This window comes from Sinohyriopsis cumingii, chromosome 1 (assembly GCF_028554795.1).
Source record: "Sinohyriopsis cumingii isolate HCF-2022 chromosome 1, ASM2855479v2, whole genome shotgun sequence".
Taxonomy (NCBI): Eukaryota; Metazoa; Mollusca; class Bivalvia; order Unionida; family Unionidae; genus Sinohyriopsis; species Sinohyriopsis cumingii.
In genome coordinates this window covers 143,687,939-143,748,886 of record NC_142961.1, presented here as the reverse complement: position 1 = coordinate 143,748,886, position 60,948 = coordinate 143,687,939, and the positions used below count along the sequence as shown (strand labels likewise).

The 60,948-nt window shown below is 36.0% G+C and overlaps 2 protein-coding genes across 3 annotated transcripts; one reads left to right on the top strand and one right to left on the bottom strand.

Moving 5' to 3' along the window:
* Positions 1–3,242: 3,242 nt before the first annotated feature.
* On the bottom strand, positions 3,243–32,160 carry LOC149808065 (UDP-glucose 4-epimerase-like). 2 transcript variants are annotated; one of them, XM_089973231.1, is made up of 10 exons: positions 32,076–32,160; positions 27,690–27,824; positions 24,933–25,030; positions 23,855–23,968; positions 22,680–22,856; positions 21,236–21,416; positions 19,488–19,573; positions 12,076–12,153; positions 11,041–11,155; positions 3,243–8,282 (listed from the first exon to the last, which is right to left on the bottom strand). In XM_089973231.1, exons 2-10 carry the CDS (start codon positions 27,808–27,810, stop codon positions 8,233–8,235), a joined length of 1,020 nt encoding a protein of 339 aa, XP_089829357.1. In that variant the 5' UTR covers positions 27,811–27,824; positions 32,076–32,160; the 3' UTR covers positions 3,243–8,232. The 2 variants fall into 2 exon arrangements, with proteins under 2 accessions (XP_089829357.1, XP_089829366.1); XM_089973240.1 differs by having other exon boundaries at positions 32,073–32,159.
* A 182-nt stretch (positions 32,161–32,342) lies between these two features.
* On the top strand, positions 32,343–56,401 carry LOC149808064 (replication termination factor 2-like). Its single transcript, XM_089973222.1, has 8 exons — positions 32,343–32,514; positions 41,161–41,255; positions 41,824–41,914; positions 43,069–43,205; positions 44,010–44,088; positions 45,244–45,357; positions 46,128–46,173; positions 54,993–56,401. The coding sequence occupies exons 1-8, from the start codon at positions 32,446–32,448 to the stop codon at positions 55,274–55,276; spliced, it is 915 nt and encodes a 304-aa protein (XP_089829348.1). The 5' UTR covers positions 32,343–32,445; the 3' UTR covers positions 55,277–56,401.
* Positions 56,402–60,948: the final 4,547 nt, after the last annotated feature.

Sequence of the window (60,948 nt, the reverse complement as noted above, 5' to 3'; positions counted from 1 at the left end):
TGGTAGTACTCAAGAATTATGATTAAGGTAGTACTCCTTAAGTATTATGATTAAGGTAGTACTCAAGCATTATTATTAAGGTAGTTCTCCTTAAGTATTATGATTAAGGTAGTTCTCCTTAAGTATTATCATTAAGATAGTTCTCCTTATGTATTATCATTAAGGTAGTTCTCCTTAAGTATTATCATTAAGGTAGTTCTCCTTATGTATTATCATTAAGGTATTTCTCCTTACGTATTATCATTAAGGTAGTTCTCCTTATGTATTATCATTAAGGTAGTTCTCCTTATGTATTATCAATAAGGTAGTTCTCCTTAAGCATTATCATTGAGGTAGTTCTTCTTATGTATTATCATTAAGGTAGTTCTCCTTATGTATTATCATTAAGGTAGTTCTCCTTAAGCATTATCATTAAGGTAGTTCTTCTTAAGTATTATGATTAAGGTAGTTCTCCTTATGTATTATCATTAAGGTAGTTCTCAAGTATTATGACTAAGTACGTATTATTGAAGAAACATATTTTACTAGAAAAAAAATAATTTTTATGCCTGAATCACTTTTTGTATTTTAGAGATTAATTCAGAATGCCCATGATATTGGCACCCTACTTTAAACAACCCTAGATCTGAGAGACACCAGTACGAGGCCATGTTCTGTTGACCCTTTAAATTTACCAATCAAATTAGAGCTTTCACATTTATAAAGTGAAGAATGCCATTCAGAACATAACATTTCTCATTACAACTTGTCCCAGCTTTAAATGCAATGCTTATCTGATTGATCACTACAAAATAAAGACAAAAAGTACCAAAGGTCAACAAACTTGATCCTTCATCGGTGCCTATCAGATCTACTTAATGAATCCAGACACCAAATATTGTTTTACTCTCTATAATCTGGGTACAAATTACAATAGTCAATTTTCTTGATTATAATGCCTAGAAAATGTATTTATTGTCAGAATTGTGTAATTTTGCAGTAAGTAAAATGTTGTTGGAAGTGGTCCAGGCAGGTAAACTAGGTTGCATCTTGTCCTTGCTTACCAATAAAGAAAACTTGCATGAACTCCTGCAGTCACACCAAAGACTTATAAAAATGGTACTAACAGCTGCCTTGTTGGGCACTTAGCATTAAGGGGTTAGTGTTAGGACTGGTTGGCCTGGTATCAGGATAATGTGACCAGGTGGGACATCATGCTACATGTCTGTAGCATGATGCCCCAGCCCTAAACATCACTCTAAACTGCCACATTGCAGATGTAGTGATATGACTGAAAAACTGTTAACGCTACGTTAAAAATCCAAATCACACACACACACACACACACACAACTTGCACAATATTGTTTCAGTGTTCTTTTACAAATAAAGAAATATGGTTGCATTTATGTTATGTTTGTTTTATAGTTATGAGAATCTGTTCATTATGTTCGCGTACTGATGTTGGTGACATGTCTTTTGTGAAATTTGTTTATGAATGTAACCCCATTCTAATACTGATATTTTGTATAGTGTAAAGACTGCCTTTGATAACAGAATGTCCCACCAAAATATTATACATCTATTCATATCTTATATTTGAAATTGACATTAATCCACATTTTTTCCCTTGAAAAATACTTGCAGCAATCTCAACAATAAACACAAAATGTAGTGATCATAATACTAAATATGTACTGTAGCCAAATCAATGAGACTGATTTAAAAATTAAATCACAGAATACATTATTTTTACTATTATTACAGGTATGAAAACAAAATAAGGTTATTGAAGGGAAATATGCCACTGAATGAAACTGAGACTTCATAACTTGTGGAACTCCAGTCAAAATACATCTCCAAGAGTAACTTAGTCTAACCAATGTAGATCACTGACCTATTTTCAAGCTTGAATGACTTGTATTTTTAAAGGGTCGTTATACAACACATTTCATATATAGTGTTAAATTTTCTCCCCTACATTGAAATTTAAAAAAAAAGCTAGTGAAGGTATTTATGATTTGTAACATAAAAAGCTTGGTAAAAAAAGTGCAACTATTAATAACCTCCATCACACAATCTCTCTCTCTCTCTCTATATATATATATATTATATATATCCTGTTCCAAAGTACAGTAAGTACCTACTACCTACCTAACCTCCTTTATGGAGTTTGAAGTTCTTGGGTACATATGAGATTAAAAACTGGCATGATCACTGGTCATTGTGAATTTATTTTTGTATCAATTTTCATTTTTACCATGCATCATGTTTCTGCAAGTTCTACCTAAAATGATCTGTATTCATTAGTTTCATTCGTGGATAATTGAACAATCAGGTGTGAAGCTTCACCTGTCAATCCATGTTTCACACAATCTAACCATCCAAGTAAATCATGATTAAGATCAAAGGCAGTTCAACTAGCCAATCAAATCATAATAAGTAATCTTCTCAAGGGAGCTACAACTAGCCAATCAAAGTCATAAGAAGCAATCTTCTCAAAGGCAGCTACAACTAGCCAATGAAATCATAATAAGAAGCAATCTTCTCAAAGCCAGATACAACTAGCCAATCAAAATCATAATAAGAAGCAATCTTCTCAAAGGCAGCTACAACTAGCCAATCAAATCATAATAAGAAGCAATCTTCTCAAAGGCAGCTACAACTAGCCAATCAAATCATAATAAGAAGCAATCTTCTCAAAGGCAGCTACAACTAGCCAATCAAATCATAATAAGAAACAATCTCAAAGGCAGCTACAACTAGCCAATCAAAATCATAAAAAGAAGCAACTTGCTCAATGGCAGCTGTAACCAACCAAGCAGATCCTTATAAGGAGTAGCGTGTAAATTCCTCAATAGCAGATACAACCAGCCATGCAAAACATGATAAAGAACATCTTCTTTATTATCAGTCATGTTTAGATTCAGCCTAGGTAAAATCTACCTTTGAAATGCATTCTTGGCATAGATTTACCATATTGATATGTTACTATGTTAAATCTACCTTTGAAATTCTTTCTTGGCATAGATTTACCATACTGATATGTTACTTTGTAAAATTTATTTTTGAAATGCAGCCTTGGCATAGATGTACAATACTGATATGTTATAGACTAAAATTTCTTTTATCCTGTCACCATTTTGCAATATGTATATACATGTACTTATATGACCATTATAATAAATGAATTGTAATGCAAGTTCACTATCGAACTACAAATCTGGTATACTCAGGTCTTGCTATTATAAAAAAAGGCTGTCATAAATTCCTGTAAGCACCTTTATTCAAATATGTATCACTAAAAATGTACACATCATCCACGTATACAGATGACCCAAGATGAGGCCCAAGAAGACCCGATAGCACTCACCTGACGTGATAATAGCTTACCCTCTAAAACTCACCAAAAACCCATTAATAAATAAACCTAACAAGCCAGATCTAATTGTAGATCATCTCATTAACATCTACATATATCACTTATAAATGATTTAAACAAAAAAAATCCCGAAACTATAAGCTTGTATACTAAATATGTTCAAAATCCTACAGAAATGCTATCTCAACAAATATGATGCATGTCAATTTAAAAATGTGTAAATGTTACTTATAATCCATCGGAGAAGTAAGTTGATACAAGCCTATTTACCAAGACTGGTTAAAAGATGTTCAAAATAAACCCTCTGGAGACATAACAACCTCGGCCATCAAGCACCAGATTAAAAGTTGCATAGATGTTGCTCATAATTTAATTCATCCAAAATCTTGATGATATAAACTTGTCTACTAAGTCTGATCAAAATCTATTCCGGAAGTGGTAACAAACTTGATTGATCGGATGTTGATCAACCAGTTAATATGGGAACTTGTGCAAGATCCATACATGTGACCACACAAACAGGTCAGGATAGATCAGGAAATTTCCAAAATTTGGCAAGATCCATACACGTGACCAAACAAACAGGTCAGGACATATCAGGAAATTTCCAAAATTTGGCAAGAGTTCTCGCTTCAAAAGTGAAAGAATTTACTGACCTGTTTTTATCATGCAAACAGAAAAAAATGACAACTATTGAACAAATTTATATTTTTTAAACATTAAAATATGCACATCTCATTACATCCATCTTTTCAATTGCTTGTTGCCTTTCATGCTGTCAGTACATGCACCACAAGCATTCTTAGCATTGTTGGTCACTGAATTGATTATATTTGTGACAGTCATCATAAATGTTGTTCTTAACACTTAGGAAATGATATAGTATTACTTGATCCAGTGTTCCTTTGGAGTAGGACTGAATTTTCCTCAGAATGTAATATGTCCTTTCAGTGTCATAGTGTGGCAATGTTACTACAACTCTACTGAGTCCACCAAAAAGTTTAATTCTTTCCTGCCTGTGGGTAGACTGGTGTTGCTGACTGCCTGCCAGAATTTTTCATGATTGGTGTTATCTGTGTCGAATCTGTTTTTTAAAAAAAGCTTAAAACTGAACATCTCAAGTCCAATGGACCCAATGAATTAATCCATGTAATGTTAATTGTCTTTAATCCTTTCCAAATTACTACTGATCGTGCATAGTATAATCCAATGATTAATTTTATGTGTTTGTTGAATTAGCATTTTAAGTGTCATGCTGAAAAGTAAACCAACTGCCAGTCACATGATCAGTCTTTATCTGAAATGTGCTACACTGAAAGAGCAAAGTGTAAAATAAAGGAAAAAACTATGTTCTGGAATTTTTTAAATAATAACTTTGAGTAGGTGGGAGATCATATATGCATGAAGATCTTGAATATATAAGCTTGTATGCCAAGTTTGATCCAAAATATGTACATATTAAACAGCATCTTGTGAAGTAACAGGCTTGGACAATCTGATGCCACACATCCTGCAAATTTGTGAAGATTCCACTTGGGATTATAATCATCTAAGACCTTGATAAAATCTGTTAAGAAATATAACCTCTGGACCATTTACAAACTCAAAATAATCTGATGCAAGATCACCTCATTAATAAGCACAGATGTAACTCAAACTGAACTTATTCAAAATCAGAATGATTAACGATATAAGCTACATCCCAAGCCTGATCAAAATCTGTTTCAGGAATACAGACCCTAGTAACATGCAACTGCTGAGAAACAGATGATGCAGGGCCATACCATAAGCTCCTACAGCCTTTGGACACATAAAATAAAATTAACAAATCACATAAAAACAAAGCGTGACATTCATTTTAACACAAACACAGGAAGCATTTAAGTTTAAAGTTTTTTTTTATCCAGCACATTATTTCCTTGCTTTGGTTTGAAAAATCTGTTAAATAAAATAAACAAAATAATTCATGCCTTGTGTTCCTATGTAAAAGTAATTAAAACCAAATACAGCATACATATCAAATTGTGTCTATACAAATATATAAATACACAATCTCTGGATTTCTTTATATGGCTATACCAATCAATCCTATGAGTTAATCCACCGGTTGATAGCATTGAACAAGTTGGTAAAAAAACTTTTTTTTCCCAGCAAATATGTATAGAGATTGTGAAAAAGAGAAAAATGAAAAAAATTGATCAAAGATATGAATCATCTGCCAACAAACAATACAAATATTAGTTTAAAAAATAATTATGTTAATAAATGTACACACACTTAGAAAATCTTAAACTTGACACAAAAAACCACCTTTAACATTTCTTAATTTGCAATTCTTATTTCTTTCTTTTCGTTGCTTATTTACAGTAGAAAAGGATTTCCTTCAAATCCCCCATTACATTCAATACTGTGTACATACCATGTACATGGACCCTGAACTGCAGTGTGTATGTTATTTGTTCTATTGACTACCCTAAGCAAACTGCACAGATCCAGAGCTGATGGCACATTAGGTGACAGAAGATCTGGGTTTACAAAGTTTGCAGTTGGATACAACTTGTACGTGAGTGCCCCAAATTGTACATCCTTAGAGTTTTGTTTTTAGTATAAAAGTCAAGAGTTTAGAATATCTATGCAGGAAGTTTTTATGACTTGATTAGAACTTTAAAAAATGTCTTGAATATAAGCAGGTTTTATGATGTACATAAATAAATGTACATGTCGATGGGAAAGTGGCTTTTAAATTCCTGAATTGTAGTTTAACAGAAAATACTAAAACAAGTGGTGTCACTAACTAGAACTTCACTGATAATTATGTAAAACTAGTGGGATTTGAAAACAATTTTACTGGAATAAATTGCAATTACTGCTATGTCAGAGCACATATGAAAAAGTCAGTTTTAAACCTGGTATTTGAACACACTATTAAAAAGTTAAATGGGCAGAAAGCAAATTTTGTATAGTCTTTTTCCATAAGGAATTATAATACACATGCAATAAAGTTAAATGGGGATATAAGTCTTCAAAATATAAAATACCAACACAGGTAAAATAGTGCTAAAAGCTCTAACCATGAAAAACAAGCAGAAATATCTACTAGCAAATTAGTTAAATATGCAAATATTTAAAAAAAAATCTCCTGAAGGTCTTCTTTTTTTATATGAGCTACCAGTGCACACACAGAAGTGATGGCAAGGTGTTTACATTGCAAGAAATAATCTATTTTTTACGGGTTTGAGGAGTGTTCATACTTGACCCATTTCATGACAATAGAAACCACCCTCAATAGTGACATTATCTAAACTGTATATGGTTGTTGACTGGTCAAGAAGCTTTATGAAACTGTATATCAAAAGAATAATGAAATGGGTCAAGGTGAAACAAATTAACCTTACACCCCTATAAATAATATTAGGCTTAACTGATGCTCAGCCATCACAATGAGTGCATATTGCAAAATGTAACAGACTGCAATTACTGTATTATATATAATATAAAATTAAAAGCACCCAAAATCATATACACATTATTTACCTCAGTATTTCTACAAATTAAATGAGGCTCTACTTGTTTATACATGCATTAATGTCTTCGTGACATAAAAGTTTTAACTGTTCCAGTTTTATACAAGAACATATTTTTCAAGATCTCAGTGTTCTGCTATTGTAGGGAGACATTGATAATGTATTAATTTTGACAATTGTGATTTCCTTTATTTTCATGGATACCAATTTTGATGAAATATATTTTTGTCTGTATATAAAATCATGGACGTGGGATAATACAGGATCTATGTTCAATGGGGTCATTAAACTGTGGTCTGTAGCAACAACAAAATCCACAAAAACTGGTACCCCATTAGATTACCTCATTCACCTTATTTCAAAGATTAAACTGTTGAAGTTGATATCTGCAACAATGTACACTTTTACCATGTTAAAACATGAAGTTTATGCCATAAATGGACCCACCTTTATAACATGACAAAAAAATCTTTCACATGATTTTTACATGATATCACAGACTTGACATTTCTTAAAAACATTTTGATATCAAATCAATGTAATATGTCAGGATGTCACACAAATTGATAGCATAACATTTAAAATTTAAACAAAATTACAAATCATTGTTATAATTTTTTCTCTGAATTATTGGACAAAAAAAATCAATGAAATGAATGTTTTAATCATGTTATAGACAGAAGCTTAACTCCAACTCATTGCATATGAATGGTATACACCATACTGGTGACTCTCTAGACTTTATTTGGCATGGCTCATAAAATATATAACCTAGTCTCACTTTATAAATCTTACAGGAAGACAGCAGTAATATCTGATCTCATTTTCACTAAACATCTCATATTTTCCTCCTCAAACTGAGATTTACTACAATTATTATTCCATGATTAATAATGACTGGTTTGATTTAGTGGCATTTAACGCCATTATACAGCACATGATAGTCTATATATGGTGGCCAGTATTCTGTTGCAGGAAGAACCACGGTAAGAATCAACAGCTCATGGGAGGCTACTGGCAAGCTGTCACACATACCCACAATGATCAAGTCGAAACTTGAATTCATGCTGGCAGAGGTGATGCAGCTGATTGATCTGTAAAAGCAAGTGCCTTAGGCCACTCAGCTACCCAGGACCCCAAATATTAATGAATTCAGAATAATCAGAAAAGGTAAAAATGAGTACAATGGTATCACATAGATTTCTGCTGGGTGTCTAATTAAAGAAATTATAAACAATATGTTTCTTCCTATGTGCCTCGTGATGTACAATGGGAATGGTAATGTTTTATTGAGACACATTTTCTGAGATCACAACCTATTATTGTTCTCCCTAGATGAAAGCTGACATTATAAATAACCATTTGGGTTCATGGACTGCCATCTCCACAGGTCCTCACCTTCAAAAGAAAATAAAACAAGCACAGATCATTATGAATTAAACTTCTTAAAAGTCCAATTTTTACAATATATAGAAGACAGTAAATGTAACTGCTTTTCTTCATATCTTTATTATTTGACTTATACTGATTAAACAGATACCAAAAATGTATTTCAGGTTCATTCATTTGTACATATATAGTAATCATTGTGATGATAAGTGTTGGGAGACATCTTAAAATATTTGAGTATCCCATAATCACAAATTTGTAACCTCAATGAAGGAAAAGGATGTTGTTAAGAATATGAACTACAGTGATCCCCCTCTTATAAGATCACCCCTATTGCAGCAGGGAAATGGTCTTATAATGAGGGTGGCCTTTCTAGAGGGGGATCACAAATGCGAATAGTAAATACATATGAAGAAAGTCACAACTACATTTCATTCTAAAACTTTAAATATTATCATTTAAAAATCACAAGAATGTTGTGAAATCAATGTGAAACAAACTGTTTCATCATTTTCAAAATAATGTTATGAACAAACATCAATATAGTTTTGCAACTGTCTTGATAATAACGTCACATCATCTGTCACAGTAGACACTTCAATACAATAGAGATTTTCCTAAGAATTCTTAGGCTTGAAAAATGTATCCAGCATCCATTTGTCCCATGCTTTCCACAGCTTTTCTTTTGTCTTTTTTAAGAATGTCTTGTGTTTTTGTAATTATGTCCAAAAGTTCAACAATGTTTGCTGTGAGGCCATAATCCATCAATTCTGAGGAATGTAATCATGCAGTCTGCATTGTAATGCACTATTGGCTGGGTTTTCATCATCACATGTTGCATCACTCTCACTGTCACTTTCCTTAGCCTGGCATGTTTCACTGGAATTTCTAGCACATTAATGACTCCCAGTCGTCACTAACTGTGTTCTCTGTAGCTAATGCATCATCATACTGAACATAATCCTTAAGGGTTGTTCCACGTGGCAGAAAGGGAGGTTAGTCCTCTCCTTCCCAGTTTTCCTTTCCTGCCTCTGGTACACCCGATACCTTTTGGAAAAACCCACATTTCTGAAAGCACTTTTGAATTGGCTTGGCTGTCAGGACATCCCATGCTGATGTCAGCCATTGGATTGCATCCAGCAGAGTCACCTTTTGTGCTATCTCTGGTGCAACTGTTATATTATCCACCAGGAACAAAACATATCTCAGCAGCTTTTTCCTGTAGTTCAATTTGACCGTCTGGATTATCCATGCATCCAGGAGCTGAAGTTTTAAAGTTGCATTTGGAGGAAAGTATAAAAACCTTGACATTTGACAAATCCAGTTTTGGGAATGCAACACAGTTATCAAGGAAAAGCAGGATCTTCCTGTTCTGTACTTTCATCTGCTGATTAAGTTTTTTGATCTAGGACTCAAATGTCTGTCCTGTCATCCATGCTTTTCTGTTTGCCTCATATGTAACTCTCATATGTGTTCAGCCATATCCCTTAAAGCACATTGAATTTTGCAATGTTCCAATCACAAGTGGTTTCAGTTTCTCACCAGCATAACTGACGCAGAGCAAAACTGTAAATCTCTCGTTTGCTTTTTCCCACCTTTACATGAGTCCCCTCTTTATACCAGCGACTTTGTTGGTTATGTTCTAAAAAACAAACCAGTCTCATCACAATTAATAAAATCCTTGCTGTCATATCCCTTGAATATCAGTCTTTTGCTCCAATTTTTGACAACTTCATTATTAACATCAGCTGATTCTCCACTATGGACAGAACACTTAATATTGTGTTGGACTTGAAATCTGTGCAACCATATATTACTTGCGGTAAACTCATCATATCCTATTTCAGCTGACAAAATTATTGCTTTTTCTTGGATCATTCAACTGGTGAGTGGAATGTTCTTAGCACACGCAATGCAAATCCATCCAAATATCTAGTCATTCAAATCAGGGTACAAGCATCTCCTGGCTCCAACAATCTTCCTTTCTCTGTCCATTCCACCTTCCCATTTCAACAGAATTGTTTCCTTATCTTTCACAATATTGTTTTTATGAGTCTTTCCGACATCAAATTTTTCTGCAAGGATCCTCGAACTCTCACCCATTTCATTAGTTGAATTACTTTCACTTTATCTTCTAAACTGAGAATTTTTGTTTTCCTCAACGACATGCTGATCTTTTTGCAATTAACTTATTCCTATGTTGCCAACTACAAGACTGATAAAACAATTTTTCTGCATTTAAACAAAATGCCATGTGTTTTTAAAGGAAGTGATCTTGTCACATGATTGATTGGTCGCAGTCTGCTACCCTACTGTTTTAACATTTATTTACACTAAGTGAGTGAAGCCAACAGATTCAATATCATATTAATATCACGCAGATTTGATCTGAACAACACCTGGCAGCTGTTAGGTTTTGTAATCTCGACAATTATTGTCAGAAGTAATAGCCATTAATGATCAAAGTGAACAAGCTCAACATCTTACTAAGGGAAGCCATAAAGGCTATCAAACCATTTAACCATTGACTTGTGTACATCAATACCACATGTACTTACCTTTTTGTATGGATTAAAATTTGAGTCTTTCTCGGCTTTGAGGAATAAATGTGGGTTCTTGTGAGGCGTAAATGATATAATATTAACCTTAATGGTACATGTATTTTAGTCAACACTTCTTGTGGTAATGAAAACCTGACTTCTGTTGCTGGTCGTCGGGGGGGGGGGAGGGGACATTCAAGAGGGGGAACACTGTATGATGAACTTACACATTTGGTCAAGACCTCTTTCGGCTTTCCAATGTAGTTCCGCCTCTGCCAGAGAAGCATTAGCATAACACGAGGCAATATCTCCGGGTCTCCTTGCTGCTTTCTTATATGGGATCTGAAATGTACAGAGTATACCCGTTTCTCAATCAGTTTCCTCTGAATACCTGGTGTTTACTTGTTCTATATATACTCGTGTACAAGTCCTACTGTAATCAAAGACCTTGATCTACCATCATACAGTGTGTGGCAGATCAGGGTCTATTTTGGTTTTTCACCTGATTACTCCTAACAAACTGCATAGTTCCAGATCTGCTGGCACATTATGCAAAAGCATATTTGGGTCTGTCAAGCTTGCACTTGGACTTGAATGAGTATATACAGTATTGAAAGCATCAGCATTGACCTACTTTGGGTTAGTAGTAAGGAATTTTAAAGTGAGATGGCAATATATTGTAAATTATAACACGGCACTATTTTTGTGCACTTCTTAGAGCAGGGTTTCTTCCTTGACTGTGTAGGGAGAGTTCCTAAGTCCTAGAAATGCATGCAAATGAGTGTGGGACTCTCCATTTGTTTCAAATGTGCCACATAAATAGCATTTAATTATTTTTAGGATTCACTATAAGTTGAATTTCTAAGAAACACCAGATGAACAGTTTGCAGTATTCAAACATAAGCAATGAATCTGAGCTTAAGGATGAAGCAAATGGCTTTAAAATCTTGCCAGACAAATGCATACAACAAACTCTACATGATCAGTATTTTTATGTGAACAATCATTAAAAGAACTTAGAGTTCCATTACTCGAGTACATTACAGATTACATGTCCAACCAGAAAACGCCAGCCTTCTCTTAAAAAAATAATGTAAGATGTATGAAAATATAAACAAACAATCTAACTGATGTACGCAAAGTACAATCAAAGCTATACCCCCTCCCTGAATTTCAAGAAAATATTTTTAAATCACACTATGAATACCAACATGAAGTTTATAATGAACATTCATTTCATAGAGTTCCATCTTTCTACTTACAGGTTTTCCTGAAGCCTTTTCAAAGGCTTTGACCATGTCAAGGACTGAATAACCCTTTCCTGTGCCCAAGTTGTAAATCTGAAAGTAAATTTATCAAAATCTGTAATGCAGTCATGGATTATACATATATTCTCATTCAACAGGTCATAATATAACTGAAAGACTCAGGTCAATATGAGAAACTGTTCTCTTTCAACAGATCATCATATGACTGACTGCAAGACACAGGTCAATATCAGGAACTGATCTCATTCTACATATCATGATACACCTGTACGACATAGGTCAATATCAGGAACTGTTCTCATTTAACATATCATGATGTAACTGTACGACACAGGTCAATATCAGGAACTGTTCTCATTCTACATATCATGATACACCTGTATGACATAGGTCAATATCAGGAACGGTTCTCATTTAACATATCATGATGTAACTGTATGACACAGGTCAATATCAGGAACTGTTCTCATTCTACATATCATGATACACCTGTATGACACAGGTCAATATCAGGAACTGTCCTCATTCTACATATCATGATGTAACTGTACGACACAGGTCAATATCAGGAACTGTTCTCATTCTATATATCATGATACACCTGTATGACACAGGTCAATATCAGGAACTGTCCTCATTCTACATATCATGATACACCTGTATGACACAGGTCAATATCAGGAACTGTTCTCATTCTACATATCATGATACACCTGTATGACACAGGTCAATATCAGGAACTGATCTCATTCTACATATCATGATGTAACTGTACGACACAGGTCAATATCAGGAACTGTTCTCATTCTACATATCATGATACACCTGTATGACACAGGTCAATATCAGGAACTGTCCTCATTCAACATATCATGATACACCTGTACGACATAGGTCAATATCAGGAACGGTTCTCATTTAACATATCATGATACACCTGTATGACACAGGTCAATATCAGGAACTGTCCTCATTCAACATATCATGATACACCTGTACGACATAGGTCAATATCAGGAACGGTTCTCATTTAACATATCATGATGTAACTGTACGACACAGGTCAATATCAGGAACTGTTCTCATTCTACATATCATGATACACCTGTATGACACAGGTCAATATCAGGAACTGTTCTCATTATACATATCATGATACATCTGTACGACACAGGTCAATATCAGGAACTGTCCTCATTCTACATATCATGATACACCTGTACGACACAGGTCAATATCAGGAACTGTCCTCATTCAACATATCATGATACACCTGTACGACATAGGTCAATATCAGGAACGGTTCTCATTTAACATATCATGATACACCTGTATGACACAGGTCAATATCAGGAACTGTCCTCATTCAACATATCATGATACACCTGTACGACATAGGTCAATATCAGGAACGGTTCTCATTTAACATATCATGATGTAACTGTACGACACAGGTCAATATCAGGAACTGTTCTCATTCTACATATCATGATACACCTGTACGACACAGGTCAATATCAGGAACTGATCTCATTCTACATATCATGATACACCTGTATGACACAGGTCAATATCAGGAACTGTTCTCATTCTACATATCATGATACTCATGTACGACACAGGTCAATATCAAGATCTGTTCTCATTCAACATATCATGATACACCTGTACGACACAGGTCAATATCAGGAACTGTTCTCATTCTACATATGATACACCTGTACGACACAGGTCAATATCAGGAACTGTTCTCATTCTACATATCATGATACACCTGTACGACACAGGTCAATATCAGAACTATTCTTATTCAACATATCATGATACACCTGTATGACACAGGTCAATATCAGGAACTATTCTCATTCTACATATCATGATACACCTGTATGACACAGGTCAATATCAGAACTATTCTTATTCAACATATCATGATGTAACTGACTGTATGACACAGGTCAATATCAGGAACTGTTCTCATTCTACATATGATACACCTATATGACACAGGTCAATATCAGGAACTGTTCTCATTCTACATATCATGATGTAACTGACTGTATGACACAAGTCAATATTAGGAACTGTTTTCTTTCAACCAACTGAATATAACTAAGACACAAGTCAATATCAGGAACTATTATCATTCAACAGATGATGTAAAACACAGTAACAGTTACAGTGCAAAACTTTTTTCGAAGTTCTCAAGTTGAAATCTGTTACTATGGCAAAGTTTGCAACAAAGGGAGTGTAGAAGGATCCTGGCTCCACATGGTCCTAAAACCAACATTTTACCCAAGACTTGTAGTGCACTGACCATGTGATTTACTATGATCAGTGCCTCAGCTTAGAGTGTAAAATAATCTCGTACTATAAAGTATATATACTAAATGAATGTGACAAAAATCTGACTTTTTGTAAGAACAAAACTCGGATGCACTCTGAATTTTTCCTACACATCTGTCCATGCATTTTTGTGCCTGGCAATATTCCAATAACTTGCAAATCTTGGTTTTGTGCTCTAGAGATACCTTTAGTGAAGTTAAATAAAGTTTTCAGTTAAGTTTAAGAAAACACATGAACAGGTGGTAAAAAAGTTTTCCATCTGTGCTGAATCACTTTTCTTTTAAATGTGCCCTTTATACACAGTTAATAAAGTTTTATATATAAAATAAGTATAATTTGTCCACATTAAACAAGTGTCTATTATATACATCTAATATAGATGCTTATTAACAAAATATTTTTCTGTAAAGTATGTTTCTTCAAGAATACTTATCCAATTATAATACTTTAGGAGAACTACTACTACCTCGCAAATCCAGCCCTCCCAGATAACACTTTTATCTAAAAGAAGCAAAGTTATCTACCTAATGAGGTGGTGGTTGGGCAGTGATCTCCCCTTGGCACTGGGATTGGTGCCAAATCCCATGAACATCTCAGTTACAACTGGAGCGTAAGGCACACTATGTGGCTGTAACTGTTGGGAGGCTGGGAGGTGTACATGTATTATGAATGGATAAGTATTCTTGAAGAAACATATTTTAGAAAACAAAATTGGTTTCATTGTTACCCAATCATAATACCTTAAGAGAATAGGTAAAAGGTGCAGGGAGATGCATCCAGAGAGACCATCTCTAATCCCCTAAGGTATGTGAGTTGGTTTCTAGATACTCCAACTGGGAAAGACTCTGTGTTGGGGAGCGGCTACAAAAAGTAAAATTGTCCTCTCCTGCAAATCCAGTGGAAGCCGTGAAGCCACATCTGTATAAAACTGTCGAATGATCTGGAAGGGTAACCTTTGTGCCATGGTCCATGGGTAAAAGTTCCTCCAGATCAACCTGAGCCTTTTTGGGTCAGAGATCTCTGATAAGAACTGGAGAAGTGCACTCCAATCTCCATCCCACAGCATGGATACTGATAGAGAATAGTGTCTTGTTATGCCAGGTTAATACCATGATAACTTCCACTGTGGCAAGAGTACAATGTCATTGGCCAGGTGGGATCCAAATGAACCAAGGATCAGATAGGTCTTTGGTTTGTTCAATATCCTCTCTTCCATGACAGCACAGCAGAACAGTGATCATGGAATGGTAGGTTTAATTATGGTTGGAGCTAATTGTTTCTCATTGAAGAGTCATAGGAAGGTAACTATTGAAGTATAGGTGCCAACATTGGTATATAGTGCTTGGTGCATTCCACTAAGATTATATTCCATTGCCTTCGTATGCCACTAAAGGTTAAGAGCCATCTCACTCCACCATTTCTTGTGAAAATTATTTGTTCTTACATATAAATTTCATAAGACATTGATGTATAGGTCCAGTAACTCTGGGTTGGGTGAAACACCTGCCATCATGCTTTCTTGATTCAGATGAGGGAATACCTCAATTCTGGACATTCTGGTGCGATTGTTTTTATGAGGTTGCTCCAACGTTATCCATTTAAGTGTATTAACCTGGATGAGGAAAAACTAAGATTTGCTGACTCCTGTATCCCATTCTGGATCAGGTGTTGGAGAAGTGTATACATTCAGCCATTTAAAACCTACAGTATGAGAATAGATAACTCAGGCATTTTGTGTCCAGGACTGGTGAGACAAAGGCTGAGGTTTTGGCATTCCACCCTCTAGCCACCAATGAAAAACTTTCAAAACGGTTTACATGTCAATGATATATAAATAATGATCTGGAGGAGGCCACACTACTATGGTAGTCTGAAATGGTAGAAGAATTGCTCCCCCAGCCCTCTCTGGGACATTCACAGAGGTTGTGATTGCAGAGGTATCGCCGACACAAGTCCAAAGTGGTTTCCCTGCCTTCACGATGCAACAATACAAGGTCACAGGTTAGGTCTCCACTTCCACCATGTAGTCATTGTTATGGAAGCCCAATAAAGTGACAAAGAACTAAAATGTCTGCTACCATATTGAACAAAACTCGGCCGGGGAAGGAATTCTCTAGCAGATAAGATTCGTCCAAATAAGCATGAAACTTACGATTGGATGAATTCAATTCTCATTCACTGAAAACACATTCCTTTTACTTAAACATCGATTCCAGACATGGTCGACCTAATCTTGAAAGGGTACGGGGTCGGTGATGTTTGCGTTGACAAGGATATTGCATAATCTCCACAACGGATGCCATCAGGATCAGTTGTTGCATTTCACTGCAAATCCAAGAGCATAACATAACTGATTGAATGTACTTAGGTTCAGGACCAACTGATGAGTGCTGCACTGTAACTGAAGACCTCTGGCAAAAGGTTTAGTAGGGGCATTGAACATGATACTGAGTCTCCAGGAAACTTGTTGGGTCCCCATGACATCATGGTAAATCCTTCCTATTCAGCTCTCTACTGGGATCTGTGATAGGAGTGGGAAGGGAGGTCTGTATGTATGTCACTGAGATATGGTCTCATGGAATGCTAGTGAAAACGACTGGCCTCCCTCAGACTCTTCCACTTAGTTGTAGAACTGTTTCCCAGTGGCATGTGCTCTAGGTAGTGGACCATCCTATGAATATGACCCTGCTCATCCCATTAAGTCGTGGGCGCTGAATTGATACTGCGACTTATCATGTATATGGTGTGGTTGTGATCTCTTGTATGTGACCTGTTCTAGTCAAAATGGATGTAGATCATTTGTGTTGGGAGAACAGCTGATTTATTAGGTTGGGATGGGTTAATTGGACCATTTGATCCAAGTAATTGATCCATGATTCTGCTGTGCAAGAGGATACTTTTAGGTTTTTCCCTTAGCTGATATAAAATTGAACCCTGAGGTGCCAAGTTTTATAGGAATGATGAGTCCTGTGGTGATGACCTATAAGATTCCGAATGTGGAAGCAACTGCAAGTAGAATCTTCCATAGATAATTTTCTCTTGATGTCAGAACTGTATACCCAGCAGGTGATATGGAGGAAAGAAGACAGAAGTCTGATAGGATTGGGTAGGAAACTTCAGTTCAAGACTGCAAGGCAGAGCTTACTCTTCCACACAGGATCTAATAATGACAAGGGAACTTGAATGCCAGTATCATCATGTATAGATTAAGTTAGTGAAGACAACATCTCCTGAGCTACCTGCAAAGTACATGGAGAAGAATGTTGATGATGGTGGCCCACTGCATGAATGAGTCAGATCCCATTACTTCTAACATGCCAATAAATAGAGTCTCTTGGGTGGCAGAGGCTTGAGGGAATCTCTTGGAAATTTGGCCCCAAGATGGACATTGTTTTGCCTAAGTGTTTTGCGGTACTGTGCAGGTAAAATTGATCTATGAGGGTGTCTACATAAATTGTATGTCTTCCACAGGAAGTGCCTAGCAGTACTATGCCATTAGACTGATTCAGTGTGAGTCATGGAGCTGGAAAAGTTCGTTTTCTGGTGGCTGATACTGTATGATCAACTGTGGTTATGGCCAATTGCAATCAGAATTATATAGCCAAGTCCAGTCATTCAGTGTCTTGAGCATCCTGCTTTTTGAACTTGCAAGAATCTGTGCAGGGTTACCCACTACGATAAATACCTATAGAGGGGAGGACTTGACAAGTACAGGTAGAGAATTATAGCCTCAGTATTAATATGCAGAATGTGGATGCTAAACAATCAATTCTAGTCACAAATAACATCTAGGCATGTGAATTTAGACTGCCTGTAGAGACAGAATTACTGGAACATCACTTGTAGTACATATATGTACTAACTGAAGGCAAATGAAAAGTTCTAGTAACAGCTTACCCGTCAATTGCTGATTGCCTATGAAAAAAAAAAATCACTCAAGCATCAATTATAGTAATATGCATCAGCTGGCTACTACTGAGTAAACCATGTATAGAAAACTTACCTGTATTTATCCCCCAGAGTGGATGCTATACAGAAATATAAACAGTTTTCTATCTTACACACAAAAACCATTATGAGACAATTTTATCCATGGGAAAAGGCACAATGATGTTTTATACAAGTAAAATCAATTAAGTGTCATGTATACGATTATGAATTAGTACTTGAAGACGGCTTAATGAAGGCAGTGAAGCAGCATATCAATTCGTAATTCTACCTGTAGAAGTCTCAAGGACTGCCAGTACAGGTAAATTCAGTGAAGCTTGGTGTCCAGATGCCAAAATTGCATTGGTATAGAAAACTTACTTGTATGTATCGGGTCATATCGTAAATTATGTGTGTTAAGAATTTTCTATGGCCTCCTACGGACTTGCATGCACATATAAATTAAGACTATAGCCAGAACTATTGTGAACTCACATAGGCTATCTGTGCAAATACACAAATACTATTAAAGGACAGCAAAGTGATAATTATAAAGGCAGAAGTTTGTCATCATAGGAACAATGAAAGTTGGAAACACAGATGGAGTATACGTCCTTTTTGAAGTGAGGACTCCATGAACTTGTAAGCAGAGAACTTCCAGAAACTAGGTACAGGAATTTTCTAGGTCCCTTTTGATGAGAGCGTGCTGCTTGGCACAAGTGTTAGTAGTAACTGAGATATTCACAGGATTTTGCATCAATCCAAAAGAGCTCACTTTGCCTGACTGCCACCTAGGTGGGCAGATAACTTTTAGCTTCTATCTGGGAGGGCTGGATTTGTGATGTAGTAGGAATCCTCTTGAGGTATTATGACTGAGTAACATATTTAAAGATGAAATTAGTGCTCTCTGTCCAAATTAGACATGTGTCCTTAAAATAGAGATAAAATTGGGATTCTTGTAGGGCATTCCTGGAAGTGTTCTTGGTGAAGTCATGTCCTTTTAGGCAGATTTCACTTCAGAGCATTTAGTTACAAACTTTCTGACAGAAACATGCATTAAATTTTAAACAAAATTTAACATCAGGGCAGGCAATGAAAATCTTTTTCTTACTTTTGTCAGCATAAATACTTACCTTACAACCACATTTCTCATCCAGTTTCTTCAGAGCTGCTAAATGCCCAAGTGCAAGATCAACTACATGAATATAGTCACGAACACCTGAAAAAAATTTCGTCACATGAAAATTTTGAAAAAAAGACAACAACCAAGGAATGATTATATGAGATCAGAAATATAAGCCAGCAAATATTAAATTTCCATAATTCAACATTACACAACTTCTTGAATTATCACTTGTCTGTGAAAAATAAGTGACTTTAAATCGCAAAACAATAATTAGTTTTTACCCTCATTATATCCTTAAACTTGATAAATGTTTGTTAATATTTTGAACTTTGAATCTGAATGAATGACATATCTGCAACTAAATAAATTATTCATTTTCAGTGTCTTGGTTTTACCATGTAAGAGATAAAACCTTATTGCAATCCACTGATGCAACCTGGAGTTTAAGTACAAAGCTGAAAATCTATTCTTGTTGGGAAAACAAAAAGTACCAGTCCTACCCACTTAAATCAACATTAATTATGTCAACAAGCCATCATGTCGCTGAAAATGCCAAGTCCCAATCCCATCCTCTATTGGTACGGTAATCTTCATAAAAAACAATGCAACCTTCATCATAGGAAGTCAGCAACAAACTTGAATAAAAACAATGTAATCTGGTCTATTGTTGCATTTTCCAAACAGACTGGCAATCAAACATGTTTACAGTACCTTGTAAGCTTCCTTTACTGAAGAAAAAATACTGTAACTTTATTTATGCTTATGATGGCTACCAAGATCTGCATAAAACACAAATTAAACTGAAAATAAATACTTGGCTGTTATTGCAGTTGAATGTGGGGTATCTTACAAAAATGTTTGTGAAAATTTTTCTCTTCTAAGGTTTTCATTTCCCTATGAATAGCCTCACCCCCCTGGCAGCCTCAGCAAGATGATTACATTTGTTTTGTCTCAGGCAAACCAAATCTAGGTCAATTTAAGTACATGTAGCATGTAAACAACAACTATGCAGCCACATTCTACTGTCCACAATGAATGTTGTAGTGAACTCTACAGTGACACATATTTGTTGACAATGAGATATAAATCAAATGAACACTACTATTTTTTAATGTTTTTTAATGGAATGTCACCAGTACCTGCATTTTCTAACATCTGACTTGTACTCAAATTCATGGATTTTTCACACATACACACAGCACTCAATGCATAATGGATTGTATAAAACAAAGGTAACACAAATGTCAATTATTTCAAACTTATTTTACCTTCACTTAATCAAAATTTGGATTGTTTATTTTCTCAAAGTGCAAATTCTACTCACTCTCAACATGTCACCCCTTACAGATGAATTTTACCTGTATGCAAAATTTGATTTTTGGCCCCCCCCCCCCAACATACACATGTCAACAATTATCTCTCAGGCCCAAAGACGTCAAGATAAACAGGTAGTACTGTACAAAGTTACAAGTCAAAAATAACACCAAAATACCCATATAGCTATATTAACTGTTCTTTTTTTGTTGCAAGTCTAACATAATGGGTGGCTAAGTGTTCTAAAGCACCAGCCTTTACCAATCACTGCCAGTTCACCTTTGTCTGCATCGGTTCAAGTGTCTGGCTCAGCCTATGTAGGTAAGTCAGAAAGTTTGCTAGTAGCTTCCCACAGGTCAGTGAATAGCCTATTATGTGCTGAAAAATGATGTTAAGCACACAATGACAACAATCATAACTGTTCCATTATGTGTTTCATACCTGTTCCATCAGGTGTGTCATAATCATCCCCATAAACTGTCAACTCTTTCCGCTTCCCCACAGCTACTTGAGCCACATAAGGCATCAGATTGTTTGGTACACCTTGTGGGGATTCTCCTATCTTTCCTGAGATGTGAGAACCCACTGGATTGAAATATCGCAGCAAGATTATGTTCCATTGCTGTAGAAAAATAAATCATATAACTTAGCAACAAAACAAATTAAACATGCAAAAAAACATTGTAAACACCTATATACATTGTGGTTCCTCATTTCAAAACTGCTCAGTAAATCACTGCCCTCTTACAATAGAGGTAGGGTCATGGATTCCATTATACCATTGCGTTTCAATTTGGCATCTACATTTGTCCCTTGCTTCTGGGGTGTTTTATTGTACTGTTATGAAAACAGTCTCACTGGGACAAGTCTTAGCATAAAGTGGCATCATTTATAATTTAAGTCACAATTTTGGCTCCAATTTACCAACTTAAAAAAGGATGCATTTTTTAAATACACTATTTTGTGGTTTTTTATTTCCTATTTGTGTGTAAAAGAAAATTAAAATGTCCAGTAAATCTAGAAGTTTTAGTTGACAACATTATTTTGTGGATAATCTGTTAATTCATAGAAAAGAAATATTTGCATATAAAATGATAGTAATGTCAGAATGACACTCGTTCAGAAACAAACATACATAGTTCAACATAGTAAATTGTTATCCCTGCATGGGTTTTCCCCTGTAAATTTTTCACTTCTTTTCAAAACCATCTCCATAATGTAGTCAAATGCAGTACATTCTGACCATAATTAGTTTGTGAATGCCCAACTAAACTGTTTAAACAGGTATCACCTACTGACATAAAGGAAAAGAAACAAAGATGTTGAGTGATTAGTACCCTTATGTCAATTAGATATCATGAATTTTAATTGTTTCCTAAACAGCTTTTGAACATGAATTTTTTTTTTATAAAAAAGCCAGTAATTTACCAATTTTAAAAAACTCAATTTAATTTCTTCAATAACACACATGAAGTACAATATTTAGCAATTAAAATTTTAAAATTTCTGACATTCTACAAATAACAGTCAATGGTGACAACCACATAAATTTAAATACCATGCTGTACTGCTGAAATTTCTGAAGAAAGCAGCTTCCATAATGCACACTTTTGAATTAAATAAAACATTACATCCAATTTATATTTAAAAAAACACAACAGCAAATTAGGGATGTGGTGAATTAATAAAGAAAACAGGCTGAAGTTAAAAGTTCCAAAAAATCTTTTCTGGTACACAATTATATCAGACATTAGTTAATGAATTTTCTTTATAATTATATCATTATGCAAGGAAATATATTTGTGTTCCATGTCATATTGACCCATTGAAATAATATCCCAGTGGCAACCATGTAAAGCAATAATTCATTATAGCTGGCTATTACCTTATCTGCTTTACAAAGATCTATCAACATATTCTCTATGAAGTACTTGGTCTTCCCATAGGGATTTGTGCAACCTCCCACAGGGTGATTCTCATCCAGAGGCAGATAAAGTGGGGCACCATACACAGTGGCTGAACTTGAGAAGATCATGTTGTAAATACCATTTTCCTTCATCACCTGAAATACAATGGCATTTTTGAAAACAAGAATTCCCTCACCAAACATATCTTGCTTTGTAAATTCAAAGGAGGCTAGCATACACGTAAATAGCAATAGTAGGCTACATTACTTCAGTGCTGACTTGGGATAAAAAAAAAATGAGAGTCGGGTAGGTCATACAATGTTCTAAATGGATTGAAATGTTTACTAGAGATGAAGTCTAAATAAGTCACAGTGACCTTTTCCTGCAACCATGTTTAGTGCTTATAGTGACGAGCTTAAGTAAAGTCTGATGTTTACAAACTTTTGATCATGCACAAAAACTAGTTCACATCAACCTACTTTTCATACAGTTGAATTACTCTGAGATGCATCCAACTACCAGCTTTGGCCAGTGCTGGCAAAATAGGGTGCAGGACGTAGAGGTTGTGTGACAAACATACATCCAAAGAAACAAAAGTCAAAAATATAATAGGCCACAGTGAACTGCTTTTGGCATGGCTGAATTACTCTTCCTATGTTGAATCCTTACAACAAATTTGATGAATGCAGGTGAAATAAGTGCAAAATTCCTAGCCATGAAAAGTAAGCATCTGAAAATAAAAAGGCTAAATAAATTGATAATAATTACCTGCATTTAGCATGCTTGAGTTACTTTTTCTAATAGGTACAGGTGTACTAAGGTCTAAAATATGGAGGTTTCTGATGTTAGTGCAATTAATGAATCAACAAACTAATGGACAACAGGCCAAATGCTATATTCTCTCACAAAGGGGATAATCATATGGCATACAAAAGAAATAAGTGCAAGATATGGATGGCATGAAAAAAAAGAATCTGAAAATTCAAAAGTCACTTAAGTTAAATAACCCAGTCACACTGGCCTACTTTTCTGTCATGGACTGACATCCACATCAAATTTACCATGCTGCTAGAATGAGAATGTTCATGAAGACCTGTAATACACATAACAGCAATTTACCGATTACTGACAGTAATGAAAGGCAAATACTTACCTCCAGTAGGTTTATTGTGCCAACAAGATTTGTCTTGTAGTAAAGGAGAGGAAGTTCACAGGATTCACCTACAGCCTTCAGGCCTGCAAAGTGCATTACTGCACTGAACTGGTACTGGAAAAGATTTGTGAAAAAAGCTGAATGATCATTCCAAATGTAAATTAAACAGAAACATTTACCTATATGATAGCTCAACAGAACACCATGCTTTGCTGGTGGACCATGCATCAAGGCAAAACAAACTTCCTATAGCATCAAGGCAAAATACAAACTTCCTATAGCATTGAGGCAAAATACAAACTTCTTATAGCATCAAGTCAAAACACAAACTTCCTACAGAATCATGGCAAAATGCAAACTTTCTATAGAATCAAGGCAAAATGCAAACTTCCTATAGAATCAAGGCAAAATAAAAAGTTCCTATAATATCAAGGCAAAATACAAACTTCCTATAGAATCAAGGCAAAATACAAACTTTCTATAGAATCAAGGCAAAATACAAAATTTCTATAGAGTCAAGGCAAAATACAAACTTCCTACAGAATCAAGGCAAAATAAAAACTTCCTATAGAATCAAGGCAAAATAAAAACTTCCTTAGAATCAAGGCAAAATACAAACTTGCTATAGCATCAAGGCAAAACACAAACTTTCTATATCATCCCAATTACCTATATAAATGTCATGTATGAATCGTAAACTGCTTTCCACAGACAGATGCCAGGTGTTCCTAACAAAACAACAGTATTTCATTGCTTAAAGAAGTCTGTGGAAAACACACATGGGACAGCAAAGAAAGTCACAGGTTAGACTGGTTAGCAGAGCACATCTCTAGACACAGGCCCATCATCCCAACAAATAACTGAACTGGAGAGGGAGGGTGTCTTAGTTTACTGACCTGCAGTCACCTAACTTCACTCTGTAAATGTATAATGATGTAAGCTGTATACTCTTCACTTTTTCTTTTTCTTATTAAATAATCACTGACCTGAGCCATATTTTACATTAATCATTAGAAAATCACTAAAATGTTTTCACCGAACAATCAACAGCACAAACAAAAAGAAATTCTCCTTATACCTTTTTAAACAAGCCTTCTACAGCATTCCTGTCAAGAAGATCAATACTGTGTGATGGTATAGACTTGCCAGTGATTTCCTCTACCCTTTTTATACTTTCTGAAAAAAGACAATACACAAATTAACTCCACTACTGTTAGTCAAAGAAAATATTTGCAAAATATGTGAATAGCAACTGTAGAGACAAACAGTAGAAAAACTTGTGTCAATATTCACTTCAGAGAAAAGAGAGAAAAAAAAAGTAATCACTGATAAAATGTTAATGTTCATTGGACTTAAAAGAAAAATTAATTATGTAATAAGCATAGAACCTGTCTGTTTTTTTGTATATATATCGTGAACCTGAAAATCTTAAGGACCATCTGGTATGTGCCAAACTGCAAACAAAACCTCAGATTCTGTCACATATTGCTGCAAAGCATTACCCAATTTGTAAATGTATGTCTAAGACCAAATTATTCAGAACATCGATGGGAGGTGTTAGCATCACTATCAATAAGACGTTAGGATGCTCAAATGAAAATGTAATATATCTTCTAACACGCAAGATCCGTGCTATTCAATACCTTGGTAAAACCATCCATCTCAGAAAATGAATAACCACAAGAGCCACATTTGTAACAAAATCAACACAAAACTCATCAACCCTAGAGATCAACTGAGTGTACAGTCAAGTCCCTCAAGATCCAAGAGAATGAATCTAACCTGTGGTGGATCAATACAGAACACACACCTAAGAAACAATACTGAATACAAAATTAAAAATTCATGGGGAGTTTTTGCCTCAATGAAAAAGTTCAATCTTCCTAATGCAGCCTTATCAAAACTACAGCACCAGTTTAACAGAAGTTATGTTCTAGGGGATTAAACTATATGACAAAATAAGGTAAAACCCAACAAGCATTCAATTTCCCCAAAATGTACATTTCCCTAAAATATAAAATCAAAGTGAAAGAATTAAAAATAACTTAAAGTACATATGAATTCCTATATTTCCTAAATATATTATCAATTTCACAGTATTCCAGAAGAAATGATCCAAAGGTATTCCAAATAAAGGCTAGCACAAATGAAGAAACACTGTTCTATCCAAAAGTTTTACCTGAAGGTAATCCAGTGAAAGTTGAACGTCACTAAAGTCCTTGAATGTTCCACACAATCCAATGAAATTAATTAAATATCCAAGTCCTTGAAATAATTTCACAATAATTCATCAAGGTACTGTCTAGAATAAATGTATTCCATTCTGCAATTTCAATGAAAAAATTTGAAATAACTCAAATTTCCTCTAACAGAAATGGCTATAAATGAAGAAATGTAGTGTGGTGCTTTCTCTTTAATAGTCACCTAATGCATATCAAATAAACAAATCTGAATCACAAGAAAATATTCCTGAACACTTAAATTGAATTTCACTTGTGAAATACCTTGGTTGTCAATATTTTCATTATTATTATTATTATTAATTATTATTATTATTATTATCCAATCAACAACAAGGGTAATAGTGACATATCCACAGTACAAATGTACTCCCAAGATCATACCATGCTGACATAGTGTGTGGCATACTCTGACTGAACTAGTTGTTGACATGATCCCTGATTTATTAATGAAGAAAGTAAATACATATTACTGGCAAGCGGTGGAATTGAAGAATTAAAAAAATAAATGTCATCAACCCAAATGACTTAATAGAACTATATTATAAATTAATATATGATATAGATACCTGTAACACAGACATAAGTATTTTTTGTAATAATATTTACCCAAGTAAATATTCTTTAACTCTTTACATGTATTATTATTATTATTATAACTCCTGTCTATTATCCCATTAAAAACACACTCTTGATATAATTCAGAAGTACCTCCATCTGTAACTTTATCGTGATATAATTTCTATTGTACATTTTGATTGATTTTTCACTATTTATGATGCCAGTCCTTGTTTTCTGGCCTGCACTTAGGTCCAAACAGTTTGGTTCTCTTTGTGATAGGCACAATAATTTCTTAATTTAATGCTGTTATACAACTTTGTTGGACTGATGGCAGCATAGCATTGATATACAGATTACCCATTTTAAGACAGTTTATTCATTTTCTCTTTTTTTTTTTCATCCTCTCTTTGTGTATTTCCCCATTGTTCAAACATGTATAAGTCAAGAATTTCTCTTGGCTTTTGTGTTTAGTGTTTGTTTTGTTGACCTAAATTGTTTCTTACCCTGAAGAGCCTGTTGAGCTTGAAAACAATGGGAATTAATGTATTTGATCAGTGTGTTCATTAATTTTTCAAGCACAAGGGATTTCCAAAAAAGCAGGAGGGGCTTTTAAATTTTTGTATTCAAAAATGTTATTGATTTATTGAATATAGGTGGGTACTAGCAGCAAAATTATATATATATATATATACATATATATATATATATATTAAGGGTTTAATTCCTGTGGAGACAGCCATGTAAAGTGCTAACTGTTTTTGTTTTATTTGTTTATCGTGTCTCTGTTTTGTATTTGCCTTTAAAGAGTCGAAAGCGCTCAGGCTAGTTAGATACTAGTTTCGCACTGTTCGTTGTCAGTTTATTGCATTTATCTTAATCAATCCCAAATGCGTGATACCTTGCTGAATCTAGTGCATTTAAAAGGATTGTTATTTGCCATATGATTTGTATTCTTTATATATATATATATATATATATATATATATATATATATATATATATATATATATATATATATATATGAGAGACCTTACCCATGCTTGCATTAACCAAGTTGTCGAGCACTACTACATTGTAGCCTGCATTAATCAGTTCCACCACAGTATGGCTGCCTACGTATCCAGCTCCTCCAGTTACCAAAATGTTGGAAGCCATGTTGTTATTTCACTCTGTTAAAAAAAAAAGCAAATACAAAAATAAAAACTATTCTGTTTTAAGCTTAACACCAGCATACAAAATGGAAAACAATACAAGTTGTCTAAAGACACTTTGTTGGCTTGGAACTGATCACACCTTGTAAAGAGGTGAAACTTGAACCATCTGAATAATATGCATCCTTTCAGAACAACACTGGTCCAAGCATTCACGATTCTGCACAACATGATCACATACGTCCATCCTGGCACATTAATGATGGATTGTATTTTGAGTAGTCAGGCACAATGTCAAATATAAATGGTACCCTTCATGGCAAAATTATGCAGGTTTCAGGGGATGAGTCCACCATTAAAATTCTGGGACCTCCATCTCTAAACTATACATTTGTTTTTTAATCATGAAGCAAAAACTTTTGATAATTTTCACCACATAGGCTCTTGGAGTTCTAACCGCCTATCTTTTATCACTCCTGTATTTTTTGTTGCAACATTTTTTCCCACAAGTCCCTATAAAGCAGATAACGAATTAAAAATTATAAGGGTTTGTGTATTGTGAAACCAAATTTATTTATTGTTTGGTACAGAAGTTGCCATTTTTTGTAGCAGAAGTGGCAGTTGTGGTTGTTGTTTGTTTCTCCAACTTTTGGGGAAAAAAGGAAGGGTGAAAAACAAATTCTAATTATCTAATACTTATCTGCTACTATTTTATTGCTTTCCTTTTCTGTAACTCATAATCCCTGCATCAAAGCTAAATAATTCCCTCTTCCAGTTACTATCAATGTGCCAGAACTGAAATTAACAACCCAGTCTGACAATTGCACAAACATGTATCAAGTCTGACAATTGCATAAACATGTATCAAGTCTGACAATTGCATAAACATGTATCAAGTATGACAACTGCATGAAGATGTATCATGTCTGACAATTGCATGAACATGTATCAAGTCTGACAACTGCATGAACATGTATCAAGTCTGACAACTGCATGAACATGTATCAAGTCTGACCAATGCATGAACATGTATCAAGTCTGACCAATGCATGAACATGTATCAAGTCTGACAATTGCATAAACATGTATCAAGTATGACAATTGCATAAACATGTATCAAGTCTGACAACTGCATGAACATGTATCAAGTCTGACAACTGCATGAACATGTATCAAGTCTGACAATTGCATGAACATGTATCAAGTCTGACAACTGCATGAACATGTATCAAGTCTGACAATTGCATAAACATGTATCAAGTCTGACAACTGCATGAACATGTATCAAGTCTGACAATTGCATGAACATGTATCAAGTCTGACAATTGCATGAACATGTATCAAGTCTGACAATTGCATAAACATGTATCAAGTCTGACAATTGCATAAACATGTATCAAGTATGACAATTGCATAAACATGTATCAAGTCTGACAACTGCATGAACATGTATCAAGTCTGACAATTGCATGAACATGTATCAAGTCTGACAATTGCATGAACATGTATCAAGTCTGACAATTGCATGAACATGTATCAAGTCTGACAATTGCATAAACATGTATCAAGTCTGACAATTGCATAAACATGTATCAAGTATGACAACTGCATGAACATGTATCAAGTCTGACAACTGCATGAACATGTATCAAGTCTGACAACTGCATGAACATGTATCAAGTCTGACAACTGCATGAACATGTATCAAGTCTGACAACTGCATGAACATGTATCAAGTCTGACCAATGCATGAACATGTATCAAGTCTGACAACTGCATCACATCCAACATGTGGACAGCATCCTCTTCTGACTTGAACCTAGAGTACATGACATCAGAAGGAAGGGGAGGAACATGTAAGTATTACATAATTTAAGTTAGTTCCCACCCTCCACCAAACCCATACATTTTAATAGCAGCAGTACATTACATGCCACTATTGCATTTCTGAATTTACCAATTAGACAGAAGCCTGATAGTCTCAACAACTGGTTTAAAAAACCAATGTACTTACTTATACAGCAGGTCTGTTCACTACTGAAAGCTGGAATAAGGTTAGGACTTTTGTGTCATTACTATAGAACCTAATGAAAAACATGCCTTCACACTATGGTGTGCCAAAGATCAAAGGTAAAAGGAGAAGGTAGTGTGAGACTGATAGAACTTAGCTCTTATAATGCCATCCAAGGATGAGTGCTTCAAATAGGACCAAGATGCTGCAATAGCCCTAAATTCATGTGCTTTAATTCTCATGAAAAAAGGTACTCTCAGTGAGGGCCTGATAACCACTTTTGATAGAAAAATCCATCTGGAAATAGTGGATGCTGAAATAGCAGAGGAACCCTTTATTAGGTAGGAAGAGATGCCTTCAGCTCTTCTTTCTCCCTTTAGAAGATGTCAGATATAACCTTAAAGCCCTAACTGGGCATAACAACTTATCTTGATTATGCTCAGCATAGATACAACTTACACTGTGGATCTGTCAGTAGCAAGTAGAGACATTACAGGTAGCCACTTCTTAGACAGAAACCCAGGTTGGCAAAAAGAAATCAAATCATAAATTCCACTGAACTTTAACAAACATTTTCTACCGATTAGGCTTGAAGTTTGCTCCTTCTCCATGATAAGGCTAAGGAGATCACAAGAACCACCTTAAGGAAAAGTTTTTTTTTGTTTTGAAAATGCCCAAAGAAGAGACACAAGACTCCATCTAGGCTTCAGAGAGATACCAGACTCTGAGCTCAAAATACCCGATGCAATCAGAAAGACTGGGTCCAAGCCAGTGGTAGGACACTTAATTAATCTGAAAGTGGCAGAAAGCACTACCCTACAGCTGTCAATAGCTGAAACTGAATATTCCCCTCCCCTCTATAAGAATGTGAAGAAAATCAGCAACTGTGCTCAAAGAAGGATAACTATATTATGCTGCAAAGAGATCCACTGCGCATCAACAAAAGGTGCCTCCTCATCTTGGTTCTTCTACCACTAGGTCGAAACTGAATTGCAATTAGAGTCACACGGAGGGCTACCATGATTAGCCAAATATTAGAGATCCTGACATGGTGGAACACCAGCACGATCATTCAGAAAGGCAAGAAGGTATATGCAAACAGGTGCACCAACTTCAGAATGAAAGATTCCAATGACCAGACCCTTTGAGCTAGGACTGGAGAGACATAAAAGGGGAGCTTGTTGTTCAGCATTATAGCAAAGAAAGTCCACAAAGGTTTTCTCCAAAGCTCGGAAGAGTGACTTTGCAACTGACTAGTGTCAAGACCATTCAATGAGGACCACATGACCACCTCTTGACAGACTTTCAGCCATGACATTCCAATTGCCTGGAATAGTGGACCTGGAGCATGATCTCCAAGGAGGATGCCCCTCCTCAGAGTTTTCAAACTTCCAATGAAAGAGAAGGCACATCTGTAACTCCTTGCTGCCTGAGGTATGCTTTCACCCACGAGTCTAGAAACACTCCCCACATTTCTAAGTTGCTTATCTCATGGGTCACTTCATCCTGGGACCAAGATTTCTAAAGAACTATACCTGCTGGATTCAGGTGAGCACCCCAACTCAAATCTAGTGTGTTGGTGTACAGAAAGGGGTGGAGTTTTGGGGTATTTATTGGGACTCAGTTCAGAAACCGGTCATCAAATGAAGAGGTGGTGAAAATCAGATCCCAAGGGGATCCATGCTAAAAGATCCTTGTACAGTGCCAGGGTACAAGTTAAATCATCCTGGAGGAACCAAGTATGCAGGGAAGTACCAGGAAAGAAAGGCTAAATGTGGGCAATATCTAGGTCTTTGCCAGAAGATCTGTTATGAGGATTATGTTGATCCGGTCGAGTGGAACACAAACTCTCTCTGAAAGACGATGGGTTGTAAACATACAAATATCCACACTCTTGAAATGCATACCAAGGTTGGATAGCGTTGCAATGATCACTCTTGTTGGTTGAGGCTGGGGATGCTATCGATGATATACAAGTGCTAAAACAATACAACACTGCTGGTTGCTCTCAGCAGCGATTCGCGTATGACTGTAAGCATACTAAACAAATGAATCGTTATGAACCAAAAACTTCAAAAGACACGCCTTAAAATGTTGACGTGACGAAGGGCTGCTTAGCTTGGTGATCTTGTAACTGCAATTTTCATGATTATTACTTCAATTTCAGTCAAACATACTTTTGAGGCATTCCTAAGGGAATGAATAGAAAAATCACACAAAACTAAGTCTTGCAATTAGTGAAATCCAATACATACTACCTTTATGGTTACCGGCGACGCTGTCGAGCTACACGTGTCAAATGGTCAATGTCAATAAGTAAATCACTTCCTAATGACGAACTAGAACCCGTCTATGCTGAAGATAATACGAAACTAAACAAAGTGTTTTCACCTAACCACACTTGAGTTTCTTGTTTGGCAAAATATTTCACTATTTTCATTTTATTTCTTTTTCATATTTATGAAACTATACAACAACAAGAACATAAGGTAGAGAAATATAAACAACGTTGTTGAAGAGAAACTAAGTATTGAGCTAACTCTGTACAAAGCGTTTCCGTTGTAAATGTTTTCGGCGATTGTAAAATTGTGTTAAAGTAAAAACGTTTTAATTTGTTGAAAAATCAGCATGGGATGCGACGGAGGAACTATTCCGAAAAGAGATGAGCTTGTCAGGACGAAAAGGAAACCTGAAGAGGTATACGTTTTCCGTTTTAAAGCGCTCGATATGTCGGACTAGTCCTACGACGTAAGACACATCACCTGATATTTTTGTTCTGGGTGATAACACTAAAACATACGCGAAAGGAAACGTCTGAAGCAAATAAAATTCTATCTCTCTCTCCCACTGATATCCAAAGTTACACTTTACATAGGATATTAAAGTCTGACTGTACATCCCCGTTTGTTTGTACCCCACTTCCGATTTTAAAAACGAAAACGTTTAACGTGATAAAAAGTGCACAGAACTAAGTCGGTTGAATCATTGATTTATAATTTCTAACCTGCTTGTGACCAGAATGGAACTAATACTGGCATTCCCTGAACTGTTCATACTTAACGGACTTTCCATACTAACACGGAGTCATATTGCGTACACTATGGGCTAGTTTATTTCCATCAGACAACATAATGACATAGTTCATCCAATTCGGTAACTGCTGGATAATTCCGTAAATTACCATTACGTTGAGAGTTTGCAATTATATCCCTTTGCACACATGATCATAGAAATTAAACCACTTGTTAAATCCACGTGAAAAGCAAATTTGTTGTTGTCATTCTTTTCCTTTGCTTGATTCGACACTGTCCATATCGGAAGCAGACGACATATGAATGTACATCTGTAATCGTGCGCATACCCCTTTGCTGGAAATGGACTTGTCCAGGAACTAGAAATGGATCTCAGGCATGTCTATCTATTATATTGAAAACTTTTGTTAAGTGTGAAATGCGCAGACGATCACAGTGTTAGGGACAATCTACTGACAGGTTAGAAAGTGTCAATGAATGAATGAATTGACTAAGTTCCTTGCACTTTTTGTCACATTAAGTATTTCCATTATTTAAATCTGTATTGGGGTACAAACAAACGGGTGTATAGTCAGACTGTAACTTTAGCACCAATGTTTAGCTCAGAGATTCGACTTGTTGAGTCTTCATGAAATTTAATGAATTCCAGCCCATCTTGCGATCATGACTGAACATGCTAGTCCTACATGTAAGACCTCGACACTGATATTTATGTTTTTGGCATTTCAGACATAGCACTAAAACATAAATAAGATTAGTCCTACAATGTAAGACATAGCACATGTTGGTTTTTGTTTTAGTGCTATGTCTTACTATCCAAATAACGGCCTTGTATAGCGTGTTCCGATGTAGTTGACATCGGAATGAGTAGTCAAAAGTTTCAGGAATATCTCGCACGTTCGGCAGCATATATTGACACTCTTCCACTAATTTATGTGTAATTAATATACTTACTGTGCTGTCTTTATTGTGGCAGAATGAAAATATGACACTAGCAAATGGACGCATTTTCATGTTCCGTTGACATACATTTGAATTTGTTGCAATGCGATGGTAGTTGAGGTATGCCGAAGTATGTTTAAGTAGGTTCATGTGGCAGATATGTTTCTTGAACGAAATGAAATGTTGCTTTATAGTTCCAATGGGCATAATATATTTTTATTCATTTCATTAAAGAATAATATTTTAACTTAACCCGATTTGGCATTCCAGGCTTTCATTGCTTTCCAGTCAACTGAAATGTAGGCCAACGAAACTTAAAAACAGGTCCATTTCTTTTGTGAGAATTTGAATTTATTATAGAAAACACATCAGAGTAAGTAAAGTCTGACAAAAACATTATTACGTTACTTTGTAGGAAAGTGTTATTATTTTAGTTGCCAGTTATATGAGACATTCCTGAAAATTTTACTTTCGTTACGATGTTAGTCAACATCAAAACACACTATATAGCGCTGTTAGTTAGGCAGTAAGACCCTGATGCCCAAAACATAAATATCAGCATCAGGGTCTTGCATGTAGGACTAAAATAAGATGTGAGACGTCTTACATTGTAGGTCTATGAGCGTGCCTGTTTAATACGCAAGTGCTGCACTGAATGGAATATTGCCTACTGCCATCCGGTATTGTGCCTACTATAATATCATTTTAAGTCAGTAAATGACAGAGCAGGATGGCCATCTTGAAAGTCTCTTTATGGTTACTCCAGATGAATGAGAAGTAATATTGCCATGGGCTCATCACCAGAAGACTTTTTATGATGTCTAGTTGGTTCTAAACAAGAATGGTGCCACTTGCAGATTCAGTATAGTCATGAGAGCATCTTGAAAATCAGTTATCTCTCTTCCATTTTAATGGATGCATGCATCTCCGTTTTTTTTTTTTGGAACAGCTTCTTGTGATGTCTCGTTGGACCTAAATGAAAATGGTGCAGCTCAGATTTCCATTATGTCCATCTTGAAAATCTTCATATTACTACTTTTTCTGGGGCCCCAAGTGGTCGAGTGGTCTAATGCGCTCTCCGTTACGGATCACTGCCATCTCACCTCTGTCTGCGTAGGTTCGAGTCTCGGATTCGGCCAATGTGGATATGTGAGAAAGCTTGCTAGTAGCTTCTCGAAGGTCGGTGGTTAATTCCGGGGTTTTCCCGGGTTCTTCCTCCACCATTAATACTGGCCGCCATGTATAGCCTATTGTGTGCTAAAAAATGGCGTTAAACCCAACAACAACAACAACAACAACAACAACAACTACTTTTTCTGAATGGAAAGCCTTAATAGCCTGGGATTTTCACCAAAAGACTTTTGATGTCCAGTAGTTGCTGAATGAAATTGATGCAGGTTTGATGTCCAGTAGAGCCACAACAGCAACCATCTTGAATAAAAATTATATTGCTACTCCTTCTGATTGGATGGTCATATAAACATGGTGTTTTCATTTAAAAGACTTATTTTGATGTCCAGTTCCATCCTAAAGGAATATAGTGCCAATCTGATATCCAATATGGTACAGTGCCCGCCTTGAAAATATTTTTATCATTAGTCATCCTGAACATAATGTAATATTGCCATGGGATTTTCACCAGAAAATGTCTCAATGCCTGGTTGATCCTATCTGAAAAATGTGTTAATCAAACATCCAGTATATCCACCACAGGAGCTAACTTGGAGATCTTGTTATTGCTGAAAATATCAGAGATGATTTCAGCACTCAGCAGTTAAAAGGTATATCTTAAATTCCCAGAAATTCTTTTCTGACATTTGAGTGCCAGTCCCTTAAATGGACTCTTGTTTAATTTTAAGGTTGTGTCAAGAGAAATTTTGTTGATTTTATTTTTGACATATGCATTTATTGTCAAAATACTTTGAAGCATTTGATGCAGTAAATCATGAGAAACCAGAAATAAAAAAATAAAAAAACGTTTTTCAGTTGGACCACTATGCATATAATACATAAAAGTATAGTTTATAAGCAGCAAAGTAAGGGAGGACACTATTCTAGAGTGGGTATTTAGTTGAGGAATCTGGTTACCTAGGATTTTTATTGAACAAATACCATCATAATGTTTTATAGTGTACTTACATCTCCAGTCATGAACTACTGTATTGGATCATATTGTTTTACTGGTGAAAAAGTGGCATTGAGAGGTCTGATCAGTGCAGATCTTGATTGTTTCCCTACATCCTCCAATCACAGTTGGCTAAATATCTCTGCAAGGTTTGATGAGATAGCATGTTCCTAACATTTTCTATGAAAAACAAGGGCTTTTTTTTTAACTTTTATTTTTCCAGAGTTGAAAACAAATAATGGCACTAGGGTTAGAGCCTGAGGATCATTACTTAAAAGTACAGTGTCAGAATATATTAATAATGTATTCAAATATTTAGTACCATGAATTCAGCAGTAAAAATTAAAAACTAGGAAGAGATAAAGAAAATGGTTAAAAAAGATGGAAAAGGATGATAGAGGAGAAAAAAGAGGAAAGGTTGCTTATTAAAACATTGCAAACAAAATATTGCACTTGTATTATCCATTAAGCAGCAGAGTAAAGTTTTGGGTTAATACTAAACAGAATGAGTAGAATAAGTTCCTAAACATAAATTAGCTTGACAATGGTTATATATAACTAAATTTCTAAGCATGAGTTTTCCATTAATTTTTCACTTTTGGAAGTCCTCAACTTACCTGGTTTAAGAAGTCCCAATCCTCAAGCATAGAAGTCCCATGATTGCACATATCCAGAAATATATAAATGTATTAGAATTTTTTTTAACAAGTATTGTAACAATATTTTAGAAAGCAACAAATCATATCCTGAACAGAACACCTAAACCAAAAATTGTATTGTATATCATTTACAAATTGCACTAATTTCCCACAATTAAGGTCTACTTAGAATAGCACTTTGTTGATAAACATTTATTTAATATAAATGTAGATAAATTACTTTATAAAGACCTAAAGAGTTGTATAAGTAATAAATCTGCTAATTCAGCATCATAAACAAGATGCATAATAAAGGTCCCTATTAAATTGAATCTTCTATAATGCTATCACATACATCAGTACTTGTTATGAATATATGTTAGTTTCAGGACAATATTGTAATGTCTATTTAATCTTTATCTTAAGTCTGTTATTTTATACCTTTGTGTTGCCAACAAACCTTTGTAAATTTGACCTCTGCATCTCATTTCAAATTGGTAAGTATATTTTACATGGTACGATGCATGCATCAAAGATTTCAGATTGCTCACTCAATAAGGTAGAGACAGTACAAGGGATTAAGTGTCCACTAAAGATGGTATTTGTCATCCATCCGTCTGTGGGAGATGATGGACTCGCTTTAAAGTAAGCTTTTGTTTATCCTTCTTTCTAGCTCTCTTTTCAGCTAGTTTTATTTTTCTCTCTTCCTCTGCATTTTGAACTCCCTGCCTGACAGCTAGACACTATCTGGAACGGTTGTTTGCACAGCTCTCCCAGTCGTTGACATTGATGTTTGCCATCTTCTTATCCTTCTTGCAAACATCTTTGTAGCGCAGATGTGGTTGTCCAGTTGGTCGTGCACCTTCTGCTAACACCCCATATAACAGGTCCTTGGGAATGCGCCCTGGGTCCATTCTCTTGACATGGCCAAGCCAGCGAAGGCGCCTCTCGCTGAGAATGGAGAACATGCTGTTCATGTTGGTGTGGTTTAGAACCTCTGTGTTGGGTACTTTGTCTTGCCACTGGATGTGCAGAATGCACCACAGACATCTCAGGTGGAAGCTGTTGAGTTTCCTCTCGTGTCTTGCATAGGTGGTCCATGTTTCGCTGCTATAGAGAAGTGAGCTGAGCACGCAGGCGTGGTAGACACGCAATTTGGTCTTCTCGGTGAGGTTGGGGTTGTTCCAGACTATCTGGTTAAGTCTGGCCATCACTGCTGCTGCCTTGGCAATCCTGCCGTTCACCTCAGAATCAATGGAGAGTGAGCTGGAGATGTTAGACGCAGGGTATGTGAAGTTCTCGACAACTTCCAAGTTGTACCCATTGATGGTGACAGAAGGGAGGGGAGTCTGCGTCCTGCGCCATGACGTTTGTTTTCTTCAAACTGATGGTCAGTCCAAATTCCTTACAAGCATGGGAGAGGTGGCATACCAGCTGCTGAAGTCCATCTTCCGTGTGTGATGTCAAGGCTGCATCATTGGCGAAGAGCAATTCACGGATGAGTACCTCTGTGACTTTAGTCTTGGCATGGAGACGGGCGATGTTGAACAGCTTGCCGTCAGCCCTGGTATGGATGTACACTCCCTCACTGCAGTCCTTGAATGCGTACTGGAGAAGCATGGAGAAGAAGAAGGCAAAGAGCGTTGGTGCAAGGACACAGCCGTGTTTGACTCTGCTGATGACTGGGAATGCTTCAGATGTTGCGCCATTGAAGCACACTGTGCTGTGCATGTTCTCATGGAATGACATGATGACAGCAAGCAGACGTGGGGGGCAGCCAATCTTCTGCAGGAGTCTGAAGAGTCCACTCTGACTAACCAGGTCAAACGCCTTCATCAGGTCTATGAAGGCAATGTAGAGGGGCATCCGCTGCTCGCGACACTTCTCCTGCAACTGACATAGTGAGAAGATCATGTCTACAGTTGACCTGCTGGCTTGAAATCCACACTGGGACTCTGGGTAGACGCGGGAGGCTAGGATCTGCAAGTGGTCCAAGGTGACATGGCCGAAAGCCTTTCCGACGATGCTGTTGAGGGAGATGCCCCGGTAGTTGTTGCAGTCGTTACGGTCTCCTTTGTTTTTGTACAAAGTGACAATGTTGGCATCACGCATGTCCTGTGGGATGTATCTCTGTTCCCAGCAAAGGCAGAGGAGTATGTGTAGGGGCTGGAGCAGTGCTGGTTTTCCGCTTTTGAGGACTTTAGGCAGAATGCCGTCGCTTCCAGGAGCCTTCCCACAGGCAAGGCAGTCGATGGCTCTTCCGAGCTCTTCCAGGGTGGGCTGTGTGTCTAGCTCCTCCATGACAGGCAGGTCTGGAATGGCGTTCAGGGCAGTTCCAGTGACATCGTTTTGGGTTGCATATAGCTCGAGATAGTGCTCAACCCATCGCTGCAGTTGTTTCCCCTGGTCTGTGATGACTTCGCCCGTCTTGGACTTGAGGGGGGGGGGGCGGTCTTGTAGCTGGGGGGGGCCTGTCGCCTTTTTTATACCCTCGTACATTCCTCTTGCATCCCCGGTGTTGGCATCTGTCTGTATACTGTTGCAGAAGTTCAGCCAGTAGGTGTTGGCACAGCGGCGAACAGTCTTCTGGGCATTGTTCCTTGCAATCCTGAGGTCTTGTAGTGTTCTGGGGCTAGGTGCAGCCTTGTATGCCAGGAGGGCTTTCCTCTTTGCCTCAGTCATGGGGTCCATCTCCTCCCAGTTTGCCTCATACCAGTCGACATTCTTTTGCTCCCTCTTCCCGTAAGCTGTGATGGCTGACTTGTACACAGAGTCACGGATATGGGACCACTTGGAGTATGTGTCATCACGTGTCACATTGGTGAGGGCTTCCGTCAGTTTGCTGATGAACTGCTGTCTTTTCTTTGGGTTGCTTGCACAGCAGGTGTTGATGCGTGGGTGACCCTTCTTCTTGGCATGGTGCAGCTTCTTGGGTAATATTCGCACCTTGCTGGCCACGAGGGAATAGTCCGTGTCGCAATCGGCACTGTGGTAGCTCCGGGTGAGAAGGACACTGGCCAGTTCTGCACGCCTGGCAATGACGAGGTCTAGCTGGTGCCAGTGGCGTGAACGTGGGTGTCTCCATGACACCTGGTGGAAAGTGTTGGTCACACATAGGCTGTGGGAGTAGCACATCTCCAGCAGTCGCTGACCATTCTCGTTGATCTTGCCCTTCCGTAACAGCCAAGACAGGTGGACCAGGCCTCATGGTCAGCTCCCACTATAGCAAGTAAGTAAAGGCTTTCATTGTTGGGGATACTGGATATTGCCTGATCCAGAGCCTCATAAAACTTGTCTTTCTCCTCGTGGGTGGAGCAGAGGGTTGGGGCATACATGCTGAAGACGTTGACCTGGCGTAAGGATGTTGACAGCCGGAGGGCAAGGATTCTCTCAGTACCTGATGATGGATGTTCAATGAAGGTGAATAGCATGTTCTTTACGGCAAAGCCTACACCATGCTGCCTGGGTTCATCCGAGGGCTTCCCCTGCCAAAAGAACATGTAATTGGCTTCCCTGATGGTGCTGCTGTCAGCCAGTCGGGTCTCCTGGAGGCAGGCAATGTCGATGTTCAGTCGGGAGAGTTCTCTGTCAATGACAGGACCATGTGTCCTGGATTGACCGCTGACCTTCAGCAGATCGAAAGATGGTAGTAGATATCCAATAAGGCTAGCGCACATCCATTGAATCTAGTGAAACTCCATTGAAGATTTTATTGCAGGCTGAGTGGGATTTGTAGTACCTATCTCTGATTTAATTGCATTCACACTGTGAATTGACACACTAAACAAACAGATGGAAGAAATCCCAACACCATAAACCTCTCCCATGACAGGTGTCAGTTTCACAGTAACATTGCCTGCAATATTTATCTGGGACATATTTATGGATAAGTAAAGATGAACATGTGTAATGTAGAATAAAAATACCAGGTTTAAAACTTCTTGAATATCTTCTCACCCCTGGCTATGACAGAGCATACATCAAATAATTCACTAGTTATAATGTACATCGTTGCTGATAGACTAAGTTCATTGTATCTTCATAAACTGAAAGTAAGCATACAAATTTAACTTCAACCAAAAATATTTAGGTGATTATCTTTTACATCACTTTCAAATTAGGTAATAAACTTGTCAAATGACCAAACCAGCATTCATAAATTTATTTGTTGGAACTATTGACAGAAGAATAAAGTAACATGTACTTATTAGAGTCTGCATACAAATATTTCAGTCGAAAAGGTAAACTCGTGTCTATCTTGCTCGTTAGTTCTTGAGAAAATAGGTAACATGTACATGTATGTTTGATGCTGAGGTGCTATACAGAGGCTTGACAGTAAGTTGTATCTTGGATAGAGTTATGCATATTTCATTGTATGGAACATGTTAAGGAAACATATTAAAAGTGACTTTTTGAATGAAAAAAATAATTCACAGCATTTCTTGTATCCTTTATAATTAATTTATTAGGTTATATGTATTCATGTTGACATGTTTTTTATGTCTGTTAGTCATACTGGATACATATTTACATGTATATGTGTGTATATTTACATAATAAATCTCTTTTTTTGTATCTACATGGTCCCTTCATTCATACTTTTCAGAAAGACAAAACTGCAGATCTTGTGGCAAAATGGAAACACTGTGCTATTAGCCAGGAACCATTACGACCACCTATGATGGCATGTGAACTTGGCAGGTTAATATTATAAGAATTATTATATCCATAAACTTAAAGTATAAGCAAGAATAAAATATTTGTTTTATGTATCAGTTGGTATGTTCTTTGCTTGCAGTGGATAATGCCTCTTAAGTGATTAAACTGCCTGGAATGTACATTAAAAACAACCCACCCACCCCACTCGCATAGTTATTATTTTGCATCATTCCCAAAATAATAGAAATGCACTCAGCTTTATAGTTTTCTAAATTAAATTTTAAATCTAATCTGATTTAATTGATACTTACAATATATTTTTAATTTGGTTTCAATTTTAAATTTCAGCTTCAGTGGAATTCAATTCATGAAAAAAATTTGTTTTAAAGGTTTGGTCATTGCATAAAGAAAAGTTTTAGGCTTAAAACTAAATTGGAGAAACATATTTGAAAATTCATTATTGAGCTAACATAAAGTTTTATATTCATTGGAAAATATGGGATACAAATAATACTGCATTGTTTAAATGTGTTATGACCTAGTTTACTGCTAATAATTATTTTCAAAATCATAAAAAATGTAAATTAACACACATTTTTCATTTTTATAGGCTTTATAACAAGGAATCAGCGCTTGAGTTTTTGCTGGACAGGAGCAAGTTTGAATGTGCCTCAAGCTTTGAGCATCTCAGGGGATTAAAGGTATGTGGAAATAGCTATAATTTTATGCTGTCATTATCACATAATCTAAAACTTTTGTTTAAATAAAAAATCTAGTTTGTCCTAAATGAAAATGGTCTGATCTTTCATTCAGTATGGCAGCCACATTGGCTAATTTTAAAATCTATTTGCTCAAGAATATCAGAGATTAGGATGTTTAATAAGTGTTCCATTGGAAGCTTGACTGAGTATTTTATTATTTATTATTTAACTTTTAATATCCTACTTCTTATCTGGTAAGTTATGATGCCTCTTTATCATCAGTCCACATAGGTCCATTATGATGGTCATTTTTTTTAAGCTCACCTGGCCAGAATTTCTAGTGAGCATATATTGTAGTCTTGAACTGTAAACAAATCCTGTTTTACACTTCAACTTCCAAACTGCTGAATAGAACTTAATCAAATTTCACAGAAAGCATCCTGGCATGAAGACTTCAAATTTATGTAAATGATACTGATCCACCTTAAGATACACCGCTCCTAAAAAATAGACCGCTCTGGTGGCCTAGTGGTTAGAGCATCGCCTCAGATGAGGGAGGTCGTGAGTTCGATCCCTGGCTGAGTCATACCAAATACTTACAAAAATGGTACTAACAGCTGCCTTGCTTGGTGCTCAGCATTAAGAGGTTAATGTTTGGACTGGTCGGCATGGTGTCAGGATAATGTGACTGGGTGGGACATCATGCTACATGTCTGCTACACATCCTCCTGGCTCAGATTTCTTGGCCAACTGCTATAATTTTTTTTATATTAGAAATTGAAAGATCCAGGTCTCTTGGGCTTCTTGTTTTACAAAGTTCCCATTTTCCATCAAATTCTACATACAATTTACAGAATGAATTAAAGGGTCTAATTTTGTGTAATATTTGAGATTGGATCTTAACTGGTAATGCAGAGTAAATCACAGCAACTCCAACATACATGATGTACTATAAAATTTAAGAGGCAACCTCTTCTGCCATAAAAAAATCTCTTTTTGAGACAGGTGGTTTGTTAACAAGCGGTTATCACACCATATAACAAGTCTATTCTTACATCAGTATTAGAAAATCAAAACTGGTGGTCTCTTATAGCATGGTCTTCAGCATGTGATTTGCTGTATAGACACCTAAATTTCTCATATGGTATTTTCAGGATTTGAAAGAGCTGAATCTGACAGAGAATTCAAACTACAAGCATCCCAAGTCAGAGAAAGGAGATGCCTACATTGACACGAATGATTCCAAATACATTTGCCCTGTAGTTGGGCTGGAGATGAATGGGAAATACAAGTGAGCAGGAAATACAATCAAAGATATCAGTTTTCAGTGTCACTTATCTTAGTAGTGCACATTTTCTTGTATGTCTTCATAAAGAAACAAAGTAGAATTTGTTTGATTCTCTAACCAGACTGTCATGTTACTGTATCTAAGTCTAGAGTATTTGGAAATTGGTGAACTTCCCACCAAAATCATTGTTGCTGTGGAAACTGTGTATCATTAAATTTATCAGTCAAAGCAATTTTATTTTTTTAAATGAAAAAAATTTAAATGTTCAAATATACATTTAACTATGGCAAGCTTGTCCACTATTAGATTTCTTATTCACTTACGCTGAAAGAGTTGAGTGCCATTTAATTACTTTATGTCTGGAATAACAAATTGTAAGTTTGGCACTTAGTGAAGTATTGCTGAAGTTTTATTTCAAACCATTACTTCTCAAGTATTTTATATTGAAATAGTCTCCAAGTTCAAATTCCTGTTTTTGAAACAGTTTGAATAAAATAATGTATTTTGCATATTAACTTTAATAAGGAGTTAAATCTGATTAGTCGTAATATTGCTGACAGAGGCACTTTCTGAAACCAGATCATTCTGATTTCTGTCAGGAGGAATTCAGAGCTGAACACCAGTTACTTACAAACTTTTAAATGACAGATGTTCTGTGAGTTTTTAAATTATTTTTTTTTATTCAGACTTGGAGTTCGTTAGTCATGAAATGTCATTCTTTATTGACACCATAATTTCCGATGAGTAAGTCTATACAAGGTATTACATAAAATTTGTGTGAACATTTGTCCTTTTTTCAAATTTAAGATTTTGCTTCCTGTGGTCATGTGGCTGTGTTCTTTCAGAAAGAGCTCTCAGAGAAGTCAAAACTGGAGTTTGTCATAAGGTCAGTAACCAAAGAAAATAATCTGACAAGATAAATACATGTGTATTTAAAAATCTTCATTGAATGATATAAGATCGGCAGTAATTTTAGGGCTCAACAAATCCATCCATCCATCATCCATATGTTTATGTTTCGTAAGTCAGTAACTTATAAACTGTTGATTGATCTTTGTTGTTGTTGTTATGGGGTTTAATGCCATTTTTCCAGTACAAGATATACCGCTCTGATAGCCTACTGGTTAGAGCATCCGCCTTGGATGCGGGAGGTTGTGGGTTCGATCCCCGGCCAAGTCATACCAAAGACTTACAAAAATGTTACTAACAGCTGCCTCGCTTGGTGCTCTGCATTAAGAGGTTAGTGTTAGGACTGGTTGGCCTGGTGTCAGGATAATGTGACTGGGTGGGACATCATGCTACATGTCTGCTACATATCACTATAAACTGCCACACTGCAGACATCATAGCGATATAACTGAAAAATTGTTAAAGCTACATTAAAAATCATAATCACACACACACTGAAAGTTTGGAAAGCAAGCGTAATGTAATTATACAAACTCTCTAGTACATGTTTGTAGGTATATTTTTTTACATGAATGGTAATTGATTATTGAGGGTCACTTGTTGATGTGTAAGATGAGTTTTGTGATAGGAACTCCTGATACTATGGCCGCATGTTACATTCCAGTTTTTTGTAGTTATACTTCCATTTCTTTCAGTAGCTCTTCACAGTATGCAAACATTTGATCATGTAGGTTTAAATTAATTACTTAATAATAATTAATAAAATTATTTAAAGGTTATATTTTAAACATGAAGTCATATATGGTCACATACATTTCAGGTTGTATTAAGAGATCTTGGTCAAATAATGCGTATCAAGGTTTATACTTTTTAGAAGCACTGCTTTTAGTTATGCTGATGTAATGTCTTGCCTATAGTAGCATGCCACTAAGATAGTGCTTTCTCAGAGTTAGCATCAACATGTTAAGACTTTGTGTTCAGGTGTTTGAAAGTTATATATAGATATATTCTTTTTAGAGTTGTATGCAAGCTCGACTTAGCATTCCTTGGAGTTCCTCAGTCATGGAATCCCTATATTCGATTCAGCTTAACACTATGTTCATAGTTTAACTCACCAGCTTTTCTCTTGCAGTGTGGCAAGAAGTTCAGCGTGGATGATATCATAACAATAAATGGAATGGAAGAGGAGGTGGAAGAGCTCAGAACAAGAATGCAGGAGAAGCGCAATCAGGCCAAGCTAGATAAGGTATACATCTTTTTAAGGAGATGGCATTGTATTTGAAATATACTTCATTTATGTTTGCAGTTCTTTTACAGTTTGCCTGCCTAGCCTAGAAATTATTTTGACCACTAGTAGAAGAATTAACAAGAAGAAATACAAAATCAATTTCAGGCTTTTCTGAATGTTGTGAATACTCTGAACTTAATAGTTGACAGTTTTAGACATCTTGGCCACCAAGACACATTTTTCTTCCAGTAAATTTAAGAACCTGCTGGACATAAACTAATTCAGTAATGACTCCTTTTGCATGTTGTTTTGTTGATTGTTGTAAGCCTCCAATTTGTGGCAAGTTATTTCAGCTATAATGCATATTTTTTAATTATTTAAAGAATGCATATTTAATTATTGTATAACATTCTGTTGTTGAGTAGTATTAATGAAGGATTTCCTTTAAGAATAAAATTTGGTCCTCCATCTATGGTTTACTTCAATAAATGGAGGAATAAATAGGCAATTTTAAAAGAATATTATTCTGACTGACCAGCCCACTTTTACTGTAGTATGAAATTAACAACAATCATACTACTTTTTAGGCCTTATGATCAGTTAGTCAGCAGTGTTATGTTTATTGATAAAATGTCAGTGTGTGCCAGATTACAGATACTTAGCTGGCACTGGTTATCTTGTTTTGTAAGTTTGCTGCATCAAAATTCTTAATCTGTGGTGATATACTTATTTTAGATATATTCTGTTTTAAATTCATTGAACTCAGAATAACCTTTTTTATTATACAGAAAGCTAAGAAGGCACAGAAGCGCAAAACAGAAACTTCAGAAACAGGTGCGTAATCTTCCATGTGCTATTTCTGCAATAAAATTATGTAGATCTTATGCATATTTTATATGGAGTTCCTTAGGTGATATCTTTTATTACTCCCTCCAACAAAATATTTTACTGACATTGTTAACAATATATGTTTTATTATGTACTTTTCCATGTTTCAAGATGAACAGATAGAATCCATTAGAAGTTGTTTAAGGACAATCCAGATTCAGAGGCTACTTTCCCAGTGAGAAAATGGATTTACGTTTTTTTGTTAAATGTATTACCCAATCATAATACTTTAGGAGAACTATTACTACCTCACAAATCCAGCCCTCCCAGATAAAACGCAGAGTTGCCTACCCTTATGATATTGGCATAAGCCTCATGATTTTCAGGGGTAACTTAAGCCATTACGATTTTCCTTCTTTCCCATACAAATTACATAAAAATTGTACATTCCATTCCAGAATTAGTTGTTTTCATTTAGATCCGGTATTGCTATCAGAACATCACTCATCCACTTCTGTGATAATGCGAAACAACCTCAGAAGGCATTGTACAAATACACATCAGTTTGATGTGTTTGGTGATTTGCCTCTGGTCGAGTGCACCACATATGTTACAGTAACAAAGACCAAGATTGTTCCTATTGTGGCCTTGTCCTTCAGCCGCCATCTTGTACCATGATATGAATGAAAGTAGCTCAGAATATAGTACCAGTGGCGTTGAATTACATCTGAGGTTTCATTCTTGTCTTGACAATAAAGGCGTTTGTTTCTTGACTTGACAGAAAAGGCTGAGGATGCTTCGACTGCCGGTGTTAGTATAACCAAAGGAAAAAACGTACTGATGAAACTGACTCTAATGATGATCCACCAAGAAATATTCCACAGAAACAATGGACACAGAAGTTCAAACCAAAATAAACTTTTCCCTGTTATCCAGAGTTTGGCAACAGGTGAAAGCTTTGCCCTTTGTAATACATGTAGTCAGCATTTCACCATAGTACGTGGAGGGAAGGACGATTGTAAAACACATGTTTTCACAAAGAAACATAAGGGTTTAGCTGCCTTGCAGAATTCATCAAAGAAAATGTCAGCATTCTTTGAACCCAAAAAGGAATTCTCTAACTTAGTCGCTGCCTTTATGAATGCAGAAACTCTCTTTAGTGAATTTATTGTGGAGCATAATCTACAGATCGTGTGAGCAAATAAGTGAGGCAGATCGTGTGAGCAAGTTTTTGTCAAAATGTTCCCTGGCTCTAAAACAGCCACCAAATACAGCTGTGCAAGGATTAATGCTTCAGCTTTTGTAATAAAGACAGAAAACATTGTTGGCAATATAAAATGCAAAGCGTTTTCTGTTGTCACAGATGGAAGCAGTGACTTGGACTTAATGCAATATCTAGTTGTGGTAAGGATAATAAAGAAGGGCAAGTTATTTATAGGATACTGTATGTGCATATTTGTGTAGAGAAGGCCACTGGAAAAAATATATTTAAATTAAATTAATTGATTCTGAAATGAAAATATGGTCTATTCCATACAATAATATAATTTCACTTGCATGTGACAATGCAAGTGTGATGGTGTGAAAAAACAAACGAGTATTTGGATATATCTTACATAAACAGCCAAATCTTTATTGCCTTGGTTGCCCAAGTCATTTGATTCACCTGGCAGCAGAAAAGGCTTCTGTCAAACTTAATGCCAAAGTGGAAGATTGTTTTATTACATTTTTCACGGCTGAAAAAAAAGTTCCATTTGGAAAAGTTCCTTGAAATTCTATCAAGAATATCACAGCAAAGAAACTTGAAATATACTAAAACATACATGTACTTGTTGGTTATCACTAGACAAGAGGTTTGAATCATTTCTTGGACCATTGGATCCCACTGAAGGATAGTATTTGCAAATGAAAAGAAATTGTTTACAATTGAACTCTAAATTATTTTGTAGCCAGAAGAATGCAACATAAAATGAAATAATGGACATATTATTAATAAAGAAGGTTTGTCGATACTATTTTTTTTTTTTAATTACCTTGCTATTTAATGCAGCTACCTTCCTATATTTCTTGCCCAACATTCCTATTTTTCATTGTAAGCGGTAGGCACCTCTGAAAACGTTTTAGCTAAAAGAGCTAAAGGCTATCTGCCCACCTAGATGACGGTCAGGCAGAGTGTTCTCACCTTGATATATGGATTGGCGACAAAACCAATGAATATCTCAGTACTATTTCCGCTCATACCAAGAAGCATGCTGTCGACATGAGAGACCTCGTAAAAGCCAGAATCAACATTGATACAAGATGTAGGAGTTCTCACTTCACTAGGACAGTATATGCCATCAGTATTTCCAACTTGTCTCTCTTTCTATCTCGGCAAATTTCTGCCATTACAATTTTAGCCACATTTTATCCTCCTTACACATTAATTATCATTTGGTACTTGCACTGGTAGTCTATGCAACTTTAGAAACAAGTTCAGGCCGTACATTTATTACGTTAATGTGCGAGTCCCTTAGACTTATAGTATAATTCCACAGCAACTGTCTACAAGAAGGTGAGTTTTCTCTGCTAATACATTTAGTGTCTGGACGCCACACTTCTTTGCATTTACCTGTACAGATCATCCTTGAATCTCTCACATGTAGTATGGTGAATTATTTTGGTAACATTCTTCTGCTGTTGTCCAGATAAAGCTATATGGCATAGCTCCACACACTTTTTCTTCAATAATAAAAGACAGGTGCAGCGATACAACAGGTTTTTACATTCTGTTCATCAGATTAGACCATGGACAAAGTGGAGAAATGCACTGCTAAGGATAAGGATGAAGACACCATAAGCTCACATGCTGACATGTCCTCAGTGCGAGAATATTTGTTCGATAAGGGAGATAAATCAACAAAGGGCTTCCCAGTTAAAAAATGCTGGAAATCTACCTGATCAGAGACAACCCCAGCAACTATGTCACCACCACAAGACTCCATTGCTGCCTATACCTTTTGGCCTTGCCTTCTTAGGGCTCCACTGTACAGCTCTTGAGGATAAACACTGCAAATGAACAAAATGAAGTATCTTTCCGCTCCAACGATACATGGACCAGTCCCCTGAATTCAACATCTCATTACTGTCCCAACATTATGACTTGGACAGTGTCTTCCCTTCAGATGTGTTTTTTTCTTCTGTTTTGACCTGCCTAGGATAACTACAAGGGATCTTCAGGGACAAAGACCTCAACACAGTAAGTTGGTGGAAATCAATCTGTGATCCAGTCTGTTCAACCCATAGCAATTATGGAGACCAGTCTAACTCACATATGGCTTCACTGCACTATCCATTTATGATGCGGAGCTTAGTACCTCAATCTCAGACAGATGCCACCTCTCATTTCTCTCAACATTTAGTTAGTAGAATGGACTCATTAATCAGCAACTGATTGGAAATCATTGTTTCTACTTCAGGGTGCTCCACGAGTTTTGTCAGTGGCAGACCTCGACACTCTTCAGCAGCTCTATCTCAGGCAAGTGAAGAGACATCAGCCTCACCTCATGCAAAAAGACAAAACATGCTCTCAGGCTTCTTCTTCACTTCTAGATCTTGCTATGTCATGGGAAGACTCGGCTTTCAGAGCTTTCATTGAAGAAGTTTTCTACTTTGTACCTCCGGCGTTCTATTAACCCCTTGACCAGAGCTTAAGCTAAAGCATCTGTTGATCTTTTCACAAAAAAAGAACTGCACTTCAAATTACTTCCACAGTCTGACAGAATCAGAGATATTTTGAACTATTTATATTATCAATTACAAGACCCCAGCTTCAACCATCTCTTTTTCTCACAAAAACACCTTCCATCAACATTTTGTCAGTGGTTCTGTTCTTGTCATACACCAGTTTTTCATTTGGAAACCCCAAGAGTTGACTGGGACATCACAGCTTTGGGGATGACAATACCATACTCTATTCATATGGATCGAACATCTTTCAGTGACAGTCAACAATTGGTCTACAGTGTGGTAGTCATGGGCTCTGTATTGGACTTGGTATTGATGGCTATCTTCCAACAGGTGGAACAGAGTGCATCATCTCTTACTCCAAATTTCATGTTACATGTATGGGAGTTGGTCTTCAGAATGTCCAGTTCTTGAACAGAGCAACTGAACATACTTTAGCCAATGCTGTCACACCAGCTGCAAATTTACAATTGGCTGAATGAGATGCACTGCTCTCGTCCGTCCTTACGGATCATCGTAAGAGCAAGCTAAAACCACAACCGTTATCCTCTAATCTATTTTTGAAGCCGAGATCGACAAAGTACACAAGGAAGCCACTCAGGAAACTGATTTTCTCGCCCCTCAACTACAACACCAATTTAAGGACATTTTGGGAAACAAACCAAAGGAAGCAAGGGACACAACTCAAATACAAACCTATGACACGCAGTCTTATCATAGTTCCTCACGTCAAAAACCATGCTTCTTGTGAACCAAAGTGAACAAAAGACAGTGAAGTAGCTATTCCTTACACCAAAACAATTCCTTACACCAAAATTTCTCTACATGATTGCCTCCATATCTCAAATTATGGTAGGAGGAAGGCTTTAGTTCTTTGCTGCCAAGTGGGACAAGATTTGCCACAACAATCATCAAACCCAACAAGTGGTTTCCGAGGGACTTGACATCACTTTAAAAACACTTCCTCCTCTGTCCAGAGTACCATCAGCTACCACATTCCAGCAGACCTATTCAAAGCAAGAAATAAATGACCTTCCTAAGAAAAGGGTGATGGAAATTATTCAAAATATAAATTCCCAGGGATTTTTTTCCAGACTTTTCTTGGTCTCAAAGGCTAACAGCACTCTGCACCCTGTCATCGACCTAAGAGCCCTCAGTCAGTTTATTCACACTCCTTGGTTCTCAACGGAAACACCATGAAACATTTTAAATGCCATTCAAGAGGGAGACCTCACATTTAGCATGCATATCATGATGTCCTTATTTACCAGGTTTCCAGGAAGTTCCTGCATTTCACCTACAATGACATTGTTGATCAATTCTGAGCACTCCAATATGGACATAACACTTAACATTAGTCTCTGGGTCTTCACTCCTCTTACAAGCTGTGTTATGGCTCATGTCCGGTTCATCTCCAAGGTAGCAATCAATTTACCTGGATGACATCCTGCGGAATCATCAGGTGAGTTGTTTTAAAGCACGAAATGATAACCCTTGTCACACTGCTTACAAATCTGGTGTTCCGCATTAACAAGGACAAATCCAAACTTGTGCCATCTCAACAATTTGTTCATCTAGGTATAGAATTCAACACACAGGAACAGGCAGTGGAAGTCAGGACCATGGTGGCTTCATTACTTTCAAAGAATTCTCTCTCCACATGGGAATTCCTCTGCTTTCTAAGGTTGCTCAATGTGGCAGCAGACCTCATCATCCTAGGTCACCTTTATATGCACCTCTTACAAATGGTTTTCTTATCCCAGTGGAAGTCAAAAGTTTGCCCACTGGACCAACCTCTCCCCATTGCACCAATATGATATACCATCTGCCGACTTGGAGCGACCTAACTTGACTCACAGCAAGTATACCTCTGCAAGTACAACTGCCAAAGATTAGTCTGTATGGATGTAAGTGCAGACAGCAGGGGGGCACGCCTACCATCTTTCTGGGAAGCCAATGGAATGGGCTTCCAAGGACTTGCATCTACATATATCAATATTCTGAAGATGGAGACCATTTTAAAAGCCTTTCACTGATGGCAGGAATTTTTAAATGGAAAGGGAGTCCTCATTCTATCTACCAACTCTATGGTGGTGACTTATCTCAAACGGCAAGGTGGAACCAAGTCCACAGACCTTTGCATACTAGTGTGGGACTTTATAAAATGGTGCCATCAGCAATAAATCCACGTCAAAGTTCGTCATATTCCTGGATACCTAAACATAATAGCAGATTCTTTGTCCCAGAACAGTCAGCCAATACGGACGGAACAATCACTCCATCCCTCAATTTTCTCTCAGATATGCACTTGATGGGACTGTCCATTAGTGGACCTGTGTTTGCAACAAGTTTGAATACCATGCTCCGATCCTTTGTCTCATCAGTTTCAGATCTCAATGCCTGGGCAGTTTATGCGCTTTCCATAGATTGGAACAACCTGGACGCATACTCCTACCCTCCAACACCTCTGGTTCCAAAGGTGATACAAAAAGCAAGAGAAGCGAAATGTCACCTCATTCTATTTGCATCACTCAGATGGGAGATTTCGTTGATCAACAACCTTCTCAATCTTACATTGGAATTCCCAGGAAAATAGCAAATGTTCCTCATCTACTCAAACTACCACATTGGCAGTTGTTTCACCCCAACCCAGAGCTACTGAACATGCACATCTGGATCGTATTAAATAGGCCCTCAGAAACAGTTCTCACAACCAGTCTTGAATAGAATGCACTCTACTCTGAAAACAAATGAAGGCAAATGGAAAATTTTTACACAGTGGTGTACACAAGAACAAAACACCATTTGAACCACTTTCAGGGGCATCTTTGACTCATCTTTCATACAAGACCTTCTTTCATACCACATCATTGACAGCAGGCTGAATCAATGAGATAATGCCCTATTAGGGAACCTGAATTACATGCATTTCCAACAAGATTGGCCAGTTTGACTTATTACAGTACCCATTTTTGTCATCAAGAACAGATTTCCATCCAAGGGTGACCAGACCTTGGGACTGAAATCATTGTCTACTCTGGACATTTCCACTCAAGGCCATACACAGAATCAAGTATGAGCCTTCAAGTTGTATCTTAAAAAGACTGACCTGATGCATATAGGTAAATCACGCCTATTTTTATCTTTCAGTATAACATCATACAGCCTCTCATCCTTGATTAAGTGGGTTATTCCTACTGCAGATCAAGAAATAACTCCTACTCAAAAAAATTGTGTTTTATACTTTGCATATACATTTAATTATCCCAGTAGTTTCAAAGAAGTGCACAGATATTGTGGCCCAGTCTGTAGGCATAATGAGTATAAAGGGGCAGAGAAGTGGTTATTTTATGTTAAGCTGTAAATTTCAGCTTACTCCAGAGTTGTTTGTCTCACATGTGGGAACCAGCTTGTGTGCCATACCTCTCATACATATATATATATATATATATATATATATATATATATATATATATATATATATATATATATATATATATTCCTCATTATAATGAGAACAGCGTTGTGTACCAAACGGTGATATATTGAGACCAGCATTATATATCACACCAAGGTGTGTAGCTGGAATTATCAAAGTTTATTAATAGTGTTTTGAAAAGGACATAAAGATTTGTCACTAAGTTTCACATTGTTTTCGTTCAACCCATTTTGTTACACATTGGTGTATTAGTGAATTTTGGGTCATAGGGTCCATCCTGGTACCACATTAAATCCAGAACCACATTATAATGAGGCATGAAAAGATCACTTTGAACTTGCAACTCACATGGGTCCTGGAACCTGGTCCTTCTCTATCTCAGGGTCTATTGAGATGACCTGTGATTAACCATATTATTCACATCTTGGATATTATTGAGACCCCCACCCTGTAACAGAGTATATATATATATATATATATATATATATATATATATATATATATATATATATATATATATATATATATATATATATAATTGTTCATACAGTCTTGAAAAGTTCTTGAATTTCACAGGTAACTTGTAAAAGTCCTTAAATTCAACCCAGACTTGAAAACTCCTGAATTTTGACAAATGTCTTCTAAAAGCCTGTGAATTTCACATGATTAGAGCTTTCTTCCACAAAAAGAGTTATATTTAAAGTAGGTTTTTTATGTCAGAGAATTGTTTGTCTTAAGTATATAAAATGCACAATGGAAAGTATGTGTTCAATGAGAAGTGGTTTTCTGACTATGGATGGGCCAGAGAAATAATGGGCAATAGGTTCAAGGTGTTCTGTGTGTGTTTTCATAAGAATGTAGATCTTGAGAAAATGGATGAATGTGCTGAAATTGCATTCAAGAAGAGTGAAGAACAAAATACTTGCAAAATCGTTGGAATCACAAACCTTAAATTTCTATATTTTTTTTTTTAAATTTAAAATTTCATATCCATTGCAAACAGAAACTGTAATCTTGAATATGGCTTGGTGTAAAATGGAAACAAATAATCCACCAGACAAGGTATTACTGGCTTTGTTGAAAAAAATGGTGTACTGAAAGCTGACATTTTATGGACAATGTAAACAATTGTAACCAATTACTCTTATAAATCTATTGAAAACAAAGCTTTTCAAGCTTACATTTCCTGTTAGCAACATCACTGACCAGTTGTCATTTAGTTAAAGACTAGGTATTTATTTCTAAAAGATGAAGTGCATGAAATTTGTTTTCCTACATGTTAGATGACCGACAGAAAGCAATATTTATAGGCATGCTAACATATTCATTTGAGTCGGCATACATGTAATAGTATGGAATAAATGGCTTGATTCTATTCAGTCAGCAACATTGAAACAAGTGTCATCAAAGGTAGAGCACAAACTTCAGGATCATTTTTTAGGAAGTGTCATCAAAGTTAGCTATTATACTGCATTATTGTCATGAAAATAGAGCACAAACTTCAGGGTCATTTGAATCTGTTAGCCCTCTCTCTTTCTGTCATTATATTTTATGTGTTCTGTTGATTCAAAAAAAGGCAAACATTTTCATTACTAGAAACTTTTCTGAATGAAATTATTTAGTATTTATGGCAACTCATTTCTATTTTTCTTCCTTTTAGATGGTCCAAGCTCAAGCAAACTGTCCAAATCTGAGGTAGTTTGCAGACTTGGAACTAAATCAATAAATGGAGTGCATGACAGTCTCTCCAAACTGTCCCAGAAAATAGATAGACAGTCAAAAGCTCCTAATGGAAAGGACCCAGAGGAAAGGAAGGGCAAGACAGGAAGTGTTCAAAATGATCCCAGCTGCAGCATAGTTTACAAATCCTTATTCACATCATGTGATGCAGCCAAAAATCAGCAGAAAGCACACTGGATCACCTACAATCCTTTGTATAATTAGAATTAAATGTTCTTTATATAAAGATTTTTAGACGACAATGAGAATTTTCCATCAAAATCCACATAAGGAGTGTCAAGACAGATTTACTTGACATTACTTGGCTATAAATGTTAGGGAACCGCCGTGTACATTTTGGTACACACTGTAGTGTTGGTACAGATTGCATACAATTTGATGTTTACTTCTATCTAGTGAAAGAAAGAAGTTTTTAAAATTATCAGTATAGCTCTTTGAAAGATAGTTATATTTATTATTAAGACATGAAATGATCCATACAATCTGTTGAGAGAAAACAGTCATGTTTTTCTTTCCCTTTATGAGTACCCAGACTTTAGTTTTATATTGATAACATTGAACATAGGATTTTGTTTTTGACTTGATTGTGTCACATACATGTAAAGTTGCTTATATTGAATGGATCAGTTAAGCTTAACCATTCCTCAAAAAATATTTAATACAATTATGTCAGATATACTATATAAAGAAATATAGAGTGCAAGTTTCCATTTATTTTGATTTTTACTTGAACATAACTGTTCCACTTTGAATGGTCTGCTTAAGACAATATTTTCAATTGATGTCTCAGAAATTTAACAAAATGAAAATACAAAAGGGATACTTTTAAGTTGAATGCTTAAAGCATATTATCTGAGGAAATAATATGACCCCTTATCCAATCAATGAAATTAATTACCAATAAAAATATCATATATAGTGAAATAAAAAAAACTGATAGAAAATAAGTGTGAATAGATTGTATTTGTAAATACATAGATATAACACAGGCTCCAGTGATTTTTAATAAAACCTTTATTTGAACTTGTAAAAAATTAATGGGAAGGAAAGTTTAATAATTTGGATTTGCTATAACTTTAAAATGGGTGCATCTTATATCAGTAAATCTGGTTTTCAATGTTTGTAAAGTGATATTAAATCTTCCTGCGTAATAGTTCAATCCAAAAAACTAAATGTAAAACATGCGGCATTGAGGAGAATTGATATAAACATTATTGATAAATCTTGTGATGTTTTCTGTATTATCTTGATTTTGTTTTTGGGTACAAAGAATACAGTTTTTGTCCATATATTTAATGTATAATGTGAATAAAGTATGAGATGGTACAAGATTTTTTATTCCCATATTTTCTTAGCAGATGAATTATGATTGTCTTTTAATTTTAAAACATAATTTCTTGTGCATTAAGAAATTTTGCAGATACTAGTGAATTCTTCCTTTTTCCAAAGCCCAAAGTATCCATTAATGAAACAAATGGTTTGGGTAGTCTGACCATATTGCTTTCCTTGCTTTTATGTGAAAAATTTGAGCTGTCAAGTAACTTTAAACTGCATTATAATAATCTTCTGAGAAAACAATTTTTTTTATATTAGTTCCTAAAAGTGGAATAAACTATAGAAACTATAATGAATTTGTCTAAGCACTATTTGGCTTCTAAGTATTCTTGACTACCTTTAAAAAAAATACAGCATTCTACACAATAAATTATCTGTACTTCCCACAAGTGAAATTCATCGAGAGAAAAAGTTTCAGATGAACCTTTATGTAGTTCTCACATTTATGAATTAGAAGACATGGTGGCAAGGATAGGCATATTTTGGATAGAGATATGTGGTATCATGTGCACAGTAACTTAAAAAAAAAAAGCAGATCCTTTAATTCCCTGAGCATATTTTTCTCACCCAAAATTCGTCAGCAATATTTCTTCAAAGGTTGTATCATTTTAATGATATCATCATGCCATATTATTTTTTCTGAGAAATCTTTTTGTTTTTTAGTAATAATTATCTAGACAGCCATTAATAATCTAATTATTTTAGTTTGCAATTTCACCAATATTATAGTTAACTGGAATGTACCAAAAATTGAATGATGTTATGTTTGCCCATGTGATATCAATTTCATTTCCAAATAATACCCCGAGTTCTCCACTATCTGTATTCAGCAAACTTTGTTGATGACTTGTACTTGAGGTAAGGAAGAGGCCTGTTGATTTTTATGTGGAAAGGTCAATGGGCATGGTCTTTGTGACTGACAGAAGCAACATTATTTGCACATTATAACATTAGTTCTACCTCAGTCAAATCAATGACTAGGCTGCTTTGCAGTGGAAACAATAATTAATTTTGTTTAAGATTGTATAATAAGCCTGAGGTGGCCAAACCAAAATTCACGGCAGATGTATACATCATAGGTAAATCAATAACAAGATGTCTTAGGGCTGTTCCATTTAAACATATATGGTACCCAGGAAGGCAGTTTTTCAAAATATATGCCAGGGTAATTTGATTTCACTGAATTCACATTAAAATGATAAGAAACTTCTAATTGCATCTATGGGTGAGAACTCCACATTAAAAGTGCCTGCCCTGGGTCCCAGGTATGTTTTACTGGAACAACACTTATGGAAACAATTAAATCCTGTTTAAGACTGAATAGGTCAGAACTGACTTATCCATGACTGAAAATCAATATGCATATAGGGAAAAATGTTACAATGTACAGTCATACTGTATATAACCATGGCTTGAAATTAGCGGTAGTCCACTAGCCTGAGGCTAGCAGATTTCCTGTCGGACTAGTAACTTTCATAATGGTAATAGTCCAATGGGCTAGTAAGTTTCGGTTATCAATAGTCAGCGTTTGTTTACACCATTCCCTAATAAAGACTTGACTTAGCAGATGTTCTGTAGAATCAAAGCAGTTGCCAATGTAAATGTAGTCATAAAATATTAGCATGAGAAGATGAAGTCAATTTCTGCCTTGGAAAGGTGCATTTCTATAACAGGAATCCATCCAATTTTGTGCATTTCACTTAACAGCACAAATTATGGTCCCATCATTAACAACGGAAGTTTGGTAATTGATCCTAATTAATCTGATAACGAATTAAATGAAAAAATGACGTGATATCACACTTTATTCACTCAACCACAGTAACAAACTACAAAGCGGTATACCACAGAAAAGAACGTAACAAAAACTATTAAAGAAATTATTTTGCACGTCCTTTTGTTTAAGTTTCTTTTTTTTTTTATTGCTCGCTACCCAAACATTCCAACAGTCACAAACAGGAAAGTACATATTTTTCATTTCCATCGAAATAATTATAAGAATTAGATCAATTTATTACGGTTACGTTATTGACACATCCTTTCCATACAACTACTTTTTCTATGATGATAAAAATAGTTTTTGTATTTTTCCCATACAAGAATGAATAAATAAATTGAATACACATGGAGATATCCAAGCAGAATGCTGTACATTTGTTGGGAATTAAAAGCATGGGCATCTAAGATTTGAAAATTTTCCGCCTTGTTATTAATTTCAACAATACATTGAGGTTCAATTAATTAGGAACAATTACCAAACTTACGACTTATGATACCGTAATTGGAACTGCTAAATACAACACGCCAAGTGTCTGATGGCTTCGTTTGATGGGAACACACCTTTTCCAAGCTGAAACTAACACTATCTTCTAATGCTAATATTTTATTACAGTGTTTACAATAGCCACTGCTTTGATCATGCAGAACATCCGCTGAAGTTAAGTCTTTGTTAGGGAGAGGCCATTTAATTGTGGGAGGGGGAAAAGACGTGTTTTGAAACGTGTTTCTTGTTCTGACTCTCTTATATAAAGGACACTGTGCCATTCCTTTTCTTGCTTTAAATAATTCGTGTCAGCTATACTATAACATCTCCTATTTCAAAACAAGGCACAATTCCCTCCTTATAAGACAGGCAAAATGTGACATTTGATAGAAGGTGTTCAGCCACCAGAAAAAAAAAAGCAAAAGTTGAATGAGAATGATGAGGAATAAATCTTATGATAGGGAAAAGCGTAATGCAAAATTTCAGAAGAAATGGACAGAAGACAGGGAATGGCTGAATTATGACGAGGAAAGGAACATTATGTGGTGTAAATGGTGTATGCAATTCGCAAAAACAAACACACAGAAAACATCCAGTTTTGTTACGGGTTGTTCGAACTGTAAACGTACATGAAAGCTGTGTGACATTGTTTTGTGAACAGGACTAGTAAAGATTTGGCTTGACTAGTAAATTTCTCAATATACTAGTCCTTCTGGCTACAAAGAAATTTGTGTTAAATTCAAGCCCTGATACCATCAGCAAAGTGAAATGTATATGGGCTGTTTTGTTATTAATGCATTTTTGCTGTTAATAACTGCAACACATTATTTTGAGACATGGATATCTAGTAGTGACAAATAAATGAGGCAACTGACACTAACACTGACAGTACACACCATGCTGCTACAAATAAAACTACACCAAATAATGGATGTGGCATGTTAGACTGCCATTGTTCTCAATCAGGCTCTTTAAGGAAGTGCTGAAAACATGTTGAGGAAGCCAACAGAGTGATTAGGTGCTCTAGAAAGTAGTGCGGATATTCTAACAAAAATCCATGCCAATATTTTGGCATGTGGTGTGTGTGTCACAGGACAGTACATCAAAATCAAAACAATGGATCATCTGGTCATGGATTGCTGGGAATATGCCTCAGATTTTGCTCTGTGTTTTATGATCCGAGTATGAGAGCAAGCTGCTTAAGTGAGCCTGTTGTTTCACTTGTTTTGCTGTTTCCCCTACCAAACACAGCTCAGTAAGAATTTTCAGGAAGACTTTTTCATAACCTCTCCACTCACAGGCTTATGCTTCACCAATGGTTACTAATCATTTTTTGCCACCTCATCATTGACAACCAAAGCATATACCTTGGGTGATGCAGCTCATATTTGTTTTTCATATATATATATATATATATATATATGTCAAAGTCATGGAGGATGAGCTTAAACTCTTCATTGGAGACAGCATTATTGTGGAATGCTTTGGATATGTGGTTGGATATTGCATTGAGTTTAGTTCTGGCGCAGATGCAAATTTCATCCTTCTTTTAAACCTTCAGGAAGGAATAGCTGCCAGCTAATGAAATTTCCAGTGATGGAATCTAGCTGACAACCCAAAACTGATCTCAAATGCAACTGCAGGCAACCATACAAGTGGGATATGATTCTGTTTGCTGTTAAGTACACAAAAGTCTCCTTTTCTCCTTCAAATATGTTCCCTTATCACAGTAGCGTTGGGGATATAAGCCTACTACATCCCAAATCATCTTTTCCTGTCTATTTCATAGAGATAAATGGCATTAACTCTGGACCAGTACCAACCCTTGCCACTTCATGTTTCACCAGTTTCTAAGATTTACTGCTGTGTTGATAAACGCATGAAATTACCACCTATCCAAGTCCATATTTTACATTTTTGACTGCTGAATTTAAAAGTATTGTGTTACTTGATCATTACTACACAGGTGGTATATATTACTTTTATATTTTCTTGAGGATTTTGGATGAATTTGCCATTTATGGATTTGGTCTTTTAGACTCATCATACCAAAATGGTGACCACACTATCATTGTACATGTGTTATTGACTTAACGTGCCAATGTAATTTTTACTATAACATGTTAGTAACTGGAGTATAGTTGCATTTTATTACACGTTGAATTGCTTCTTATACTATTCTGTGGTAATTTTCTTTAATTTTGTGTTGTTTCATTCTAAAATGGCGACCAAATCCATTATATGTATTAAAAAAAACTTCAAGGCCAGCAAAGACAAC

Excerpts from the sequence above, each read along its gene's own strand:
- LOC149808064 (XM_089973222.1), top strand. The coding sequence starts at position 32,446 with ATGGGATGCGACGGAGGAACTATTCCGAAAAGAGATGAGCTTGTCAGG. Across the intron at positions 41,915-43,068 it reads AGCATCTCAGGGGATTAAAG|GATTTGAAAGAGCTGAATCT; the intron begins GTATGTGGAAAT and ends TGGTATTTTCAG. Across the intron at positions 44,089-45,243 it reads AAACTGGAGTTTGTCATAAG|TGTGGCAAGAAGTTCAGCGT; the intron begins GTCAGTAACCAA and ends TTTCTCTTGCAG.
- LOC149808065 (XM_089973231.1), bottom strand. The coding sequence starts at position 27,810 with ATGGCTTCCAACATTTTGGTAACTGGAGGAGCTGGATACGTAGGCAGC. Across the intron at positions 22,857-23,854 it reads GCACAATAAACCTACTGGAG|GTGATGAAGGAAAATGGTAT; the intron begins GTAAGTATTTGC and ends ATTGTATTTCAG. Across the intron at positions 19,574-21,235 it reads TGACACACCTGATGGAACAG|GTGTTCGTGACTATATTCAT; the intron begins GTATGAAACACA and ends AATTTTTTTCAG.